General features: G+C 41.5%; 1 protein-coding gene and 1 pseudogene across 1 annotated transcript; one reads left to right on the top strand and one right to left on the bottom strand.

The window, feature by feature from the left end:
• Positions 1–19,827: 19,827 nt before the first annotated feature.
• LOC115688017 (TMV resistance protein N-like) lies at positions 19,828–34,022 on the bottom strand (annotated as a pseudogene).
• Positions 34,023–36,570: 2,548 nt separating this feature from the next.
• On the top strand, positions 36,571–42,651 carry LOC115688018 (disease resistance protein RUN1-like). The gene is made up of 5 exons (XM_030613745.2): positions 36,571–37,310; positions 37,850–37,970; positions 40,238–41,248; positions 41,416–41,661; positions 41,755–42,651. Exons 1-5 carry the CDS (start codon positions 36,571–36,573, stop codon positions 42,649–42,651), a joined length of 3,015 nt encoding a protein of 1,004 aa, XP_030469605.1.
• The last annotated feature ends 29,438 nt before the right edge of the window (positions 42,652–72,089 follow it).

The raw sequence follows: 72,089 nt of genomic DNA, 5'->3' as shown, positions 1-72,089 counted from the left end.
CTCGATTCTTCTTGTTAATTCACACCTTAGCTTATACTTCTCAGTTTCCCAAGTTCTTGTAATTTCCGTCCAATTGTCAGTTGTAAAAAAGGTCGGCTTTTCATTTTTTCTCTTCGCTCTATTTATCACATATCGCATGTGATCACCGATTTTCTTCTTGAAAATTCTTTTAACCTCATCCTCTTCCATTTCATCCCACGTGAACTTACGCTACAATCAATAGAAAAACAACTGAAAATTATCCACTAGGGTCACATGTCACATATCCATTACAATGTACCAGACAATTCGTGACAAAATTCATTATTGACCATCAGTATGCTACACCGAACTTAGTTTGTGAAGAAAGACAACACTAACCTTAAACTCATTCCACCACAAAGTCTTTACTTCTGCGGGAGCGCTGCTAAAAGTAATAAACTGGCCCATCCAACAGTTATTGACTATTTTATTCAGTTCCCTCAGAACATGTGTAGAATCCGTGAATCTGAAAACATGTTATAACAATACGGACAATGACACAATGAAGCATATGGATAATTCGCAACATGAACAATTTTATTTACATCGATAATTTATATATACGTAAAAAATGAAGTACTTACGAATCTCCACATGGGCATATAATGAATCGGGTATCTTCTTCATCATTCGAGTATTGCACTGAAGAAGAAAGTGGAACCGAAGGAGATCGAATCGGAGATGGAACTGAAGTAAATTCAGTTCGCATGTCCCGAGGTTCTACCCTAATATGTTGTTGAGGGTCGAAGGATGGGCCAATGTGTTCGTGTTGTCCATGAACATGTTGTGGTTGAGGGTTACATAAAAGGGCAGGGGAAGAGGACAGGGTCGGGGACGAGGACGAGCCAGCGGAAGGGGCTAATCTTCTTTGCGAACCCGAACCACGCAGGAGACCTCCACGTTTAAACTGACAAGTAGGAAGGTTAGACAAATATATTTAAAAATATGAACATATATTAGGGACTGAAAATGACATTAGCCATTTTGCTTACCATTTTGTTTAATAGAGCAATAAATAAACTCGACAAAATGAAACAAACCGACTATCGCCTCTGATAAATAGCAATCTTTGGTCCACGTTGAAACAACCTATTAAAATTTGGACCACATCAGATTCCACGAAAAATAAAATGAAGCATATTAAATGTGCAGAACGAATTACAACAAGTATCAACTCTGATGCCACATTTATGCAAATTTATGCCCCAAATATGTTATTTCGCACAGTTCTAGTACAGACCTAAAAAAAAGATCACAAATTACGTTCAATAAGTAAATTTGCCACAAATGCAACACATTAATTTGTTCCCTCTATAAGCATCGTTTTACCAAATTTTATATGTTAACACAAAAATCATTAAAAAAAACGACAACCGTGTCGAAATCATGGCCGCGAGCCCCCCCTCCGGCGAGGTCGCCCACCACCCCCCTCCGGCGACCCCCCCCCCCCTCCGGCGAGCTGGCCGGCGACCCCCCCTCCGGTGAGCTCACCGGCGACCGCCCCGCACGGCCACCGGCCGGCAACCCCCTCCTCCGGCGAGCTGGTCGGCGACCCCCGGCCGCCGTGGCGGCAAGCAACCCCCACACGGCCCGGGGCGGCGAACCCCCTCACGGCCGGCGAACCCCCCTCACGGCCGGCCGGCCGGCGACCCCCCACGGCCAGGTGGGCGGCGAACCCCCCTCACGGTCGGCTCGCCGGCGACCCCCGGCCCGCGGCCACCGGGCCGGCGACCCCCACGGCCGGTCGCCCGCGACCCCCCACACGGCCACTCACCGACGCACAACCCCCTCCGGCCCCCCTCGGCTGCGACCCACGGCCTCCGGCCATCTCGGCGGCCACCCCCCCCCACCAGCCAACTCCGCTGTGACCCCCTCCCCCGGCCAAGTCCGCCGTGACCCCCGCCACCCCTTCACGGCCGCGTCACCATTTTATTCAAACAATATATAGTTTAGAGTTACCTACCGGGCTGGGCGAAGTCGACGGCGACGTGGACGATGAAGGCGGCGACGGCGAGGAGGATGGCGACGAGGACGGCTCTGAAGAGATTCGTGGCGATATTGTTCTTGCAACAAAAGTGGAGTCTCGGCGAAAATAGACTAAGTGAAAAATTTCCAACGAATTTTAAATTCGTGGGAAATTTCCCACGAATTTTTTCAATTCGTTGCAAATTTTCACGAATTATTGGAAATTTCCCACTAATTTGAATTTCGTGGGAAATTTTGGTGGGAAATTTCCAACGAATTTGAATTTCGTTGGAAATTTCCCACCAAAATTTCCCACGAAATTCAAATTAGTGGGAAATTTCCAATAATTGTACCCGTTCGCGGGAAAATTGGTGGAAAATTTCCAACGAATTTGTAATTCGTTGGAAATTCGTACGATTTTAAATTATTTCGATGTAATTCGAGGCAAATTTCCAACGAATTTTAATTCGTTGGAAATGTCCCACGAAATTTCCAACGAAATTGAAGTTAGTGGGAAATTTCCGAAAATTTGAAATTCGTGAGAAAATTCGTGGGAAATTTCCCACGAATTTCAATTTTGTGGGAAATTTCCAACGACTTTGGACGTTGTTGGAAATTTCCTACGGTTTCTCCCACAAATTTCATATTCGTGGCAAAATATTTGCTTATATATTTTTTTGTGGGAAATTTATTTTGAGATTTCCAACGAATTGTAAATTCGTGGGGAATTTTTCCAACGAATTTATAATTCGTTGGAAAGTTTTCCCACGAATTTCTAATTCGTTGGAAAGTTTTCCAACGAAATGGAAATTGGTTGGAAATCTTTCCAACGAAATCCAAATTCGTTGGAAATGTTTCCAACGAAAAGAAAATTCGTTGGAAATTGTTCCAACGAATTTCGATTTCGTTGGAAACGGTTCCAATGAATTTTCATTCGTTGGAAATTGTTCCAACGAAATACAAAGTCGTTGGAAATGTTTCCAACGAAATGCAATGTCGTTGGAAAACATTTCCAACGAATTTGCATTTCGTTGGAAAACATTTCCAACGACATTGCATTCCGTTGGAAATGTTTCCAACGAAATGCAAATTCATTGGAAATTTTTCCAACGAAATGCAAATTCGTTGCAAAATTCTAATATTTTTCCCTGCTATTTTTATTCTGTGGCGAAATCTAAGGCTAATTAGTCATGATTCTAATTATAACAACAACGACGACAACAACAATAACAAAAATTTATGAGAAAAAAAAACACATGTCGCAATAATAATAATAATTGCACATAAATAGTGAAAAGTATCAAAAATCATATTCTTCATCTTCATCTTCATCTTCACTTTCATCTGCAGCTTCGTCTTCGTCTTCATCTTCATCTTCATCTACTTCATGCGCATCATCTTCATCATCTGTCTCATAATCAAGTTCTGTACCAACTTCAAAATTTGATTCGCGAATTTCAGTTGGATCCACATTGATCATCGCTCTACATGGATCTCGTAAAGTTGGAATGGTATATTCATCAGTTTCAATCGTGTGACGAACTTTCTCTCGTTGATATGCTGTGTCCTTCCAGTGTTCCTCGATTTTTTTCCGTGCTTTGGTTTTACATACAACCCACCAATCGGCTTTGTCACGTTTCAAACTAGGATATGATGCATAATATACTTGAATTGCTTGTTGTGCTAAGACAAATGGTTCATATTTCATATATCTTTTCTTGTGATTTATTTCAACCAAATTAAACTTCGTATGCACATTCATTCCTTTGACGGGGTCGAACCTTATGCACTTAAATAACACAACCCGCAAAATTAATGGTCCATGGTACTCTATCTCTACGATTTCATCCAACAACCCATAAAAATCATCTTTCGAACTGCCACCATTGGATGACTGAACACACACACCACTATTCATTGTGGCTTTTCCCATTCCATATGTTCGAGTGTGAAAATTGTACCCGTTTATGAAATATGCTGGCCAAGTTCGTACTCTGGACTTTGGACCCCACGCCAGATGATATAGCAATCCTTGCTCTGTCGCATGATCATAATTACTGTGAACCTAAGGTCACATACGTAATGTCAATAATATATATTTTAATATATGATGTATAAAAAATTCGAATAACTTGCGTTTCGTCCACATACAACTTACATATGTTGTGAACCATGTTGCAAATTGTTCTTGGCACAAACGGTCAAACTCATTCGGTGGTAGTCCAAACATTGAATTTTGGAAAATCCTATTAACAAATACCATTTATATATTAGCAAATGTTTGACACACAATACATATACTTACAAATGTACACTTACTTGAAGTATGGCTCAACTTCTGGACAGTTCAGTAAAATATATGCATGGGCTGCCTGCTTTTCTTCACCTGTTAAGTGCCGAAACTTACTTGCGCCGCTTGGTCGACCCAAATAATTGAAAATAGAGAATGATTTGCAATTGGGATCAATGGGGCCCTCATCATTTCTTCCTGCTCTCCGCCTCTTGCACTGCACGTGCGGTTCAAAATAGTATGATGCAAATATTGTCACTTCTTCCACAATATATGCATTACAAATTGAAGCTTCGACACATGCCTTATTCTTCACTTTTTTCTTCAAATGATATAAGAACCTAGTTGCAATACAAAAAAATTTATCGGAACATAATATATAATGAAGTAATTTAAAATTTATTTAACAAAAAACTTACCTCTCAAATGGATACATCCATCGAAATTGGACGGGACCTGCAACTTTGGCCTCATAAGGCAAGTGAACTAAGAGATGCTCCATTGAATCAAAAAACGATGGAGGAAATATCCTTTCTAAGTTGCAAAGAATAATTGGAATATCTCTCTCTAGTTTCTCCATGTGTGATGCTTTCAACGCTGTTGAGCAAATATCGTGCAGGAAATTACTTAACTCTGTAATGGCGCCCCAAACAAAGTTTGGTAAAAGTTCCTTGAAGGCTATTGGAATTAGTCTTTCCATAAATACGTGATAATCATGACTCTTCAGACCTATCAACTTGCATTCATTCAAATCAACCCATCTCCCTAGATTCGAAGCATATCCATCAGGAAATCGCACCGATTTCAACCATTGACAAACGACTCGTCTCTGCTCCTTGTCCAATGTATAAACTGCTTTTGGTTTTGGTCCCCTGCTGCTTGCATCCACATCTAGTGTTGGCCGATCGCAAATATCCCTTATATCTTTTCTTGCGTTCAAGTTGTCTTTTGTTTTTCCAGTGACATCCATCACAGTATTTATGACATTATCGAAAACGTTCTTCTCTATGTGCATGACGTCAAGATTATGATGAATAAGATGGGCCTTCCAATATGGTAGATCCCAAAATATATTGCGTTTAGTCCATTTATGTGTACTTCCGTACCCAATAGTTGTGCCGTGAGGGTTTTCAACAACCGTTGGAAACTACTGCACTCGCTCCCAAATTTGATCACCGGTCAACCTCAATGGTGGATGTGTTCTTTCGATCCTATTCTTGATAAACTCTTTTTTATTCCTTCTGAATGTATGCTTTAGCGGCAAAAATTGCCTATGACAGTCAAAATAGCTGGCCTTCTTACTGTGCTTTAATCTGAATGACTTCGATATCTCTATACATATCGGGCATCCTAAGATCCCAGCTGTACTCCATCCAGATAACATTCCATAAGCTGGAAAGTCATTTATCGTCCAAAGAAGAGCAGCCTTCATTACAAATGTTTGATCGGTAGAAACGTCATATATAGGGACACCTTCATCCCATAGCCGTTGTAACTCTTCAATCAATGGTTGCATAAAAACATCCATCAACTTTTTCGGATTTTGCGGGCCAGTCACGATCAATGTCAAAAACATATAAGGTGTCTTCATGCACATACCGGGTGGAAGATTGTACGGAGTTAAGATAACTGGCCAACATGAATAACTTTTTCCTGATTTCCCAAATGGGGCAAAACCATCAGCACACAGACCTAACCTGATGTTTCGAGGCTCTATCGCAAACTCGGGATATGTTCTATCAAAATGTTTCCATGCCTCTGCATCTGAAGGATGACACATTAGATCCTCTTCTGTTTCATGATTTGCATGCCAAGTCATGTGTTCAGCAGTGGCTTGAGACGCATAAAGCCTTTGCAACCTAGGGATTAAGGGCAAGTAGAACATTTGTTTACATGGTCTACGCTTCTGATTACGACCTTGCCGCCTGTTAATCTTGTACCTAGGTTGGCTGCAGAATTTACAAGATTCTGCATTTTCATCATCTCTCCAATATAACATACAACCCATACTACATACATCAATCCTTACAACTGGAAGACCTAAATTATCCACTAGCTTTTTCATATCGTAAAAGTCACTTGGCATGATGTTATCACGAGGCATTGTTTCCCGCATTACTTCAACAAAAGAGTTGAAGCAATCCACAGACACATTATGCTCTGCCTTGATATTTAACAGTCTTGCTGTCACTGATACCTTCGTGTGGTTGTCACAACCTGCCCATAAAGGTTCATCTGCTGTTTTCAACTCTTCCTATAACCGATTAGATTGAAAAGTTCCATCACACACATTCTCATCAAAACCTGTAACTCCTGCCTCTTCCAATTGTGATGCATGACTAGTTCCCACTTGTTCAAGTGTAGGAGTTAAACTAGTACTTGCATGATTCGATTCTGGAAAAAAATTATGGCCTGCTTCATCAAACACCATCCCCGATATGGATTCAATTGGTCATAATAGCTACATTCTTCCCTAACAAACAATTGGTCGCTTCTTCGATATCCGTCATCAGATATAAATGGTTCACCATGGTAACTCCAATTATAATAGTTCGGAGTAAACCCAAATCTACAAAGATGTTCTCTAACTATGTCAATGTCTTGAAATTTTCCATTACTGCACTTTCTACATGGACACCTTAACTTATTTCCATTCATGAACTCATATTTATTACTAGCAAAGTCCAAAAATAGTTCCACCCCGATTCGAAACTCATTGGTCAATCCTTGACGTCCAGGTAGGTTCTTATTATACATCCAACCCCTGTCTCTTTGCATTGTGTCTGTATAAAAATAAAAAAATTCTCGTACAATATTAAAAATATCATATCTATTGTTTAATATTGTTAATTAAAACCATAAAATTCTAACAATTACAATTTTCTTTTTTACGAAATAATTACTTTCAACTTGAAAAAAATGAAAAAATTACCATGTCAAGAAAACTTACCAAGTATTTGACTGAAACCTTTGTAGTAAAAAGTGGTCTATTTGATGAGAATTGCAACGTTCACTTGGATTGCGAGACCTTCAAATAGACACGTACCTGAAATAAAAACAAATGACTTAAAATTAATTTTTTAATTATCTTTTATTTTTTTCTCTTTTTTTTTTCTTTTTCTTTTTTTTGTCCTTTCTTCTTGGCCGATCGCCAGGTCGGCGACCGGCGAGCTCGCCTGGGCAAGTTCTGGGTGACCTCGAGCTCGCCGGCGGCGAGGCTGACCCTGGCTGGAACCGGCGAGGGCCGAGGCTCGCCATGGCCGGCGAGCTCGCCCGGAACTCGCCCGGATCGGGGCGAGCTCGAGGCTCGCCGGCCATGGCGAGCTCGGCCCTCGCCCGATCTTCGGCGGGCCGGCCAAGCCGCGGGCGAGCTCCGGCTCGCCCAAATCTGGGCGAGCTCGAGCTCGCCAGCCATGGCGAGCTCGGCCCTCGCCAGTGCCGGCGAGGGCCGGCCAAGCCGCCGGCGAGCTCGAGGTCGCCCGGATCTCGTCGAGGTGCAGGCGGCTGGAGCTCGGCCGCCATGGCGAGCTCGGCCCTCGCCGGTCTGGCGAGGCGCCAAGCCGCCGGTGAGCTCGAGGTCGCCCGGATCTCGCCGAGGTGCAGGCGGCGGAGCTCGCCGACCATGGCAAGCTCGGCCCTCGCCGCCGGCGAGCTCGGCCTCGCCGGTGCCGGGCGAGGGCCAGCCAAGCCCGCCGCGAGCTCGGCCCTCGCCCGTGCCGGCGAGGCCGGCCAAGCCGCCGGCAAGCTCGAGCTCGCCATGGCCGGCGAGGCCCGGATCTCGCCCACATCCGGGCGAGCTCGAGCTCGCCGGCCATGGCGAGATCGACCCTCGCCGTGCCGGCGAGGCCGGCCTCGCCGCTGGCCGGGGCCGAGCTCGCCATGGCCGGCGAGCTTGGCCGGCGAGGCTAGCCCGCCTGTGCGTCGGCGAGGTTGACCGACGGCCATGGCCAGGCCACCGGACCTCGCCCCATGGCCGGCGATCGGCCAAACCAGTGAGGAAAGGAAAAAAAAAATTTTAATAACACCAACAAATACAAATCCAGCGATGAATAATTTTGTGACGAACCGTTTTCGTCGCCAATTATTCATGAAATTAGCCACGACACTTACCGGCGAAAAACCTTTACCGAGATTGATTTGCGCGTGCACCGATAAGTAATTCGAGAGAAATTAAAGAGAGAGACGGAGAGAGAATAGCGAGGGAATAAGAGGAATCAGTCGACAGAGAGAAATTAGGGGTCGGGACAGATATCAAAAACATCATTTTTCGTATTGCAAATTTGCCACGAATAAAATTCGTCGGAAATTTGCGACGAAAAAATTTTCGTCGCAAAAATTCGTTGGAAATTTGCGACGAAAAAATTTTCTTTGTAAATTTGCAACGAAATGTCCCACGAAAAATAAAATCGTCGGAAATTTCCGACGAAAAGTATTTCGTCGGAAAATTTCGTCGGAGATTTCCGACGAAAATTACTTCGTCGGAAAATTTCGTCGGAAATTTCCGACGAAAAGTGCTTCGTCGGAAATTTCGTCGGAATTTGCGACGAAATATTTTTCGTCGGAAATTTCCGTCGGAAATTGTTTCGTCGGAAATTTCCGACGAAGAATTTTTCGTTGCAAATTTCCGACGAATTTATTTTTCGTTGGAAATGTCGTTGCAAATTTCCAACGAAAATTTTTTCGTCGGAAATTTTCGTCGGAAAAACCCGGTTTTTTTGTAGTGTTCTTGGTATGTTCCTCCAACTCTTAGTCAATTGACCGGTTGACATAATTTAGGCCAAGCGACCCCACCACTAGTGAAGATTTTACAAATGCCTGAAAATCCTATTTACCTTGAACCTGGGGGGTAGGAAGGGTAAGTTTATTAACTTGCGAATCCTGATCAAAGGCTGAACTCGTATTACAACAATTAGGTGCTGACAGAGAAATGGTTAGGTCAGTAAATATGAAGCCACATCTTGATTGGATTGACACTATACCTTACCCAAGAGAATTCAAAACTCTCAACTTCACTATTTTTACTGGCAAAGATGATCAATCGACTGTTGAACATGTTGGTCGATTTATGTGGAGAGGCAATAACAAATGAATTCTTGAGATTTAGGTTGTTCCCTTTGTCTTTATCAAAAATTGCATTTACATGGTATACGAATGTATGTCCTAATTCAATTCATACTTGGGCTGAGATAGAAAGACAATTTCATTTTCAATTTTATAGAACGAAAAATGATGTATCGATTGTTGGTTTGGTCGGAATCTATTAATACGATAATAAGTCAGTGGATCAGTTTGTTGCTCGATTCAAGAGGGTTAGAAATAGATGCCTCACTTCACTCTCAGATAAAGAATTCACAAATTTTCCTTTTTGTGGATTGAAACTCAATCTTAGAGAAAAAATCGAAGGCCAAAATTTTGCTGATTTTGTCCAATGGCAACGAGAGTGTCTAAGTATGATCAACCACTCAAGGACAATGATAGAGGGCCACATGAAGTGGGGTCGAAAAAACTATTAAGGTGGTGGAGTTGATGTAATTGTCAATAGAACCGTTCAATAATCGTTTGTAATCTCTATTTGTAAGCTCCGTTAGTAGCCGTCAAGGTAGTGGCCATTTTCTTTGTTATTATTTTGCTTTTGTGATGACTAGTGCTCATTTTTTTATTAAATCATAAACAATTAACCCATTCTCTTACATAGACTTCTTTTGATCATTTTAAAATAATCTTATCTTCGAATAATGGTGAACTTTTTTTTTATTAATTTTTGTGTCGCATGCCTCATGCAAATATATTATCTTTTTCTCAAGAGTCACAAGTATTGAGAGCGCACAGTAAAAACCCAATACCTTCACCTGGGGAGATCTCTAAAAGGGAGCCCAAATCTCAGCTCGTCAACATACCTAATTAGATCCACATTCACTCAAAAGCTTAAGCCTATGAGTTATAAGTCAATTATGATATATTAATTGCTTCACAACATACTAATTCTTCGACGTGAGACTTTTTTAATACAACTCACACGTGAATCCTAACAATTGAATATTGTCAAGGGATGATTTGTCCTCGTCTTTTTGTCTTCGTGGCAGTTCTGCTCCTCTGTTAGTTGAGCTCCCTGTTATTATAGGTTTGCTTTTTTGGTCTTGAATTTGTGCCGTCATTTATTCTTAAAAAAAGAGAGGCTACAATGCTTATATATATAGGTACTCATCTTCAGCAAATTCCTCAATTTTGGTCTTCCGAATTTTCAACACCTACTTTGTGCATGTCATTCATTGTGAGGCCCACCCTTAATCGCAAGTGTCGTAGATGGGCGAAATCGCCATCAAGAGGGGGCTGTGAGCGGCGGAGTCATGCGCACTTTATTCATGCAGCTAGAGTTGAGGACCGTGGGGGCCATGCGGTTAAGTTTGCCGCAACTCATGAAGTCGGGTTATTGGACATTTTTACCTGGGATGAGTGAGAGAAAGGTGTCAATTTTTCGATCTTAGTTTGCCTCAGTGCTTTGTCAAAGCCGGGGTCGATGTGGCCGACATACAATTTGTCATGGAAGGTTTGACTAATGTATTTGTCTTCGTCTTAAATCTGATTGGGTGTATCCACGTTTGTTATGTAGCGAATGCGCCCCTTAGTTGCAAGTTGGATGCTTCAACTAGAGGGAAAGTGTTGAAGAAGTATAATTAGCGATATTAGGTATTAGCCATATTAGGCAAGTGTTAAATAAGGCAATCAGGGTTTTGCAATGTCTCTCAACTCTCAGTGCTCTACAAATAGAGATCTTATGTAATTTTTATAAATATTGTCCTAGAGCATTTGTGAGCATCGATTTTCAAAGTGTTGAATGTGCATATCAAAGAACTTTTAATGCATTGAAAATTGCAGTATTCTCATTTGGTTGCTTAACAAGTGCTTTGGGAGCACATTCCAATAGAATTCATTTTTTATTATTTCATTGAGTAAAGATGTAATCTTTGGATAATTTCTCTCTTCCTCTCTCTCAAGACTTAGTTGTAATGGATGGATAACCAATTTACAAAGAGGCAATATTGTAATGAGCCATTGGAGGTGATGTGTAGAAACCGGAAGCACTTTATAGCTTCAAGCAAATTCAAAGTGGCCGTGGGTACGCAAATATGTTATGGAAAGACAAACAATGTGGAGATCAACCTTTTATTGTCTCCTTTCCCGATGTCTTTCAATTGGCAAGACAAAAGATGCTTTGGTGGAACAATATTATAGAAGAGCAAATGGATGGTATGTTCACTGTTACATCAGCATATAAGAGCTATCCCCATGGTCTGAGCTGAAGTTGGGAGCCCTCCTTTTCCGTTTTGAGGATTTTCAGGGAAACTAAAGCAATAGTTAGGGTAAGCTTTCTAATATTTTAATGTGCTTCTTACTACAGAAAATTTGAAGAGAAGAGATTAAATATCAGCAATAGGTGTTTCTTTGCAAGCAGAATGCAGAATATGTTTCTCTGCTTCTCCTTCATTGCCTAGAGGTTTGAAGACTTTGGAATACTAATTTATCACTCGCATTAGCTAGGTTGCGGCAGTGTCTATTAGAGAGGATCTCTTAGCTTTTTTTTTTTTTTGGGTGTGAATGTAAATATCATTTATAAGATGACGTACCGAAGCCTATGGACATTCCCTAGCATTACAAATAAAACTAAGATCTCGAAAATATGGAGGGAGGGAGTCTCCAAATAGTAGCCAATATTACATTTGTCTGAGAAGGTCGAAAAGTTTTGTAGTGCGAAGCTCTCTCTGTGACAAGTTTACGAACTTTAGCAAAAATGATAAGGGCATCATTTGACTTATGTTGGAAGCGCCTACGATTACGTTTCATCCAAATGCAATATATGGTCGCTAGGAAAGATACCTTTATAAGCCTCGCCGCCAAGTCTTTGCTTTTGGTAGCCCTGATAATCCATTGGAGTTTATCATTCCATCCTCCTAAATAACTCCTGATTCCGTACTGCGCCAGGATAGTACGCCAAATGCTTCCAATCCAAGTGCATTGGAAGAATAGATGTTCTCTGTTTTCCAGATCAAACATACAGGAATTACAGTGGATATCTACTTTAGGCATCCATCGTGAAATGATCTCTGTTGTTGGTAATCTATCCCTACAAACTAGCCAATTGATAAAATTGTGCTTGCTGACACCACCTTTCCAGATCAATTGATACCATCCCACAGCCGGTCCCACTCTTTTGGTTTCATTGTATACCTCTTGGCAACAGTATCGTGGCCTAGATATGACTGATGCTACAGCCTGTCTTAATTGGAGAATACCACGCCAACTCCAAGCCATACTACCCTTGATTTCAAGTTACATAATCGAGGTGCCTCTACATTTGGTACTGTAAACCCACTTACTCCACAAGGAAGACGACGGACAATTCATGAGGTTCTAAAGCATGCAGCCTAGCAACACTTTGTTCCATAATTTGAGGTTGAGCAACCCTAGTCCTCCTTCCTTTTTGGGCGAGCAAATAACTTCCCAAGCAACTTTGTGTGATTTGTGGCCTTTTGTGTTTCCGGCTCATAGGAATTGCCTAATCTTCTTCTCAACTTCATAAATAGTTTGCTTGGGGAGTAAGAACACTTGCATCCAAAGAGTACATATGAAAATAAGTACCGATTTGGCCAACTGGAGATGACCGGCATAGCTGATATGTTTCATGCCCTGGCCTTCAATTTTTTTGAAGATCTTATCGGTCAGACTCTTGCAATCTGTGTGTGTGAGTCGTCTTGTGATAAGTGGAACACCAAGGTATCTAATAGGTAGGGTGCCTGTGGGGAAAGGCATGTGGTCCAATATAATGCCCTTTTCTTCCTCAGTCAATCCAGAGAAACAGATTTGACATTTATCTGGATTAAAATGTAGTCCTGTGAGTTTTGAAAATTCACCAAACGCGTCAACAAGGCAAATGACAGAGTCAGCATCCCCATGTGCAAAGAGAAATAGGTCATCTGCGAAGCATAAGTGAGTGATTTTTTCCGTTTTGCAGTGTCAATGATAGTTGAAGAAGGATGCTGTAACTTTCTCGATGATGATCCTATTAAGAATCTCCATAACCAAGACAAATAGATAAGGAGAGAGTGGGTCACCTTGCCTTAGTCCATTGGTACCAGCAAAGTAGCCAACCTGTTCGCCATTGAGGTTTATCGAGAATATCGGTGTAGTTGAGCATTGAGCTATCAGATCAAGCAGATGTTGGGGAGTATGGATAGCTCTAAGAACCTCGAGTATTGCTTCCCATTTTACCATATCAAAGGCTTTCATGAGGTCAATTTTTATTGCCACGCGTTTACCTTTATCCCCTTTACGGCAGTTATAAAGGAGTTCTTGGCAAAGCAAAATATTCTTTGATATTTGTCAACTCGAGATGAAAGCAATTTGGTTGAGGCCAACAATCGAAGGGAGGAAACAACTGATTCTTTCCGCAAGTAACTTTGAAATGATTTTATATAAAACATTGCAGCTTGAGATGGGTTTGAAATTTGTGAGGCGGGATGGATTCTGGAACTTCGGCACAAGGGATATTAGTGTAGAATTGATAGCTTTCAGCATTCTTCTTGAGGAGAAGAATTCCATGATACCATCCTCAATATCATGCCTTATGATGGGCCATGATTTTTTGTAGAATAAACTGTTATATCTGTTTGGACCCGAAGCTTTGAAGTTGTTGAGGCCTTTGAGCACTCTGATGAACTCAGTACGTTGAAAATTTGGAAAAGTGAAGGTGGCGCTGACATCTTCGGGGAATAGGGAAGCAAATCGCTTGTAGGGGATATCAATGTGTCTGGAGTTACCAAGTATGTGACGATAATAAGAGACAATTGCGTCTCTGAGAGCAATCTCATCTGTTATAATAGTTTCATCCTCAAGTGAGAGCTGATTAATTATGTTCTGAGCACTTCTACGCATCATGGAGGTAAAGAAAATCTTACTGTTGTTGTCCCTCTTCTTGAGCCAAAGATTTCTAGATTTTTGCTTTAGGAGGACTTCTTCATTTTGCCAAGGGCTAATAATTGCTCCAATTGTATCTTTTCTTCTTCCCGAGTGTTCATGTTGTAAGGGTCCAATGCAAGTTCTCATTGTATTCGCTGTAGGTTCGCTCTATCATCCTTGACCTTTAGACACAAGTCACCAAATTGAGATTTATTCAAGTGATTGAGTTGTTGTTTCAATGCTTTGAGCTTCTTCACCAGAATAAACATTATGGATCTTCAGTTGCCAGCAAGAATGTACTATTGGCAGGAAATCTACACTTTCAGTCCAGAAATTTAAAAAATTCAAAAGATGACTTCTTCCTCCTAGCAATAGTGTGGAGACGCACCAGCCACGGAGAATGATCTGAAACACTCGGCAGTAAAAATTCAATTGAATAGTGAGAGTATATATTTTGCCAATGTGCATTAATGAAGACCCTGTCTATCTTGCTTGCTCTAAGATTATCATTTGACCTTTTATTTGTCCATGTGAAAAACGGGCCTATGGAATGAGGCTCGATCAGTGCAAGCTCCTCAATTATAGAGTTTAGCTCGTCTATTCTAGAAGTCCATCGAGTATTTGATTTGATCCGTTCATTTGTATCTCTCGTTTCATTGAAATCACCTATAAGTAATCAAGGCATATTTCCTGTATTACCAGTGGAGAAAGAGATAATGTTCTGCCACTGAGGATCTCTTAGCTTGGTCTAGGCTAAAATGCTTTAAAGATATGACAAGCAATTTGCTCCGGTACTATTTTATGGGTTATTTGGAAAGAAAGATAGGTGTGCTTTTAAGAATGAGGTTCTATAGGCCTAGAGTTTAAATGGGAGGCCCACTTGGTGCTCTTGAATATACTCGTCAGAAGAAAATGTAGGAATTGTGGAAATATTCACATTACTCTGAATGTTGACATCGATATGATTTTTAAGATGGGAAGTCCTCAATACTGAATAAGGATCAAATTTTAGCTACCAAAGGAAAATCAAATTTTAATTACTAAAAGTTAAAGTAGAAGTCCGTTTTGGTAAAATATCACCCCATATATTCATTAAAATTGTCTCTTGATTGCTAAGACGTTAAATGATATTGCTAAGAGGTCGTAATTAAAATCTTTCTAAGTGAATGGAGAAGGGATTTAGTTTGATCACAGGAAACAAAATTTGAGGAGTTATTAGTTGATATTCTAGAAGAAATGGTAGGTGCGAAAACTTTGGTCAGAGGACGAGATAAAAAGTTTTGGTAAACCCTAGCTTAGAAGGGATAGAATATTTTCATGAAATTTTATATAAAATAGTATGAATTTAATTGGTTTGTTATCTGAAGCTTACTTTCGACTGTTAATACCATAATTTTGAAGTAATTAGATTTTATGTATTCATTTCATACTAGGGAGTATGATAATGCACGTGTCATTAGATAGATAAGGTTTCTTATAATTTTGTTTTCAACGATTTTTAGTTTTTCAAACTGGAAGGACTCTGCGAAAATGAAATGTGTAACTAGATTTATAAATTAAAAATGAAAAATTTGAAAGCTTGATTGGGATTTGCATTACTTTGGTGATTGTTATAAACATGGCTAAAGCACCACATAAGCTATCGATTTTTTTTATATCATAAATAATGTAAATTGCGTTCTAGTTAAATGTTAAAGGTGTGAACACGTGATAAATAATTCTAAAAGATTAGATACAACTACACAATTTGTACAATGAACATTTTGCAACTATATATGACTGTTAAATGGAAAAACCAAATAAAATATGAACGAGCAGATTTAGCTTATTGACTACTATTAATTATATTGAAGTTAACGCCCTCAATAGATTAGTGTAGGAATATTGTCCAAAGTGGATTAATGGAAGAGTAAGTTGGACTATTAATCTTTTTCCTTTTCTAATTAATATCAAGAGTAGCAGGAGGGAAAGGAGCTTTGTAATGATATTGATCAACGACAAAGCTCCATTCTATCCAATTTCTACGTGCATAATAGATTCAGTTGTTTCTTATCTCATCAAAGATCATATCTAGCATAGCCTATTGGAGTATAAATAGTTTGCTGTTTGGTGATTGTGGTTTTAGATCACCACAATACAGACCTGTTCGTTTGATCATACTATGTAATGGCAGGTAATATTCATCTCACGATATCAGTGATCAAGAGTGTCTGTACCTTTATGTTAAGTGGAGGAGCTACGCATCAAACTTGACTTTCTAATACAGCAATACCTCTAGGTATATTTGTCTATTATCATTGTCTCTTCTGTATTTACCTGCCAAATGACCATTTTGGTTTATCATAAAAGCATCTCTTGAACCGCAACCATAATCGGATAGCCTGAATCCTACTATTTTCTTCTGAAACAACTAAGTCACCTTTTTGCATCCCCCATCACCGCAGCCTTATGCAGCTGCCACCTTCAACTTTTGTATTTCTTCGCCACTTCTGAAAGTTTAGCATATTAGAGGACTGGGAAACTTCTTATGGTTCTTCACTTTCTTTTTTTGTTTGGTGAGCTCTGATGTTGAGCTGATTATACGCAATTGTTGACAAAGTGGTGAATTCTTATAGTAGTCTCAATTCATTGCCTTCGAGAAACTTCGTAGTTGTGATGCCATGAATCTTATTATCTAGTCAAGAATACTACGATTAGACGATCTAGCTCTTCATGCTATGCACTTTGTTTGAGGAAGGATTGTCAGTATGAGAGGAAAAACTAAACAGATAGTAAAGATCTCCAACGAATTACTACAAATGAAGATAGAAATAGCGGCTGTTGGAGATATTTTGAAATCTTCTAGGAATATTTAGGATATTTCCTCTGATTTTCTGATTTTCAATATATTGAATTGTACAGAAATTTCTCATTATCTTCTCTTCCGCATTATTCTTAACGGCGGCTTTGGAGAACCAATAGAGAAATGTTGTCTAAGCAATAAAAACACAGAGATGAGATGCCAGATTAGAAACTCTCTCTGCAGGACAGGATACTTGCAAAAGAGGATATGTAAGTTGTAACTCGTAAAGAATATTGTAGTTTCTCATGGTTCCTGGAAGGTGAAATCTTCCGATCAACTGTTGTGATCGATCAGCTGTACTTTGAGAAGGAAGTTCCCCGTACCAATTTCTATTTTCACGAAAACCTAAAGCATCCCTCCCAACTTCTGGATACTGTCTTTAAGAGGTTTTTGTCTATCAAGTGTTTTTTGCATTTTACTGCTTTTACCGCTTACTATAGGCCTGTCATCGATGCATAAAAAAAGTCAACTTTCTAGATGGCTGATGATTTTCTGTGCTGGTGTTCTGCGGAAGCAGTAGGGGAAGGGATTGTTCAAATTATGTTTGTGTTTTGTTCCTCATGCTGTGGGACTAACTTTTATTCATTATAGATCTTGCACCTTTAAGGAAGATCTCAAGGGAAACTCTTACTCAATTTATTATTGCAGGCAACCAGGAAATGGTTACTGACAAAATCGGTATTTACCTTTCTTTTCCTTTTCAGACTTCGAAGGATAAAAAACAGGGTATGTTAGTCAGTTAAGCCTTTCTGTGGCATTAACTTTTATTTATTATAAATTATGCACATTTAAATGAGGTAAGGTAAAGTCCAACCTGCAGGCGAATCGGAGATGGTCCCTGATAAGGCCGGTAGCGGCCTTTCTGTGCTTCCTTTTCAGACTACAAAGGATAAGAAACAGGGTATTACTCAGTTTAGGCCTTTTGACGCTTCCTTAGCCAGATTTACTCATAGATTTTACCATAATGGATGCATGACGTGAATGATTGCGTTGGCAGGACTCCAGTAGAGGTTATCTTCAACTACCTAGACATTAGTTACGACATCTCAATTAACGAGGCATAATGATTATTGGCAGGCACATTCAAAGCAAATGTTTCAGAGAATGGCGTCATCATCCAAAACTTACAGTACCTGTGTATATTACTTCACTTCTCTTCCCCTCCCTACTAAAGTTACATTTTCCTAACTTGGTACCTTTATAGGACCGTGAAGACAGTCAAGTATTGCAAATAATTAGCTTATTGGACACAGAAGTAAACGAGGTACGGATTGTTGGAATCCATTGGAAAGACTGCTCTTGCCAAGATCGTATATAAAAATATCTCGATTCACTTTGACGCTTGCAGTTTACTTACGGAGATTGAAGAAATGATGCGGCATCGTGATGGTGTTCACTGTCTTTAAACCAAGTCGATCTTTGATATTTTGAAAAGAGAGTATGAGGTTGCTTCTGCTTTAAAAGGAGTACGATTTTTGAAAGAAATTTTTTGGAATATGAAAGTTCTCCTTGTTCTCGATGGTGTGGAAGATCTGTTCCTTCTCAAGGAGTTTGTAGGAGCTAAGCTTGATTGGTTTGGTTTTGGCAGTAGAATAATTGTAACCTCAAAACAAAGAAGCCTTCTTCAAGGGTTTCTTGATCGAGGGTCGGTTCATACTCACGATGTTAGTCCGGTGGCTGATAATCCAGCTTTTGACCTTTTCTGGCAGTATTCAATGGGAAAGAGCTATAAACATCAACCTTATGTTGAAATTGCAAACAGGATAGTCAAGGCTTCGGAGGGACTTCCACTACTTGTCAAAGTTTTTGGTTCTTTTATGCATGGTTAAGGACGAGAAGAATGGATTAAATTCAGAGATTTCATACGACAATTTCAGGAAGATTACCAGAAGATTCTGAGTATAATTTATGAAGCATTAGATCAAAAGCAAAAGCAGATGTATACTGATATTGCATGTTTTCTCCCAGATGCGGATTGTAGGATTGCCTCATATATGTGGCATGATTATGACCATCCTCATGATGAAATCGAGGTCCTTCGTCGTATGTCTCTAATAAAAATGGAAGAAAATAAAATAGGCACGCATGCTAAGGTGCCTTGCCAGGAAGATTATTTACAAAGGTTTCCACGATCCAGGAACATGTGTTAGATTCTACATTCCTGACATAGCCCTCGACACGAAGAAGAGGAAAGGGTCTGTTGCAGAAAAAAAGTAGCTTGCAGGCCCTAATTTGATTTTCGATTTTCTTCGAAATAGTCTCACGTATGAAGCATTTTCTTTACCTCATGAGTTTAGGCATCCATAGTCGTTATTTCGTCGTCTGAAGACTTCCACTTGTTTCTCTACTTGACTTTTGTGGCCCATCGTATAGGGAACAGACTACCTTAACACTATTGTGGCAGGCTTTGAGATCCTACCGAGCAAGACATTTCTCAGCTTGGGTTGTGTCAACATTGGTGGAAGAATTGCAGATGCCTTATTAAATGTTCGGTGGTTTCCCTGGTAATTGTCTTTTAAGAACAATAAATTAAATAAGATAAATCGAATTCTAACCAGAATTTTTTTTGCATAATTTTGCTAGAATATGTCACTATAAAACATAATTTGAGTCATACACGGAGCACGTGGGTATGTAAGTAGTTGGATTAAGTATCGGGTTTAAGTTGTCCTTTCGATTCGCTGGACGAGATGAGTTCCTTGCCAGCCCAGCACAATCCAACCCATGTTAATGATTCAAAGCACAACCCAACCCATCACAATCCTTGGTTCAATCTACCCAATGTCTCCTTCCTGAAATCTCTTTCTTTTCCTTGTAAAAATGAACCGACAACCTCAAAAACCAGAGGAATTCCTCCAGTAGCCAAAATAATTTCCCATGCCAAAGCGAAGAATTCCTTTTTGGGAGGTTTTTCTCTAAGAGCATATTTACAGAATAGCTGAAAAGCATGGCCATTATTAATATGTTTTAGCTCGTATTTTTCAACGAGGATGTCATTGCGGCAGTTAACAGTACTGCTGCTTGTAGAGGTCACCGGCACCTGATTATACTTGTCAACAAGATTGCTTCTCATAGAGATCATGATGATCCTGCTTCCTGGACCGAATCAATTTAGATCTCCGGCTAGTGAACTGATTTGTTTAAAATCACTAACATCGCCAAGGATAATGAGAACTCTCGAGATCTCTAAATGTGTACTTGATAAATTCGGTACCTTTAGCAGGATATGTGAATGTGTGTGTTCTCTTTTGGAGGTCACTAACCAAATCTTCTTGGAGAGACAGGAGTCTCCTTTGCTCTAACCCCTTTAAGGAAGCTCTTACCTTCGAAGAGATGACAGATTTTGTTGCAGACAACCGTGGCAAGAGTCAACTAACCAATTCCTGGAAGGCCCGATATCTCAACCACACGTTTTCCGGTCAGCGTTTGCCCTTCGATTACGTTTCCATTTTCATCACCTCTTGCACAGGGTGATCCATCCCGACTAAATGTGCTGTCACATATAAGTCATCCTTCCTCAACAGTCGGTGGACCGTGGAAACATCCTCCTTTTTAAGTTCACGCTCCCTGCCAAAGGGAAAAAGAAGAAGATTAAGATATGAAAAGGAACAACTGGTCGGCTAATACACCAGGCAAAAGAAAAGATGCGTTGACTTTTTGCTTTGTCTAATTTCACAGTGGATCACTCGCGTTGGAGAAGACGAAAGATGTTAGAATAGCATAAAATTGATTGTTGGATTTGTTGCTGAGCTCTAGATTTGGTTGGAAGTCTTGATTTATGGTGGTTGTTAGAAGAAGAACGAAAACTAAAGGAAGTCAGCATGACTTATGGGGGGTGCCGAAGAAGAATGCAGACAAGAAGAGCTACTGCATTCAGTGAAGAAGAGTAGCTATCGAAGCCTGAAGACAAAGAAGGCTACCATTTTTTTATCAAGTGCATTTATTGCACGTCTTTTATTTGACTTTGTTTGGGTGCTTGTATTACTTTGTGGACTCTCTTGTTGTTCATCGTCAATGTTGTCATACACATGTCTAGCGACTAGGAGCGAGCGGTTCTAGGTTTCAGGTTTCAGATTTCTCATAAATTCCACCTAGAACCTGGAATCTACCATCGGGTACAGGTTCCTCATTTTTTGAAACTTGGAACCTATCCGTCGGAACTTGGAACCTGGAACCTATCTTGTCACAGGTTCCAGGATAGGTTCCAAGGTCTAACAAGTTCTTTTTTTTTTTAATTTCATTTTTAGTTAAATAAAATGAAAATGAACACAATAATACTAAACAAGTTTGTCATTCACCAAAGAGAATACAAAAGACTAGTTTTCATGGCATTACGGTTTAAATAAATACAATCAAAATGAAAAGTCATTGCGTGAATCGATACTAGGGGTGAGCGATTCCATCTTTCGTACATGTTCTACTTGGAACCTGAAACCTACCTATGAGAATAGGGTCCTCATTCTTTGGAACCTAAAACCTACCCTATCACAGGTTCCAAGATCGATTCTATGGTCTACCCAAGTTATACCTGTATTATTAATTGAACAATTCCAGTGAATCATCATCTTTAATGACTACCATTTGCTGCTATGATCCACTAACCATAACTTATATTCAGACACACGAAAAATATGAAACATTAACAAGTTATAAAATAAAAACTCATACTAGTGATTCCATATTATACACTCATCATCTAACGCCATGAAACATCGCAGGATCACGCAAAGATATAGACCAAGAAAAAATACAAAAAACTTGTTTAAGTTTCAAGTTCCAGGTTCCACCTACCTAGAACTTGGAACCTATCCATCGAAACAGGTTCCCCAATTTTTGGAACCTGGAACTTACTCTGCATACCTTGGAATCTGAAACCTATAGGTTCTCACTGGTTAGGTTCTCAGGTTCCAGGTTCTACCCTGGAACCATACTCACCCTTATTAGCGACCGGTCATTATAAATGGCTGTGAAGTTCAAAGTAGTAAACATACCAAAAAGCAAAAGCATTTGCATGTCAATAAAAAAGTTCTCCCTCCAATCTTTATGTGTGCATCTGTTCCAAACTTCCATAGTTATCATTATTCTTTTTGGTTTTAACATTTGGTATTAGAGCTAGAAATGACATCCACTAGTTCCATTCAATGCAACTTCCAAAATTGAACGGAAGGAATTTCAACAACTAATCCATCGAGATGAAGGTTCTCTTCAAATCGCATGATTTGTGGAATCTGGTAGAAAACGGCTACAGCAAAGTGGCCGATGTTGAAGAATTCGAGGCTTTAAGAAAGGAGGAGAAAGATTCTGTGGTGGAGTCATGGAAGAAAGATTAGAAAGCATTATATGTGATTTTTCAAGCTATGGAGGAAACAATATTTGAAAAAATATCGAGTGTAGAGACCGCGAAAGAAGCGTGGGATATTTTGCAAAAATCTTACAAAGGCTATGATCATGTTCGACGGGTGTGGCTTCAAGCACTTCGAGGTGATTTTGAGTCTTTATGCATGAATAACTCTGAATCAATCTCGGTATATTTCGATCGTGTGCAAACCATTGTTAACCAATTGAGAGTTAATGGTGAAGAACTCCAAAATGTATGAGTCGTAGAAAAATTCTTGAGGTCTTTGACCGAAAGATTTGACCACGTCGTCGCAACGTTCGAGGAAGGACATGATGTGTCAACCCTAACATTGGACCGGTTGATGGGTTCATTGTGCTTGCCTGAGCAAAGAATGAATCAAAAATCCACCGGTTCAAATCCTGACCAAGCATTGCAAAGTCGGGTTGCTCCATCAAGTCGAGGAGGCTATCAAGGCGTTTGAGGTTGTGGAGGAGGCTGGGGTAGAGGTGGAAATTTGAATTTCACCAGAAAATATAAAACATGTGACAAATCAAAGGTAAAGTGTTTTAAGTGCAATAAATTTGGACATTAGAAATCCGAATGCCAGGCAAAAGCGACATACGAGTAGATGGAACACGCACATGCCACCGATGTTGAGGAATACATGATGTTAGCATATAAGAAGGATGACTCGAGCACTATAGACACCAACATATGGTACCTGGATACTAGTTGCAGCAATCATATGTTCGACAAGAAGGAGTTGTTCTTGCAGTTGGACGAGACGAGTCGCGGTGAAGTCAATTTTGGGAATAAATAAAAAATTCCTGTGACGGGAAAAGTTAACATCAATATCGAGTCTAAAGATGGTACTACTGTTACCATTGCAGATGTTTACTTTGTACCAAGACTTTTTTGGGATTTGCTAAGTGTTGGGCAACTTTATGAAAAAGGCCACAAGGTTCATATTGAAAATGGAGTTTGCACCATTAGAAGTGTCAACAATAAGTTGATCACGACGGTGCAAATGACAAAGAACTGGATGTTTCCCCTGACTCTTCAAATGAAGAATCTCTTGAGTTTTTAAGCAATGATGAAAGATAGCAATTGGCTATGGCATCTTCAATTCAGGCATCTAAATTTTCGTGGACTAAAATTACTGGTTCAGAAAAAGATGGTGACCAGCATGCCTTTGATTAACTATCCAGATTGTCCATGCGAAAGATGTCTTGTTGGAAAACAACATCGAGAATCTTTTCCAGTTCGAAAGCCAGAAGAGCAAAACAACCATTGAAATTGGTATATACGAACATATGTGGCTCTGTTGAGATTGAATCATTCAGATAAAAAAGGTACATGTTAATCTTTGTGGATGATTTTACCAGAAAAACTTGAGTATATTTTCTAAGAGAAAAATCTGAAGCTTTGGGCAAGTTTAAAGAATTTAAAGTCTATGTTGAAAAACACAATGGCTTTAATTTGAAGACGTTGAGATCATATAGAGGGGGAGAATTGACAAATATTGTAAAATTCATGGAGTGAAATGTCAGTTGACTGTCAGCTATACTCCTCAGCAAAATGGTGTAGCAGAAAGAAAGAATATGACAACTTTTGAAATGGTAAGAAGTATGCTAAAAGCTAAAAATTTACCCAAGAAGTTTTGGGTAGAAGCCGTTGCGTGTGTTGTATTTGCGCTGAACAGGTGTCCAACAAGGAGTGTTCTTGGAAGAACCCCATAGGAGGCTTGGTGCGGCAACAAGTCAAATGTTTCGTTCCTATAAATATTGGGTGCGTGGCATATCCCCATATACCAGATAAACGGAGGAAGAAGTTAGATGACAAAAGCGAGAATTGCATCTTCATTGGCTACAACGACACTACTAGAGATTATAAGTTGTATAACCTAGTCACTGAAAATGTGATCATCAGCTGGGATGTCCAATTTTTAGAAGATGAAGCTTGGGACTGGAACCCAAAAGGTGATCGGGAAAGCTTTACCATTAAAGATGAACCATTGGAAGGAGATACATAAAAAACCTCCATCATCTTTGACTAGGGGTGCATCTTATCCATCATCTTCGACTGGTGGTGCATTTTCTTCACCTACAGTAGCTTATGAACTACCATTACGTCATTCACAGCAATTACGAGAGACTTCAGCAAAATTTAGGGATTATGTGGTCAGAAGAGACGATGACAGCGATAGTAACGGAATCACTGATGAAACTATTGTAAATTTTTGTTTATTTGCTGAATGTGACCCTGTATTTTAATGATGAAGCAGCTATAGATAAGAAGTGGCTCCAAGCAATGGATGAAGAAATCTACTCCATTGAAAAGAATGACACATGGGTGTTTAACTTCTTTACCTCCTGGTAAGAAGCCCATTGGTGTCAAGTGGGTGTACAAGACGAAGTACAAACCCAACAGTCAGGTGGACCGTTACAAAACCATATTGATTGTAAAGGGCGAGCTACAAGCAAAAGCCAGGTATTGATTATTTTGAAGTAATTGCACCAATGGCCCGAATGGATACCATTCGGATGATCTTAGTACTTGCAGTTCAAAACCGTTGGAAGATTTATCAAATGGATGTGAAATTAGCATTTCTCAATGGTGTCCTTGAAGGGGAAGTCTACGTGGAGCAACCGCAGGGTTATGAGAAGAAATGGCATGAAAATCAAGTTTACAAGTTGAAAAATGCATTGTATGGGCTAAAACAGGCACCTCGTGCTTGGTACATGCGGATCAACATGTACCTGTTAGAACATGGTTTTCAAAAGTGCCTGTAAGAGCATACATTGTATATCAAGTCAAATACTAATGGCGACGTAATAATTATGTGTCTTTATGTTGATGACTTGATATTTACAGGAAGCTGTAAAAAGATGTTTGCTAAATTCAGGGAGGCTATGGCTAGCTAGTTCGAGATGACAGATTTGGGATTGATGTCCTATTTTCTTGGCCTTGAAGTGAAGCAGACAAATGATGGCATATTAATTTCATAGTAGAAATATGCTAATGATATCTTGAAACGATTGAAAATGGAATTGCTCAAACCAATTCGGACTCCCATAGTAGAACGGTTAGAGCTGAAGAAAGAAGGCACGAGTGAACTAGTAAATCCTACTTATTTCAAAAGCATTGTTGGCAGTTTGAGATATTTGGCCTCTACTAGGCTAGATATTACTTATGTAGTGAGAATTATTAACAAGTTCATGGAAAACTTGTACCAATTACATTTGCAATCCGCAAAAAGAATTTTATGGTATGTCGTGAAACTCGTGACCATGGAATTTTATATTCTTATACTAGCAATTTGAGTTTAGTGCGTACATAGACATTGATTGGGTAGGTGATACTGAGACTTGGAAGAGTACTTCTACATATGCTTTCTTTCTTCGATTAGGAGTAATTTCTTGTCATAAAAAAAAATAACAAGTTGTTTCACTCTCGATAGCTGAAGCAGAATACATGACGTTAGCTTCAACTGCATGTCAAGCGATATGGCTTTGTAGGATGCTGTGTGAATTGAAACATGAACAAACAAGTCCTACCAAAATGATGTGTGACAATAAGTCGGCTATTACATTAGCCAAGAATTCAGTTTTTCATAGTAGGAGCAAACAAATCGACATCAAGTATCACTATATTCGTGAGAGAGTCAAAGATGGTGAGATTGAGCTTAATTTTCGTAGATCAAAACATCAGATTCAAGACATTTTGACAAAATCGTTGAAGGTGGATTCGTTCGAAAGATTAAAATGATGCTCGGTGTTGTTGAATTCAAAAATCAATTTTAAGGGAGGCGGTTAGAATAGTATAAAATTGATTGTTGGATTTGAGCAAGCTGGTTGCTGAGCTCTAGATGTGGTTGGAAGGCTTGATTTATGGTGAGTGTTAGAAGAAGAACGAAAACAAAAGGAAATCAGCACGATTTATAGTGGGTGCCTCAAGAAGAATGAAGACAAGAAGAGCTAATGCATTTAACGAAGAAGAGTAGCTATTGAAGCATGAAGACAAAGAAGGCTACGTTTTTTTTTATCAAGTGCATTTGTTGTGTGTGTCTTTTATTTGACTTTGTTTGGGTGCTTGTATTACTTTGTGGGCTTTTTTATTGTTCATCATTTAATGTTGTCAGACACAAAAGTCTAGCGACCAGTCACTATAAATGGCTGTCAAGTTCAGAGTAGTAAACACACCAAAAAGCATAAGCATTTGCATTTCAATAAAAAGTTCTCCCTCCTGTCTTTATTTGTGCCATATTCCAAACTTGCATAGTTATCATTATTCTTTCAATTAATACCGTGAAAAATTTTAAATTAATATATTTATAATAAATTTATCTCAAATTAATTTTTTATCATCAAAAACCTTAAACTAATACACCTGTGATAATTTTACCTTCAGTTAATTTTCGTTAAATTTTATTATAAAATATCTGAGTTGGATAACACTGACAGTTGACGAATATACCAGTTTGAGGTTTTGGCCTCCATTTGTTACAAGTGTAACAGTTTGTGATTTTTCGTGGTATCAATTCAATTTAACGGAGGGTAAATTTGTCACAAATGCACTAATTTGGGGTTTATGGTGATAAAAAAATTAATTTAGGGTAAATTTGTCACATGTATACTAGTTTGAGGTTTTTTGTAGTATTAACTTTTATTCTTTTTTGTTCCAACAAAAGAAACATAGAAATCTTAATTTCGTTTTACCCGTGGAATTTCTCCAGTTCCCATCGTTGCTTTCTTGAAACACTCTGCACAGCCTTCTTCCAGTTGTTTATAGTCGCTGACATCACCCCCTCGGTCGCATGGTGGTAGAAGGGTTGCTGGTAACTCTCCTGTTGGTTGCCGATCACTGAAAGGCTGACGTTGTAGAAAATGGGCATGATTGTCCCGTGACACTCCATCATTTTGTTGTAAATTAAGTTGGATCGCAATTGATCGCAGCGGAATTATAATTGTCAGAATCGAGTAAGATGTCGCCGTATATTCTCTTTGCAGAAAAAAAAAACGTACATAACACAGCAAAAGAAGAACGATACACCATAAGTTTTTACGTAGAAAACCCAATATGGGAAAAATCACGGGACGCTGATCCAGGAACTGCTCCAATATAATCAAAGGATTATAATTAACACTCTAACGGTGTTTCTCTCACAATAAATCCTCACAATTCTCACAAAACACATCCTCACTTGATGAACTCTCATGATCTCTCGTGTTTACGCACATTGTTGAAAACTCTTGTTATTTCTCTGGAGTATTTTTCGGTGCACACAGAAACCTCTACCTAAGCCCTTCTGTTTATAGCGGTAGATCTCCACCCAAGTTAAGAATCCTCCTTGATTGATTGAAAATCACCTTCTAATTAGAAATCTCCCCGATTGATTGGAATTTTTCTAATTAGGCAATCACTAGAATTGATTCCATCCTAGTATTATTTCTAAATAAGATTTCTTATTTAGATTTATTCCTTGTCAGCATCCTACCATAATAGGACTCGTTCCTATTAGGTATTCTTGATGAGCAATTTTTGGGATATTTCAAATCGATTCCCGAACATGTTGGGCTGCTCCCAACAAATCTCCTCCCAGCCCATCATGGAGGATCTTAAACTTCCTTATCACTTCGATAAGCCAGCCTCCTTCCTACAAAATTTTAGTTTCTCTGTAGATAGAGACTTTGTCAACATATCAGCACAATTTTTGTCCGTGTGGATCTTCTCGAGCTTTAATTGCTTCTCTTCCAACATTTCTTGTATCCAATGATACCTTATATCAATATGTTTCGTCCTTGAGTGAAATGTGGAATTTTTACTGAGATGAATAGCGCTTTGGCTATCGCAATGCACAACATACTCATTTTGCTTATGCCCCAACTCTTGCAGAAATCTCTTCATCCACAACATCTCTTTGCTAGCTTCAGTGGTGGCTATGTACTTAGCCTCCGTTGTGGATGATGCAACGCACTTTTGCAATCTTGATTGCCAAGAGACAGCTTTACCTACAAAAGTCATCAAATAACTAGACGTAGATCGCTTGGATATACATCTCCTGCCATGTCTGCATCGGTGAACCTCTCAAGTGTCGATTTTCCATCACCAAAACATAAACACAAACTAGATGTACCTTTAAGATACCCGAGTATCCACTTGACAGCCTCCCAATGTTGTTTGCCGGGGTTTGACATGTATCGGCTAGCAATTCCAACAACATACCCAATATCGGTCGTGTGCACACCATTGCATACATGAGACTTCCGACGGCAAAGGCATAAGGAATCCTCAACATCTCTTCTTTCTCCCTTTCACTTGAGGGACACTGCCTCGTGTTGAGCTGAAAATGACTAGCCAAAGGCGAGCTGACTGCTTTGGCGTTACTCATGTTGAATCTTTGCACAACTTTTTCTACATATCTCTCTTGGGATAACCACAGCTTTCCACAAGCTCTATCGCGTGATATCCTCATCCCAAGTATTTGCCTTGCTGGTCCAAGGTCCTTCATTGGTAAATTCCTTGCTCAACTCCTCCTTGAGCTTTGTGATTTTTCTAACATCATGCCCCACAATTAATATATCATCAACATATAACAAAAGAATCAGAAAATAACCGCCATTGAATTTCTTGATGAACACGCAATGATCTCCCATCGTCTTCTTGTATTCATTCCTCTCCATGAATGCATCGAACTTCTTGTACCATTGCCTTGGAGCTTGTTTGAGCCCGTAGAGACTTTTCTTCAACCTGCAAACAAAATTTTCCTTCCCTTTGGTCACAAAACCTTCGGGTTGCTCCATGTATATCTCCTCATCAAGAACACCATATAAGAATGCCGTTTTTACGTCAAGTTGCTCGACCTTCAAGTTCAAGATTGCTGCTAAACCAAGAACTACTCAAATGGATGACATCTTTACAACAGGAGAGAAAATCTCCTCATAATCAACTCCTTTTTGCTGACTGAAACCCTTCACCACCAATCTTGCTTTGTACCGTGGTTTGGGGTTGTTTTCTTCAGTCTTCAACCTAAACACCCATTTGTTTTTGAGTGCTTTTCGGCCCTTTGGTAGCTTCACCAAATCAAAGGTGTGATTATCATGCAATGATTGCGTCTCTTCTTGCATTGCTTTTATCCATTCCTTCTTGTGGACATCAATTTTTACTTCTTGAAAATTCTCGGGTTCTCCCCCGTCAATGAGAAGCACATACTCGTTTGGGGAGTATTTTCTGTTAGGTTACCTTTCTCTTGTTGATCTCCTTGGCTGCTCTTGAGGAACATCATCAATATCAATCACTTCCTCCTCAACCTCATCATCAACTTCTGCTTCTCCTTCTTCTTGAGCTTCCGCTCCATCACCTCCACCATCTTCATTATTAGTCTCGGCCTCAACTCTTTCGGCAGCTTCATCATTGGCTGCTGTCTCGATTTGTGTTTGCTCAATTGAATCATTCTCGACTTCTTTTTGTGCTCTTGCACTAACAGAATTTTCTAATCAGTCTATGGATTCCAAGTCAACTAACTCTTCCTCCACACTTTGAGGTTGTTCGTGCTTCTTGAGGTCTTTGATAGTTTGATCCTCAAAGAACGCCACATCTCGGCTTTGAAACACCTTCTTGCTTTCGGGATCCCACAATCTATAGCCAAAATCCTCGTGAGCATATCCCAAGAATATGCACTCCTTGGTCTTTCCATCTAACTTGGCTCGTTCATCTCTTGGTACGTGTGCGAATGCCCTGCAACCAAATACCCTCAGGTGACTGTAAGAAAAATCCTTACCATTCCATACACTTTGTGGTGTCACGCCTTTAAGTGGAATTGAAAGTGACAAATTTATCAAATTTACCGCCGTCCTCATTGCCTCCCCCCAAAAGGAGTTTGGCAATTTCGCATGGGAGAGCATACACCTTATCCTCTCACATATTGTTCGATTCATCCTCTCGGCAATACCATTGTGTTGTGGTGTCTTAGGCACTGTTTTCTCGAACCTTATGCCATGAACTTTGCAGTAATCCTCAAATGGCCCTCGGTATTCCTTGCCATTGTCAATCCGTACGCACTTCAATTTTCTGCCGGTCTCCCTTTCTAGTTTCACATGCAAACCCTTGAAGGTATCAAGAACTTGATCCTTCGTCTTCAATGCAGTTGCCCACACCTTCCTTGAAAAATCATCTATGAAGGCAACACAATAAAAAGCACCACTAGCATTTCTCGAAGTCATAGCATAAACATCGATATGTAACAAATCAAGTTGATTAGCCCTTTTTAATGGTGAAATAGATTTAAAGGCAACTCTATTATTTTTTCCTACAATGCAGTCTTCACAAGGATTTATAGAGGTATCTTTTATGCCTGGTAATAAATTCTTCGATGTGAGAACCTTCATCCCATTTTCACCCATATGTCTAAGACTTTTGTGCCAAAGCTCGCTAGATACATTCCTCACTGCATTAACATCTCCACTACATAGCTTTGCTTGTATGGTATATAGTGATACGTTTTTCACTCCTCTTGCTACCACCAAGTTGCCTTGGTTAACTTCCACTTCCCTTCTCCAAAGTGACTCATACTCATATAACCATCATCATCTAGCTTTGCTACGGAGATCAGATTAAGGCGAATATTAGGGACATGCCTTACCTGTAACGACCCGGTCCGACGAGGGCGGGGAGTGGTCGCCGGGGCCAGAGGGCTTGGACAAGGAGCGGCTCCTGGCAGGCTTCTAGGATGGCAAGGGGGGGCATGTCTCTTGTCCCACATCGCTTAGGGGGGGAGTCCTGGGCTAGTTTATAAGGCTTGGGTTCTCTACTCTGTGTAACGCGTTTCACACAAGCTTCCGCTGTGCTGAGAACAAAGCCTTGAGGGGTGGGTCTGGCCTGTGGGCTTGCGCCCCAAAGAGGACAATATTGGGCTTGGGAGAGGAAGGGCCAGAGAGCGCCTCTGCCCAAGACAACGCGTTTTAAAGCCGTGAGGGTCAGTGGGCCCAAAGCGGACAATATTACACAGTGTAGACCCCGGGTCCTTACAAATGGTATCAGAGCCGACTCCCGACCGCGTGTGGGGCCACAGCGAGGACGCTGTGCTCGAAGGAGGGGAGAATGTAACGACCCGGTCCGACGAGGGCGGGGAGTGGTCGCCGGGGCCAGAGGGCCTGGACAAGGAGCGGCTCCTGGCAGGCTTCTAGGATGGCAAGGGGGGCATGTCTCTTGTCCCACATCGTGTAGGGGGGAGTCCTGGGCTAGTTTATAAGGCTTGGGTTCTCTACTCTGTGTAACGCGTTTCACACAAGCTTCCGCTGTGCTGAGAACAAAGCCTTGAGGGGTGGGTCTGGCCTGTGGGCTTGCGCCCCAAAGAGGACAATATTGGGCTTGGGAGAGGAAGGGCCAGAGAGCGCCTCTGCCCAAGACAACGCGTTTTAAAGCCGTGAGGGTCAATGGGCCCAAAGCGGACAATATTACACAGTGTAGACCCCGGGTCCTTACATTACCTCTTTCAATATCAGCTTGCATCAATTGTTGGTCTTAATCTCAACACTTCGTATGCCAACAATCTTCGACGAGCCATCTTTACCCATTCTCACGAGACCGAAATCTCCAACTGTATACGAAGAGAAAAATTCTCTCTTGGGGACTACGTGAAAGGAGGCTCCAGAATCAACTAGCCAAGTGGTGTCCTGGCATGTTAAGTTAATGCTCTCATCAGTGTGGATAATCATCATGTCTTCATAAACTGTAGTGACATTCGCAACCGGTGCTTCAACTTGCTTCTTGGCTGCCTTCAATTGACAATCTCTAATAAGATGTCCAGTTTTTCCACAATGAAAACAAACCCTCTTCTCAACCCTTGGCCTTGAGATTGAACGATCTTTAGGTCCATGGCTTTTGTTCCTCTCACGCTCTACTTTCTTCCCTTGTTCATTTATAACAAGAGTTCTATCACCAATGGTTGTAGTAGCCCTCATCTTTGCGCCTTTGCTCTTCACTCAACAATCTGTCTTTCACTAACTCCACGGTCAATTCTCCATTAGGCGTGGAATTGTGAATTGACACAACTAAGGTGTCTTAGCTTTTTAGCAGAGAACCTGTTAGGAAGTGTGTATGCAATTTTGGAGTGATCATCCTTTCCATTGCATTAATTTGATTCACCAGACCTCCCATAGTGCCTATGTGCTCAGAGACACTGGTTCCATCTTTGTACTCCATATGCGACACCCTTTTTATCAGGCTTGCTATGTTTTGAGATGTATTCCTCGCGTATGTCCGCTCTAGATTTTTCCACAAATCATAAGCATTGTCTTGTTGGGTGAAGTTTTCAAAGATGCTTTGATCGAGCCACCTTTTAATGGTGCCAACACATCTTTTGTCGAGGATAGTCCACTCATCCTCCTCCTCTTCTTCTTCTGGTGCTAATATCGGGGATTTTGAGGATTCTTCTCCTTCCTCTCCAATTTTTGCTGATTTAGGAGCTGATGCCAGAGTCTTTACCATGCCCTTTGGAGGCATTCTTGTCTTGATTGGCCTTTGCAAGCCCTTGATGTAGAGATGATCGTCCATCTTGCACCTCCATATTGCATAATTCGTAGCTATGAGCATAATCATGTTGACCTTGTCTTCTGACATCTTTTACAACTCTGCTCTGATGCCACTTTGTTGTAAATTAAGTTGGATCGCAATTGATCACAACGGAATTATAATTGTCAGAATCGCGCAAGATGTCGCCGTATATTCTCTTTGCAGAAAAAAAACGTAAATAACACAGCAAAAGAAGAACGATACACCATAAGCTTTTAAATGGAAAACCTAATATGGGAAAAACCACGGGACGCTGATCCAAGAACTGTTCCACTATAATCAAAGGATTGCAATTAACACTCTAACGGTGTTTCTCTCACAATAAATCCTCACAATTGTCACAATACACATCATCACTTGATGAACTCTCATGATCTCTCGTGTTTACGCACATTGTTGAAGACTCTTGTGATTTCTTTGGAATATTTTCGGGTGCACACAGAAACCTCCACCTAAGCCCTTTTGTTTATAGCGGTAGATCTCCACCCAAGTTAAGAATCCTCCCTGATTGATTGAAAATCACCTTGTAATTAGAAATCTCCCCGATTGATTGGAATTCTTCTAATTAGGCAATCACTAGAATTGATTCAATCCTGGTATTCTTTCTAAATAAGATTTCTTATTTAGATTTCTTTCTTGTCAGCGTCCTACCATAATAGGACTCGTTCCTATTAGGTATTCTTGATGAGCAATCTTCGGGATATTTCAAATCGATTCCCGAACATGTTGGGCTGCTCCAAACACATTTTCTCCACCTCCTTCAGACAACTCTTACTGGAAGCGAAATCTTTGGAGAAGATGGGTATACATATCTCCGAGTGCCTGACAACTTCGAAGATTTTGGGCATGATCTCTTCTACGATCTCAATCCCATCATAATCGATAAATGCAATGATTCCTGAATCAGCGAGGCCTTCGTAGAGAAAGTCAATGAAGCCCCTCCGAACATCTCCGCCTCTGAAACTGAGGAAGACATCGTGGCGGCAAACATCGGGCTATCTAGGAGACAGAAGGGACGGTTGGTTATTGCAGATATCCATGAGTGAGAAGCTCAAGAAAAACGTGTAAAGACCAGGCCTTTCGTCGGACGGGGGACAACTGGGAGATCGCTCGAGGAAGAGAACAAGCTAACAGACCTGCTACGGTCTAGGAAGCTTACAGACCAAAGCCATGGAATCTTGACTTCGGGTAAGGGTATTCCAACGTGCAACCCGAATTGACATCTCTCCGTTAATATATTACAATAAAGCTTTACCGTCCATTTTTTAAACTATCGATCAGATTACCATTATACTTCGTAAAGTTACTAAAGCATATACTAAACATAAGTAATTTCTCATTTGTAGTAGAGTATTTTATATACAGTGAAAACAATTATTTGTATATAAACATGTTATTTCTAGTAATATCTCCTCTTTACAAGTGTAATATTGACGAAAATTAATCGACCAAATCAAATAAGGGTCAATTAGCACCCTAAGAAAAGACAAAAACGAGAGAAAAAAATTAAAAAAAGAGAAGATTTAAAAAGAAATCATAACAGCAATTTATAAATTTGAAAATTAGAGAGGAAAAAAAAAAACCAACAAAGAGTTGCTGGGCAGTGGCAATCACTGCCAACTCTGGCGGGGAACTTGACCCCGCTTAAGATGCATGTAAGTAGTTTGAATAAGTTTTGGGACTCCTAGCTCGAAGTTATCTTTTTGATTGGCTGGATGAAATGAGTTTCATAGCTAATCCAACCCAACCCAAGTAACATGATTCAATACGTCCAAGAGGACTTGATTTGGGGATATAACGCTAGATCCACATGTTCTTGGCTCGTTTCGTCTTTAAGTCCTGTAGAGCATTCTTGTAAGGTGTCTTGCCTAAGATAATGCCGCAAAATATTGGTTTTCACGTGTTGCATGCCTCATCAGAATATGTTCATGTTATCTTTTTTCCAAGATTCGCGAGAACCTATGCTGCACCGACACCGACACGCGACACGACATGACACGCCGACACGTCATTTTTCAAAAAGTAAAGAATTCCGACATGTTGGGACACGTTATATATTAAATGTATATTTTTATATATACATGATAAATTATCATTTTTTTAATTATTTTAATCAAATTAATTTAATATAAATTCACAAATAAATAAATAAATAAAATCAAATTAATTTGATAAATTATATATGACATATTTTATCATGCCATGTGATATAGTAAAAATTCCTTTGTTTGGCCATATATATTTTTCTCTTGGAATACCCATTTTCGTTTTTTTCCTCCCAGTCGTACTCTACTGTAAGGGCTCCTTACTGCCCACGTGCCACAAAAGATTACCTTTTCTTTCCCCTCTCTCACCCTCTCGCAATCAGACGAAGAAATCGCAAATTTCCTCCTCAATCCCACCATTTTTTATTTTCTGCCCGTCTAGTTTTTATCATTCCTCTCTTTCTCCATCAATTTTAAAAAGCTTTTAAGAGGCTATCGTCGTCGTCCACGCTTTTGCTTTTCTTTCCCTAGATTCTCCTCTCTTGACTCTATCTCGTTCTCTCTCTCTCCCTCCCTCCCACTTCTCCGATCAGATCTCCGGCAGCTCTCGCCGCGAAAACTCCGATTCCCAGATCCCCCACCTCCCCGTTCCCCATTTCTTCGAGAGGATTCGTCGTGGGGTTCGCAGCATCCGAGCCTCGATTTGTGGAAATTCGAAACAACGGGTACTCGCTGTCGAAATTCCCAGATCCCCCACCTCCCCGTTCCCCACTTCCAGATCAACGGGTACTCGCTGTCGAAAGGGATCGGGATTATGCGGTATGTGTCCTTGTTCATTGCTCTGGCGAGCGAGAGATCTGATGATGGGGGCTTTTCTTTCTTCTTTCTCCCTTTTGCTCCGGACTCGCGTGTCGCCGGCGTGTCCGGCGCGTTGACCGCGTGTCGGATCTCCAACACGTGTTGACTGCGTGTCCGAGCGTGTCCGCCGCGTGTCGGGCGAGTGTCGGTGTCCGACACCGACACGGTGGCCTCCGGAACGTGTCGGTGCAACATAGGCGAGAACCGGTCGGAAATGGGGAAACAAAGGAGGGGACAAACAAAGAGCATCTTCGGGAAAGGGAAAGAGGGAAGGTAGCGTGGCTCTCACTTCGTCTTCTCTCTTTTGTGCACTGTGGGTTTTATTTTCCTTTGAAATTTCCTTATCAGTCTCGTAATCTTCAGTACTCTTAGTCGCTTACATCAACATTCTCACGTCACTCTATAATGCGTAAACGGGTGATAATCATCGTATATTTTAATATTCTTCGAATAACGGTGAGTTGAGAATGTTATAAAATGAGTAATTTTTCTTATATCTTCGTAAATAATTATTTTTTTTGGATCTTCTTTTCTCATAAATTAACAGCTCAGATTGAACAACTGACAACGCAAATCTGGACCGACCAGTTGACTTGAGTATTCTTTACAAACCCAGGTGGAGTGGAAACTGGACGACGAGAGACTGAGGTGAAGGCAGAATCAAGTATGGCTGACTCCGCAGGCAGAAAACGGAGAAGAGGCGGAAGATGAACCAGCGAGGCTGAATCAAGAAGGTTGAATAAGTATGGCTGAATACGCTGGCGATTATCGGAAAAAAGGCGAAGATGAACCAGCAAGGATGGATCATGGTGAAGGGAAAAGTAGTGAAGATGAACCAGCGAGGCGGAATCAAGTTAAGATAAAATTAGAGGCTAAATCAAGTACGGCTGAATACGCTCGCACAAAACGGAGAAAAGTTGAAGTTGAACCAGCGAGGCGGAACCAAGTTATGACAAAATTAGAGGCTGGATCAAGTATGGCTGAATACGTTGGCACAAAATGGAGAAAAGTCGAAGTTGAACTAGCGAGGCGGAATCAATATATGAAAAAATTAGAGGCGGAATCATCGTATGATGTGTTCTTGAGTTTCAGAGGATGCGATAGTCTTGGATTCGCCGATAGCCTCTGTCAGCACTTGAAAGCTGACGGAATTCGCGTTTTCATATATGACGGAACCCCATCTACTTCCAAAGAGCTTCAGCTATCGGTGTACAGCTCCAAGATCTACATACCTATCTTTTCCGTAAACTACGCTGATTGCCCTCGGTGCCTTGACGCACTCACACTCATGGTAGAACACACGTCTAGATCAGGTGGGAAGAAAGAGATCCTGCCCGTTTTCTATGATGTGAAAACATCACTACCCTACAGAGACGCCCTGAACTCGCACAGGCTGTGGGTGGCCGCTGAGAAAGTCGAGACCTGGCAGAAGGCTCTTGTGGAGGCTAGTAAAGTCAAGGGATGGGAACGAAGCTCATATGAAAGGTATATTACATCTGTCTTCTTCTTCTCTCGTAGGTTTCTTCTGATTTGTCAGCTCAATCGACCAAGGTATTGTCGAGAATGTCAGAAAAAGGAAACTCAACATCCTTTTTCCAGCAGAAGATGCAAGTATTGGTCGACTCTGTTGTACTCTTAATTGACCCCGCTTACACAACATATCTCAGTTTGGCTCAGTGAACTCTCTTTAAAAGTTCATACTATTCATCCACATGGTCACATCATTCTGTATTTCAAAATATGGTCGAGTGATATTTTTTTCCAATGGTAATGGTGACAATATAATCAGTTGGTCGGACTAAATACTTGCTGCAATGGCATTATCTCTCGATCATACAATTACTAACCATCAGTGTAGTATGTTTAATAGATCTTTGAATCAGGTAAATCATGTTCTGCAGTAAAGGATCAGTGATCTTTTAGCACATTCACATTGTCGTTTCATTAAGTAGTGCATTGGGTGGTAGGTCCTCAGATCATATCTGTTAATGATTTGGAACTGAGATTTTTTTTTGCCTGGGCAGTGAAGGGGCACTTATCTCATCCATCGCTGGAAATATTTTGCATAAGCTGATGATGAAGCACAATTATATGTTTGAAGATCTATCCACTGGTGATAACCCCAAGATATCTTCCAGGATCTCGGTATATTTCTTTGCTTCCATTCTCCTCTCTTCTCGAGTACTCTCTCCTAAAGATTGTACCTGTTGATGAAGTTAGTTTCACCTAAAGTGGGTTCTACATCACCTAGATAAAAAGTCTAATCACCACGAAATATTTTTACATGATTATACAGTTGTTGTAAAGTTAGAATATAATAGAAAGAGAAGGCAAACACATGAGCTGAAGCTCCAAGAGAATGCAAGTCATCGTCCGAACTCTGAAGTAGCTTGCATGTACTTCAATTTTTCAGTAGCTAATTACCCTTGCACGGATAGAATCCACAGATAATTGTGGGACAACTCTACACTTCTTAATTATCATTTGTTAATTTCACGATAGATCATATCTTGGATTAGCGGTTTAATGGTCGATGGGAGTAGAATAGCTGGATTTGTAGTAATTGTCGTTTTAGATCACCATAAAAGATATGTAGCTACAGTATTCTTTTCTACTGATGTTCACAATATTAGTAATTCGAGAATACCTCCTACCTTTTATTTGTTAAGGAGAATTGATGCATCAAAACTGAATTACGAAAACATTACTATCAGAAAAAATTTATAGATTATTTTGTGTCTTTTGTATTTTCTAGCAATAGCCACATTGTTTACTCAAGGAAGCACTGTTTGAAAAGCAACTCTATTGTAGTAGCCAAAATCCCGTAATTGCCTTATGAAACAACAAATTAATCTTTTTTCCTTATCCCCACAGCCTTATGCAACCGCTAGGGTTAGACCCAATCGCACGACACGTGCTTGTCACCAGGATAAGTGTGTGTGGATCAAACTTAGCCTCCGTTCGTTTCGCGGAAAATGGAACATTTATGGAAAATATTTTCTAGGAAAATGACACTATTTTCCGGTGTTTGGCTAAAACATGAAAATGAATTGGAAAAAAATTTCCGTCGTTCGGTATGGAAAATATTTTTCTCCATACACTACTTTTAATAATTTTTTTAATTTTTTTAAAAATAATTATAATTATTTTTTAATTAACTTTTTAATAATTTTTTTATTTTTTCTTTTCCTTTTCTTTTACTGCTCAAATAGTCATAGTTATTTCCGACGAAAATGGGCGGTGAGGTAGAATTGGCCATAGTTTTGAGTCGGAGATTTAGGTGAGTGATTTTAGTATAGGGTGGTTAGGACTTAGGAGACATGCTCAAATACCAACTGAACGAGGCACTGATATCACTATTAGTTTTTGGTGTTGATGTACAAGTGTGTACGTGTGTTGTACTTGGCAAAGAAACGACAAGAGATGCGTGTATGAGAGTGGACTTGCACGGCAAAGGAGCACATTGGAACAAAGGGAAAAGAAAAGGAAGAAGGAGAGCTTAGTTGGTTGCTCTTCTAAGTATACATGCTTCGGACGACCCCAAGCCTTTTTACAGGCTTCAACCGACTTAAACATACAAAAATCTCTGCTCAGGTCAGGGATTTTTTTCGTTTCTTTGAATCCTTGCAGATTTCCACCGCCAGAGCTTTGTAAACCGACTTACAAGGCAAATATATCTGCCATGTTGCAGAGATATTCTTAATTAATTCTTCAACACAAGCTTTAGTGGACTTTAGACACTTCCACCACCGCCCAAGGATTCGATTTTTTGTAAGATTTTTCTGGACTTTTCAAGCATATGTCTACCCTAGAAGACTCTGGAAATTGGACCAGTATTTTAACAGCAGAAGCAGTGTGTGATGGGATCGTTCAAATTATGTTTGTGCTTTCTTCCTCTTTCTGTGGCATTAAATTTTAGTCATTACAGATCTTGAACATCTGAATGAGATTTCAAGGTAAACTCCTATTGCATTAATCCCTGCGGCAACTCGGAGATGGTCCCTGATAAGGCTGGTAGTTACTTTTCTGTGCTTCCTTTTCAGACTATGAAGGACAAAAAACAGGGTATGGTAGTCAGATAAGGCTTTTTGATGCTTAGTAAGCCAGATTTATTTGATACATTTTTCCATAATTGAGACAGCGGGTTTATTATCGTATCTTTAGCTTAAATGGGATGCATGGGGTGAATGATTGTGTTGGAGGAACTTCAGTGGAGGTTATATTCCACAACCTATTTACTCTGTCGGCTAAACATTAGTTACAACATCTCAACTAGCAAGGCATATGATTGATTGGCAGGCACATTCAAAGCACATGTTTCAGAGAATGGCCTTATCATCTGGAACTTACAGTACCTCTATATTTTTCTTCTCCTCTAACTTACATTCTGCTAAACTTAAGTACCTTCATAGGAGCTTCAAGACAGTCAAAAATCGGAAATAATGAGATTACTGGAACTGGAAGTGAGCGATGTACGAATTGTTGGAATCCATGGGAGAGATGGCATTGGAAAGACTGCTCTTGCCAAGATCGTATATGACCAAATATCGCTTCGCTTTGACTCTTGCAGTTTTCTTGTGGAGATTGAAGAAACGACGCAGCAACCTGGTGGTGTTCAGTATCTTCAAACCAAGTTGATCTTTGATATTTTGAAAAGAGAGCATGAGATTGCTTCTGCTTTCAAAGGAGTACGATTTTTGAAAGAAATATTTAGGAGTATGAAAGTTCTCATTGTTCTCGATGATGTGGAAAAGGGGTCACTCCTCGAGGAGTTTGTAGGAGCTAAGCTTGATTGGTTTGGTTCTGGAAGTAGAATAATCGTCACCTCAAGAGAAAGCAGAGTTCTTAAAGGTTTTGTTGCTCGAGGGATGGCTCATACTTACAATGTTAATCCGATGGATGATAATCGAGCTTTCGACCTTTTCTGGCAGCATGCAATGGGAATGAGTTATAAACTACATCCATATGTTGAAATTGCAAACAAAATAGTCAAGGCTGCGGAGGGACTTCCACTACTCGTAAAAGTTTTTGGTTCTTTTTTGCATGGTAAAGGAACAAAAGAATGGATTAAATTCAAAGATCTCGTCCAACAATTTCAGGAAGATTACCAGAAGATTCTGAGCATAGTTTATGAAGCATTAGATCAAAAGCAAAAGCAGATGTATCTTGATATTGCATCTTTTCTCCCGGATGTGGATTGCAGGATTGCCTCATATATATGGCATGATTATGATCGTCCTCACGATGAAATCGAGGTCCTTCATCGTACGTCCCTAATAGAAATGGAAGAAAATAAAATAGGCATGCACAGCATGCTAAGGTGCCTTGCCAGGAAGATTATTTACGAAAGTTTCCATGATCCAGGAACACGGGATAGATTCTACATTCCTGCCATAGCCCACGACACGAAGAAGAGGAAAAGGGTATGTCGGGGAAAAAACTAGCATGCAGGCCCTAATTTGTTTTTCCATTTCCTCGAAAAGGTTTCATATATGAAGCATTTTCTTTACCTCGTGATCCATAGTAAAAATTTCATCGTCTGGAGACTTCCACATGTTTGTCTAATTGACTTTTGTGGTCTATTGTGCAGGGAACAGACCACCTTAACACTATTATGGCAGGCTTTGAGATCCTACCGAGCACGACATTTCTCAGCTTGGGTTGCGCCAATATTGGTGAAAGATTTGCAGATGTCCTATTGAATGTTCGGTGGCTTCACTGGCAAGGGTGCCCTCGAGATTTTGGAGCAATTACCATTCATTTAGGCAACCTAGTTATTCTTGATCTTTCGTGGAGCAAAGTTACCGAATCCTGGGGAGGTTGGAAAGGAATTAAGGTGGGTTTATAGCTCATTTAATTTTGTGTTCGTGTTGGCTCTAAAGTACATTTAGAGTTCTACTCCATCTGAACTTTTTCCGTTATTTTGCAGATGGATCGTTTGAAAGTCTTGAATCTTACCGGTTGTGCGGACTTATTAGTTACCCCCAGCTTCTCTTGTTACCCAAATTTGAAGATACTGATCCTTGAGCGATGTTCACGATTGGTTCATTTAGATTCTTCAATTAATGATCTGAAGCTCTTGGTTACCTTGAATTTGAAGTTCTGCTCTGAACTTAGCATGTTGCCAGTGGAAATGGATGGGATGAATGCTTTGGAAGAGCTCCTGATTGATGGCACTTCCGTACGAGAACTTCCTGCATCGATAGGAAAATTGGTTCAACTGCAAATTCTTAGTGCCACTAATTGCTTCTCATTGGTTCGGCTTCCCAGTTCAGTTTGTGAACTTCAAGCTCTTTCAGTGTTGGCCTTGGATAACGCGAAAATTCTTGAACTCCCGGAGTCAATTGGAGACTTGGGAGAACTCATACGCTTGTCTTTGAGGGATTGTCATGGGCTAGGAAAACTTCCGGAATCCATCGGAAAACTAGAAGACTCATTAGTAGAGTTGGACATTTCAGGTACGGGTATTTCGAAGTTGCCTGATTCAACTAAAAACCTGCAGAGTTTGAAAGTGCTGAAAATGGATTCATGTTTCATAAGAGAATTTCCTCGTGACATTGGAGAGTTGACAAACCTGGAAGAAGTACATGCCTCCTGGTGCAGGAGTTTGGAGGGAGTCATTCCGCGTGGTATTTCAAAACTACATTGTCTCAAGGAACTGAGGCTTCGAGGTACTCGTATATCCAGCCTTCCGTCAGAAATCCAATTCATGTCAAGTCTTCAGACTCTGGATTTACTACACTGCGACGTTCTTGAAGAGTTGCCTCCCCTTCCCTCTAGCCTAGTCAACCTCTATGTCACTACTGGCCACTCTCAATGTACGTAAAACACGATTGCTGAGCTTCCCTCTCTCGCATGAAGAGCCTTCCTCTGCCCTTGGTGGTAGCTTCCTTCCAAGACCCTAAACCCTAAGTTACTGTTGTTGGGATTTTTCAGCGAAAACATGCATGGGTCAAATTAATTTAAAATCGCAGCGGAAGTAAAAACCATGCATTTCTTGTGTCTCAAAAACATTTTCGCGCATTTTAACAAGAAGCACTCAGAAACGAAGAGGGTTAATCACATTAACCTTGTATCGTGCGCAAAGCAATTTAGTTATAAAGTTATTCAATTCCAGATCATAGACATCCGGTCTTCTCGTAGCCGATTTCCTCATAGCATGCCTAAAGTAATATGATTCTAATGTTCTTTAGTTCAAGCGAATCTAGTTATGATGTTTTTTAGTTCCAGCCCCACAAATGTCGGATCTCTAGTTCAAACACACCACTAATCACGCGTCGAACAGTAGAGAGAAATTTGAGAGATTTTCACAACTTTAATTGTGCTAGCAATTGTTCTTGTGTGTTAATCAAAATGATTGATCTAAATCATCACTTTTGTCAATCTCAGATCCAATTTATTTAAATCAATTCGGCCATTAACTCTGATATCGTTTCAGAGCATTAATTCGACCGCTGAGTTTGAACCTGTTTTAGAGTATGAATCTGGACGTTGATTCCTAAACCGTTTTAGAGCATTATTCTGGGCATTACCTCCACAACTGTTACAAAGTATTATTATAGGCATTAACTTTATAACCGTTGCAAAGTATTAATTCGGCCTTTAATTTTGAAACCGTTTCAGATCATTAATTTGACCATTGATTCTTAAACCGTTTCAGATCATTAAACTGATCTTTGATTCTTAAACCATTTCAGATCATAAATATGTCTATTGATTTTGAAACTATTTCAAATCATTAATTTGGTTATTGATTCTGAAACCGTTTCAGAACTTTAATCTTGGCCGACTCAATCTGATTGCCTAAACTTGCAAACACATTTGCAATATGTCTCTTCCGTTCAAAAGTCATTTCGAATTAGTTGTGGTGCGTGACATCCCTAGATTCATCATTGAGCTAGCAGTAGGACTTGTACTAACACATTAGTACAACCAAGAGAATTGATTGTCCTGATCAATCTCCAGGTCCTACAAACCATGAGTGACATCTAGAAATATGTCATGGCTATCTAGATAGTGTGAATATTTTAAGAACATAATGAATCTGTCAGCTTTGACTACCATGTAATTCAATCATTCCGTCTTACTATGTCCCCATCGAACAAAGGCCATGGAATTGTTTCTCAAGCCACCAATTCAATCATATGCACAAACCTATTAGACATGCATTTCAACGAGACATAAACTATTCATTCTCGATTACAACCCCGACCAAGGATTTCAATAGAACGTCACAATTAAATTGTATAGAACATCATTATTGTATCTTGTATATGAACCAACTATGACCATCAAGTACAAAGACGGTTCGGCGAAGTGTCAATATGTACACTTGTGAACCACAGCCATCCAAAATACAAGTTAACACCATGCCTCAAATCTAAGAATTTTACACAAGATCAGAGCCTGAACGATTAGTCATTGGCCTTGCTAAAAGCTTCAACGTTGCTAATTATTCTGAGTATGTCATGTTCAGTGAATTTGTGCGATACAAGCACCTATGTTCTAACTTGGATATCACAATACCCAATGACTTGTGACTCATCATTCCCTTGGGTATCCAATACTCAATGATGAAGCTTGAGAACACACTAGTCTCAACAGGATCATCAATATATTTTCAATGATCCATCGATCGGGAATTGTTTAAAGACTCAATCTAACTTTGAACCTATCACACATTCTTAACACCTTAAGAATAGGTTCAGTCGCAACTAATCTTATGGGCTCATTCATATAAATGAGACAATGAATGAATATGTCTTTGCCATTAAATAAATAATACAACTGAAATCCCTAACATGTAATGATTTCGTCGTTGCTTTAGGGCATATAGCTAACAACTGTTTCATTCCCTTCCCTTTGTTCTTAAACCTCTTTTCTTCCTTTTCCTTCGGATTCCCTTTTCTTTTCCCACCTATGTGACCCTCAAACCGTATTTTCTCTTAAGCTCTTCCCCAACTTGTTACCAAGGGTTTGGATGCGTAGTTTATCTATTTGTGATGTGGCCCTCTTTGGGAAGCCTTCGCTTGCAACGTGCCCTAATTTATGGGTTCCAAGTGGGATTTACCTGAGTAAGTGGTTGTTATTCCCTCTTTGTCGATCCTTGCTGCTGCTCCTGTGCTTGGTGTTTGTCCTTCTGGTCGCCTATCTGCAGTATTTCGGTCTAAAATTTCAAATGAAAGTCTTATGCTGGAACACCCTTGACAGTTCCAGCGTTAAGGGCAAATATTGCCAATGATAGACCCAATGTGGTGTTTCTGATGGAGACTGAAAACCAAGAACAAGTATGAAAAAGCGTTTAAAATTCAGTTTCTGCTTTGTGGTGAATCCCATTGGCTTTCCCCGCTGGGGGGGGGTATTTTGTGGACTGACCAAGTCGAGTTGGAGATAGAATTTGCATCCAAAGAGATGGTCAATGTAATTTGTACTGATGCTCCAAAAAAAGTAATTTGTATTGACCCTAAAAATAAAACAAGAATGTGAATCTCATTTGTGCATTCCGCGAATGATTTTAAGGATAGAATGATCCTTAGGGACAGGTTAAGGGAAGTGAGTTGACTTGATAGCCTTCCTTGGGTTTGTTTAGGAGACTTTAATGAAATCCTTTATGATTGGGTGAAAATAGGAGGACGTATGGCTGACCACTACCGTTTGGCCGCGTTTTGGGATTGTTTAAATGATTGTTCTTTTATGGAAGTAAAATGCAAGGGAAGTGCATATACGGGGGCAAATAATAGAGAATGGGCTCATTTTGTAAAGGAGAAGCTAGATCGAGTAGTTTGTAACTTGGAATGGCGTCTTTCTTTCCCAGGGGCAAAAGCGTGTGCCCTCTTTGCTGTTGGTTTTGACCATTGTCCCTTGTTGCTCTCCCTTATGGAATCAATAGTGAAAAGAAGAAAGGAATTCAGATTTGAAGCATTTTGGGCGGAGGATTCTGAATGTATGGAAGTAGTAACTGAAGGTTGGAGGTCACATTATGTGGAAAATGGAAACTTGTGGAGAAATTGTAACAGTCTGAATTTTCGATCATTTTCCCGGGATTTAAGAAATGAATTTGACCAATACACTATAGTGAGATCTCACCCGGAACAGCGCATTTACGGGATGCTAACCTTAGGGGTAGAGCTATTACGGGATTGAGTTCGCACGACCAAAGAACTCGACCTGGGTTCGATCTTCGACCATATGGATTGACGAGGGAATGTTTTGAGCCAACCGAGACCGGTCTATTTGATTGATCGTGTCCGAAGGGAACTAGCGACAGACCCTCGCAATTATATGACAACCGAGGTCGTCCCGGGTAGAGTAAACTTAAACGTGATTTGACTTGGTGTCGGTCACGGGTCGAGAGCGCGTAATCCCAATGAGCCACCCGTTAGCCAGAGATAAGCTAAAGTCGCGATTGTTCAATTTTAGTCATTTCTTGGAATTCGGGCCCGAGAATCGAGAATTTTGAAAGTGACAATTTTGAGCGGCCGATGACGTTTTTGGCTTGGCCAACCTTGGGGCCACCCATTTCTGCAAAAAAAATGGATTTTGGTTCGGGACCGGAAAAATTACCATTTTGCCCCTCTGGTCACCGACGTTGATTTTGAGACCGTATGAGATTATTTTTCGAAGCCGATGTCATTTTAGGGTGGCCACGCACATTTAGAGTTGTTACGGTCAAAAATTGGAATTTTGGCTCGGAAGTGAAAAATAATATTATTTTAATCCTCAGGACTTTGCAGTCGATTTTTGAGGGCTTAAGAAGCTATTTTCGCGATTCCGACACCATATTATGTTGGCCACACACATTTGGGATTGGTACCGGCAAAAAATGGAATTTCAACCCAGGACCGGAAAAATGACCATTTTGCCCCTGAGCCGTTTTCAGTTTCGAATTTTGGGAAAATATTTGGCATAATTAAGAGTACTTATCAGCTGAATTATTGGACCTAATTACCTTTTTTCCCATCAATTATTTGGCTGGAATGATTATGGACCATTAGATTAGGGGCATTTTGGTCAAAATCGTTGGATCGGCGACACGTGGCCCCCTCTAGCCCTAATATTTGACTAGCTTGGACCAGACTCTCTCTCCTCTCCCCCTCATTCGGCCAGCCCCCCCCAACCGAGCAGCCCCCTCCTCTGCCATTCTCTCTCTCTCGGCCATTCTCGCCGGAGCTCATCGGACCGCCGCCGTGCCGCCGCCGTCCGCCGGTGCTGCTGCTCCGCCTGACCTCACCTCACCGCCACCACCCTTATTCCGTCCGTTCTCTCTCTCTCCCTTGTCCCCGTTCTCTCTCTCTCCCTTGTTTTCTCTCTCGGCAAAGGAACGCCGAAGCTCGCCACCGCCGCGCCGGAGCTCGGACAGCTCGGACGCTCGCCCGCCTGGCCGCCAGCGACCCTGCTCGATTGCTGCTGCTGTTTTGGCTGTCCCCGCCCCTGTCCAGCCGAGCTGCCCTGTTTCTCTTAGGTAAGTGTCTCCCCCAACAACTACCTAGGACCTCGGGTATTTCTAAGCTCGTTTAGGACCCGGTTTAGGCAATTTTGTGGCTGTTTTGGGACTGAATGAGTGGCTGATCGTTTGGTGGTTGTGGACTGAATTGGCGATGAAAATTTGAGGTTTAGGAAGCTCGGGTAGGACTGTGATGTTGTGGCTGGATTGGGGGTTGAATTGTGCAATCGATCGGTGGGATTATGCTATGAATTGAATTGTGTACATGGTTGTGTGATTTGTGATTGTGGGCTGATTTGGATTATGCTTGGGTTGAAGATGGTGCGGTAATGTGCCGTAGGTGTGTGGCCGTGAGGTGTGGTGGTGTGATAGTGCATTCGTGTATTGTATTCGCGTGACAAGAATGTGTGATTGGGTGGCGTGTTCGTGTGACGAGAATGTGAAATTGTGAAATGTGTGTGTGAGGTGTGTATGTTTGGCCGTGCGACTGTTGGCCGTGTGTGTATGTGTGGTTTGAGTGGAACGAGGGTACAGAAATGTGGGATTGATTGGAAAGGATCCGTCCTGAGGCGTGTACGTTTACGCGGGACGATGCCGTCCCTAACGAGGTGATGATGCCCGGCCTGACGGGGTAGCGATGCCTGACGTGGTCAGAAGACCGTTGGCCTGATGCGTTTTACGCGGGCGCGGTAGAAGGAAAGTGTGTGTAGGATTCCGTCCTGAGGCGTGTTCGTTTACGCGGGACGATGCCGTCTTGACGAGGTGACGATGCCCGGCCCGACGGGGTGTCGATGCCTGACGAGGTCAGAAGACCGTTGGCCTGATGCGTTTTACGCGGGCGCGATAGTGGTGGAAAAGTTGAGAATGAGCGGGAATTGGCTTGAGGTGCGAGGTTTGCGAAAGTGATGCGTGGTGTGAGTCAGTGTGCGTGTGTGTTTGTATCACGTGATGTGATGCTTAATTATGGGGTAAAAACTGCTAGGCACGGTATGGGACGTGCCCAAGTGGGTTTTATCTTATAATTGAGGCACGTGCGTGTCTGTGATTCATTGCTGCGATATGTTGGCTGTGTTATTGTCTAACGTGCAGGGACGTGTATGAAGGATTCCAGGTAGGGTCGTGTGTGGTTGTTAGTTTGATTGATTGTCGTGTGTTATGCGTGTTTTCGTCTAGCGGTACGTGAGAGCCTACGTGGGGTTTGGGGTTGTGCACTTATTGAGATTCGTCTCATGGTTGTGTAACCACTACTTTCAAAACCCCAATCTTAAGCCCGGGAGGTCCGCCTCCTCTTTTTGGAGTTTGAAGAGCCGCCCATGGTGCCCAGTGGAGCTGCAGGTGATCCTCAGGAGCAGATTGGAAGAGGGCGACCAATAGGCTTTCCCTAAGGTATTTTAGGGGTTGTTTAACTTGGGTTATCCGATAGTGAAGTTAAGATAACCAAACCCCTGAACTTTTGTTAAAACGGTGACGGAGGATATTCGTCTGTATTTGATATGAATCTGTGCGGAAGATGATCGTTCTACGAAGATATGTGAGTTACGAATTGTTGACCTTGACCCCCAATCGAATCTGTGATTGGTAATCTCGGTATGAACGCGACCTGTTGACGAACTTGTGTCAACTAATCCACGCTATAACGCCACGAACAAGAGAATTCGCGATCTTGCTCGATAAGTTGAATTCGATCGCCACAAGGGAGCCTTGATAAGATCTAGTCCTCAAGAGAACTCAAGAAGAAAATTCCTCTATATAAAATTCTGCCTCCTCTTAGAAATCTATAAGCAACCTTATATAGGGTGCTAACCCTAATCCTAATCCTACTAGGATTAAAATTACAAAAATAACCTTAATTACTAAAAATTCGTCCAAAAATGGAAAAAAGGCCTAAAAGTTCATCTAAACGACTCCAAATCGCTAAAAAAACGTCATCAATCACTACTAAAGTAGTGGGTATTGATCAGCGGCCCGTTTCCAAGCGTCCATCCAAATTTGAGCCAATTCGGAGTTTGTCAATTCTAAGCTCCTTCGGAATTCGCTGGACCAAGAGTAATCATGTTGCACCAAGGAGCTTCAGAATCTTCAAGTTTCGAATCCATATTGTCTCCATTCCAAATATCTTGAACCATGATGCCGACAGCTTGTTTGAATTCCTTCGCTCTCGCTTGAGTGATCGGGCCTAGCGGATAGAATAACGGGTCCCTAGCACCTCCTCCTCGATAGGGTTCGATGTCCACATCAGTATTTATGTCTGTAATATGATGTTTGTATATTTGGTGCTGTATGAAGTCGTTGTTGTTTGATTCTTATGGTGTTCTACCCTGTTATCGTCATCTTTTTGTCCGGGGTTTTTAATAGCCGTTTCCGCATGTGGCTCTGATGTTTGGGTTGGGTCGGCGACGTTCCTGGGACGTCGCATCATTTCGACCGGAGCGGGATGTCGCGAGCTCGATGGGGTTCGGGGCGTGACAGAAATTGGGGAGGTTGTCCAGAGAGTATACAAAATGGAGCAAGCAGAAATTTCCCAATCATCTTAAGAGAATCGAGGAGCTTAACCAGGAACTCCAACTTCTTATGAATAGCCCAGACCCCTCCTTTGATAAAAACAAAACACAATTCCATATAGAACTCATATAACTCTTATTCCAAAATCCCGTATTCCGTAAAAGCTCGAGCAGTTTTGTCCAATTAGTCTTTCCAATTTGGCTTATAAGATAGTCTTGAAAATTTTGGCGAACAAACTTAAGAAGTGACTGCTAGATCTAAAGCTAAGGTCCAAAGTGCTTTTGTTAGCGGACGGCTAATTTAGGACAACATTTTTATTGTCCAAGAGGTTCTACATCAGTTGAGAACTAGGAATCATAACAAGAAATTCCAGGCGATTTTAAAGTTAGATATTCAGAAGGCCTATGATCGAATTGAGTGAGATTTCCTAAAAGCTTGCTTGCTTAAAATGGGCTTTGATGCTAAGTGGGTTAGTTGGATAATGCAGTGTGTAACAATAGTCTCCTTTAGTGTGAAGTTTAATGTCCCATCCTTTTTTTAATCCCTCAAGGGGCATTAGATAGGGTGATCCACTCTCCCCTTATCTGTTCATTTTGGGAGAGTTAATGCAAAGTTAGAAGGGTGGAAGGAACAATTGATCTCAAAAGCCGAAAAGGAGATTTTGCTTAAAACCGTTGTTCAAGCCCTTCCCAACTATGCAATGTCAATTTTCAAGATCCCTATCTCAGTTTGCAAAGCAAATGAGAAAAGGATTGTAAATTTTTGGTGGAAAACCAGTGAATCCAAAACAAGACTTCACTAGAAGAATTGGGAATCTCTAAAGTTGAGTAAGGATATGGGGTTTAAATATCTTATCTTACTCAATAGAGCAATGCTTGGTAAACAAACATGGATGCTATCTTAGAATCTCGATTCCCTATGGACGAAACTGTTAAAAAGGATTTACTTTCATCATGGAGACTTCTGGCAAGCCAAGGGAGGTTCCAGACCTTCTTAGGGGTGGCAGAGTTTGTTATTAGGTAGGGAATTGATAGCCAATTTGTTGGGGTGTGGTTCATACTGTCCATCGACAGGAAGGCACGGGTGTCCCACTTCCCGGTGAACGGACAAGGGTCGCGGAAGCAGCGCTCCCGAGCCGCTAGAGGGCTTTATAGTTTGAGCTTGAAAAAGGAAATTTTCTTAATTCAATTAGGTTTCCTATTTTGAATAGGTTTCCTAGAAAGATATTTCCTAATTGAATGGTTTTCTAATTAGAGTAGGTTTTCTAGAAAGAGGTTTCCTATTTTGAATCAAACTATTGCATATATATAGTCTCTTTCTCTTGTAATTGAAAGATGTAACAAAGATGTGCGAGGTGCTAATTATAGTGAAATCCTCTACTAGACGTAGCCCTAGTTTGAGGGTGAACCAGGATAAAAACCTTGTGTCTCGATTCTCTTTCTTGTTTTTTACTCTATATTTCTTTGTGATTGTACGGCGAATCCTAATATCTAGTATCAGAGCAAGGTTTGAGGTTAGGGTTTCTTGGTGAAGAGAGATCCGAAAAATTGAATCTTGGGAAGATGTCATCGGCTGGTCTATCACAAATTGAAGTAGAGAAGTTCGGAGGAAAGGGTTTCGAGTTATGGAAATTGAAGATGGAGGCTTTGCTCGTGGACAGAGATCTATGGCATGTGATCGAAGAAGATAAACCCAAGGAAAAATCCAAGGAGAAGGCAAAGGAGACCGAGTCCACGTTTAATGAATTGAAGGTGTGGAATAGCAGTGATCGGAGGGCACGAAGCCTAATCTGGCTATGCCTTGCAGATAGCATCCTGGTGAATGTGACTTCTAAGAAGACGGCGAAGGATGTCTGGACGAAGCTGGAAAACCTTTATCAAAGCAAGTTGCTCGTGAACAAACTCTTTTGGCGGAAGTGACTATACAACCTGCAGATGAGCGAAGGTGATTCTTTTTATGCATACTTAAACGAGTTTAATACTAATTGTGGACAACTTACATCGATCAATGTCAATTTGAATGAGGAAGATAAAGCATGCACTTTGCCGTGTTCACTACTGAATTCATGAGAACATATAATTGTTTCGATTGGCACTGGTATTAGTGCATTATCCTTTGAGGGCGCTGTAGCTACTCTATTGTCTAAGGAGATGAGGAGAACATGTTCTGATAGTGCAACGCTAGAGACTACTGTCGAAAGAGGAATGAACAGTGAACGATCCAAATCCAGATTTGGTGACAAAAATAAGTCCAGAGGAAGATCTAAAAGCAGAGATTGATCGGAAATAGCGTGTTAGAAGTGCAAAAAGCCTGGACCCTTGAAGAAAGATTGCAGAAGCAAAAGTGTAGGGTCCAGAGAAATGAGATGAGGCATCATCCTCTAGTACAAAGAAGGATGATGACAGCAGCACGGGAGACATGTATCTCGTGTGTAATTCATCACAGGGTGACTGCAATGCATGGATAATTGATATTTGAGCATCTTTCCACATGACACCTCATAAAGATTGGTTCTGCTGTTATGAGCCATATCATGGAGGTATAGTGCGAATAACGGATAACACGGCGCTTGATATTGTTGGTCGCGAAAAGGTGAAGCTCAAGATGAAAGATGTGACAATCAAGAATTTTTTGGATGTGATGCATATTCCTAGTCTTATGAGGAATCTTATTTCTGTGGGAACTATGGCAGATGCTGGCATTACCTTCACCAGCGACAAATATTCATGAAGCTAACTCATGGATCTCTGGTGATCACTAGAGGTGAACGGTATGAAAAATTATGGAAGTTATTGGGAAGCACAATCATCAGCGGTGAGATTTATATCTCAGAGTAGGTGAAAGAAGATCTTTCGATGCTATGGCATCGGAGATTGGGTCGTATCGGTGAGAAAGGGCTGATGACCCTTACCTTAAAGAAGGTGGATGGAATTCCAAGCTGTTCTATGGGTTTTAGATTTTGTGAAACATTATTTACATGTGAAATAGAATCGGGTATCTTTTGAATCCATAAGAGAGAGCGAAAGGGATTCTAGATTTGATCCACGGTGACGTCTTCGATCCTACACCTATAGCATCATTTAAAAAATCAATGTATTATGTTTCTTTTATTGATGATTTTTCTAGATATGTGTGGAAATATTTTCTACAAAAGGAAAGAGATGTGTTTGAAAAATTTCGCGAGCTCAAAGCTTTTGTGGAAAATTAGTTTGATAGAAAAATTAAAGTTTTGCATAATGACAATAGAGGAGAATTCTGTTCAGCGAAATTTGATCAATTATGTGCGAGCAGTGGAATTGCCAGGTAGAAGACAATGCCCTATACACCTCAGCAGAATGGGGTGGCAGAGAGACTTAATCGGTCTCTCGTGGAAAAGGCAATGAATATGCAAAGTGGTGCAGGCTTAGCAGCTGAATTTTGGGCGTAAAAAATGGCAACTGCATGTTATTTGAAAAACAGGTCTCCCACATCAGCTTTGAAGGATCAGACACCGTTTGAGGCACTGTTTGAAAAGAAGCCAAACGTATCCTATGTTAGAGTGCTTGGTTGTGAAGCATATGTACATGTGCCAAAGGAAAAGAGGACAAAGCTTGAGAGCAAGTCAGACAAGTGCATCTTCATTGGGTACAAAGAATAAGCCTTGGAATCCTGATACTAAATGTATCATCTATAGCAAGGATGTGGTGTTCAGAGAATCTACAACAAATCAGATTGTTCGTCAAGCTCCTGAAAAATCACAGACGATTAAGTTAGATGTTGGTTTAAAGGAAAAGACAGAGGCTACACAAGCTAGAACTGAAAATTCGGATTCTAAAGCTGATGAGCCTGATGAGGCGGATGACGTAGTAGATTCTGAAAATGAGTTTGAAGTTGAAGCACCACTTGAACCAATCTTAAGAAGGTCCACACGAATGAGAAAGGCACCTAAGAGGTATATCTTGTTTGCCAACAATGAGAATTGTGCTCTGACTGTTATAAATGATGATCCAAGTACTGTTAAGGAAGCAAGAAGCGCGGAGAATGCCAAACAGTGGGAGAAATCCATGAAAGATGAGATGGACCCACTAGATGAAAATGGAACGTGGACTCTGGTAAAACTACCTACTGATCGAAAGGCAATTGGTTGCAAGTGGGTGTTCAAGAAGAAAATATCCGCAAATGGAGAGATAGAATGGTATAAAGCTCGTTTCGTTGTGAAGGGATACTCGCAGATAGAGGGAGTCGATTATGGTGAGATTTTTTTTCCTGTTGCTAAATTAACTTCCATAAGACTTGTCTTATCTGCAGTAGTTGCATACAATCTGGAGGTAGAGCAGCTTGATGTAAAGACATCATTCCTCCATGATGACTTAGAGGAGGATATTTACATGAAGCAACTAGAAGGGTTTGTGGTCAAAGGAAAAGAAGAGTTTGTTTGCAAACTGAAAAAGTCTTTGTATGACCTGAAGCAATCTCTAAGGATGTGGTACCAGAAGTTCGACTCGTATGTCTTGAAACTTGGCTTTGTTCGTTGTGATGCCAATCATTGTGTTTATGTGAAGAGGTTAGAGGATATCTTAACCTTATATGTTGATGATATGCTGCTAGTTGAAAATAGTTTGAGAATGAGTAGTACTATGAAAGGATTGTTGGCAAAACAATTTGAGATGAAACATCTAGGCCCAGCAAACTTCATCTTGGGCATGCAGATTAAAAGGAAGCGTGAGAATGGGAAGTTGTGGCTAAGTTAGAAGAAATATGTTGAAAGTGCGTTGAAAAAATTCAACATGGCCGATTGTAAACCCGTGAAGACCCCTATGTCCACAAATTCCAAGTTATCAGCGCTCCAGTGTCCCAAGAATAAAGAGATGGCAACAATCCCATATGCAAGCGCTGTTGGGAGCTTGATGTATGCCAAGGCATGTACTTGTCCATATATTGCTCAAGTAGTGGGAGTATTGAGCAGATATATGTCCAATCCAGGGAAATAGCATTTGGATGGCAGTAAAATAGGTGCTTTGTTATCTTCGCGGTACATCTGACCTTGAACTATGTTATGAAGGCATGAAAAGCTTAAAGGGATAGCAAGCGCTAGAACTGAAGTGTTTCGTGGATGCTGATTGGGGAGTTGACATTGATAGCAGAAGATCAATCAACGGATATGTTATTTCTTTATTCGGTGGAGCTGTAAGTTGGATGAATAAGAGGCAAAGCACGGTTGCTTTATCTACTACTGAAGTAGAGTACATGGCACTTACTCATGCTGCTAAGGAAGTAATCTAGATGCTCAGATTGTGTAAAGAACTTGGTTTTACACAAAGAGGAGTAAATATTGGCTGTGATAACCAGAGTGTTGTATTTGGCTAAGAATCCTGGATTTCATGCAAGAACAAAGCAAATCTGCATAAAATATCACTTCATCTGAGAGAAAGTGGAACAAAAGGTTGTAGTGTTGGAGAAAATTGACACACAGGTGAATAGTGCAGATTTCTTGACCAAGGCAGTGAATGTAGAAAAATTTGAATGGTGTACAATTGTGTTGGGTCTAAAGAAGCCTATGGAGTATTCACCAAGTAGGAGAATGTTGGGGTGTGGTTCATACTCCCTATCGACAGGAAGGCACGTGGGTCCCACTCCCCGGTAAGCGAACAAGGGTCGTGGAAGTAGCGCTCCCGAGCCGCTAGAGGGCTTTTATAGTTTGAGCTCAAAAAAAGAAATTTTCCTAATTCAATTAGGTTTCCTAGAAAGAGATTTCTTATTTTGAATCAAACTATTGATTATATGTAGTCTCTTTTTCTTGTAATTAAGAGATGTAACAGAGATGTGCGAGGTGCTAATTATAGTAGAATCCCTGTTGAACATAGCCCTAGTTTAATGGTGAAGCAGGATAAAAATCTTGTGACTCGATTCTCTTTCTCATTTTTTACTCTCTATTTCTTTGTGATTGTGCGGCGAATCCTAACATCACAATTCTGTTATGTGGTCAATTGGGGATGGAAGATGAGTTAAAATGAGGGAGGATAAATGATTAAAAAGTGGTAGGGCGTCCAGCAAACTGAAATGAGCCAATAATGGTCTTAGAGTTGATATCAGCTGAAGAGGAAAAATGGAATGTTCAAAAGCTCCGTGAACTTTCTGATGATCAGTTAGTGCAGGAGATACAAACAATCCCAGTCAGACCCCACAATGCACTGGACAAGTTAGTATGGACATGAACTAAATTAGGTATTTGCACAGTAAAAAATGGCTATATCACTCCGAGAGAAGAGATAGCACAGAAGCACAAAACAGAGCATGCGTCCTCCTCATATCAAACTCCCAAATCACTTTGACAAACCATCTGGGACATGCAGACTCATCAAAAAATTAAAATTTTCCTTTGGTCCCTTTGCACTAATGCAGTTCCCATAAAGGATAATATTTGGAAGAGGAAAATTATATGTGACCCGATCGGTCCTATTTGTCGACTGGGGGTGGAGACAATAGAGCACATCTTTCTACTCTGTCCTTTGACACGGTTTGTCTAGGCCGACCCTTGCATAAACATTAAGATCAACAGACAGGAAATCTCAAGATTCGAAGTAAGGTTGCTGGATTTATCTGAGAAAGGCACCGATTTACCCGACTTACCCTTAGTGGTGAAAATCCTTTGGAGTATCTGGAAATTCCATGATGAATTTGTGTTTCGAGGAAAAACTCCAGACACTCAGCAAACAGTCGGTTCGCAGACCTGGGTGTCACCGGAGGAGAAAACTCTAAAATTCAATATTGATGGCTCCTTTGTCGAAGGCTCGGTGGATGGCACCATAGCAAAGATCACTTGGGAAATATCATTGCCGGCTTTGCTAGTATTTGTAAAGATCACTTGAGAAATATTATTGCCAGCTTTGCTAAATAGGTGAAGGTTTCTTTAGCTGCATAGGCGGAAACCCTGGCTATGTATGAAGCTGCTCTATGCTTAGCATCGAGAGAAGAATTGGCTTTGAGTGTTACTGTTGAGTCTGATCGGGCATATCTAGTTGAAGCTCTGATAAGTGGTTCAGTATATTACTTCAACTGGGAGGAGCGTCTTCTTATCACAGACCGTCTCAAGCTTATCAAGGCCCATCCAACTATCCGCACAGCCCATTGTCTGAGGGAGTCCAATTTGATTATTGTGTGCTGCGAAATCCCAAAGGCTTGGTTCTCCTCCGCAAACTGGCTTGTAGTCCCTCAACAGGCCCTTTGGACCATCCTTTGTCTAGACTTTCCCAATTTGGGTTGTTATAGACCTTGTTAGCAATATAATAATACTTTTTTTTTGACAAAAAAAAAATCCCAGCCTGAGGCAAAAAATTCGAGAATCTTTAAAATTATGCCATCGGTGGCATTTATTGTGATAAATAATACAGTGTTAGTTTGGATCAGATGGTTGAGTGTCGTCATTTGTCGTGGTTAATAGGGTTGATTACACTACGCCCCTGTCAATATTAGAGTTGTGTCGACCTACTCTTCTCAATCAAATGTGTTTCCCTCTTTCTTATATTTTTCTATTCTTCATCTCAATATGGTGTAGATGTATCGATTTAGCATATTCATGAATTTCAATGACTGTTGGTAAAATTTTCCTAGCAGTTAGGATAATCCAACAATACACATGCACTGAATAAGAGAAAATGCTCATGTCATTGAAAATTAAATCGTAGAGGAATGCTTTGTGTCATTGGAAATTAGCCGGATTGCACATATTGGTCGTAAGTCACTTTCCCGAACTTTGGCACAATGGCACCGAATTTTGAGAAGTTACATATTATCCTCTTGAGCTTCGGTTTTTGTTTTTGTCACTATTTTTTTCCCTCTGCATAGCAAATTAAACGTTCCCTAAATAGGGACTTGCTCATTTTTCTTGACCAGAATAATCTCTACTACATGGTGAATGAAGTTAAGAAAATAGGAAGGATGTATGACAAATGAAGTAAACAATAATTTAATCCATTGCGACAAAAATCAAAGTTCAAGAGTTAACCCATAACTTTTCATAGTTCAGGGTTTACTATGCAACAATATTAGAGTTCAGGGTAGTGACTTGTAACATTTTCAAATTTGGGAGCTATCGTGAAATAATTCCTAATTATCCCTGATAGCTGATATTATGATTGTTTGGGCCCTTGGGAATGATTCACGCGTACAAATGTCGGATTGTACCTAATACTCCTCAGGTCATCATCAAGATGAAAAGTACAAAAATCCAAATGGGTTGGGTCTCTAAATTTCTCAAACAATAAAGTCAGCGCTAATTATCTATCAGAACACTCAACATTAAAGCACACGTACATCGAACGGTTCAAATTTTAGATGAGTTGGTAATGATCTTCGGATTATAAATTTTCTAGCTATAAAATAGACAAAGAACTTATTTCGGTTTCAGCTTTGTATCTTTTCTTGAGCTGTTCATCAACAATTGTTGCAATCATTCGTATGGAAAATGCTCACGTCCTGTAGGGATTATGCTTTATGTCGTTGAAAATTAGCTGTATTGTACATATTAGTTGCTGAAGAAAAGCAATTAACCTCATGAGTGACCATCATTTTCTTAATTTAGCATTTCATTTATAAATGTTTTGTTTATTAGAACCACGTCATACATATGGGTTGGTTTATGCCAAGTTCTTTTGTGTGCTCACGTGTTGAAGTGTAGATCGTCAGCGTGTCTGTTTTCGATTGATCAAAGTTTCAATTTGAGCTAGAGGGGTTCGGTTCCCGAATGGGTTAGTTCCTGGCCTAGTGGTACAAGACTTACTAGAGCGAATCTCAGCCTAAAAGATAATAACTTGCCTAAGATTAGAAACCACATTGCATCTCAGCATGAAAGGGTTGGTCTTGCTTCCTTTTCAGAATTTACTTTGCGCACCGCTTTCACTAGTACACGCAAAGATATGTAGAAGTAAATCATGCAATGAAAAGATAAAATAGTGACTCTGTTGACACCTAAATTTTGACAACCCCATTCATTGCATAAAAAATTAGGAATCGACTCTGATCCCTAAATAAAACATTATTAAATTTGCATGTTGGGAGCATTATTATTTAGTAGTAATAAGCCCATATAAACTACATTGTAATTGGACTGACTTAAGCAGGGAGGTTTTGAGCTTAATTAGAATTAATTGGACTAAGCCCGCGGGAGCATGAATTTCGGCCAAGCATACTCACCATAACTGAAAATGGGGTGTTCTGAATTAAGAAATTGGATCATTTGATTAAACTTGGAAAGCAATAAGGTATAGTCACTACAAATTTCAGCTAGCACCTATCAAGAAAATTGAGAAAGATACTCTTTATTTCTTATGGAAGTTAATGGGTCCATTGTTTTGGGGGAAAAAAAGGCGAGTAAGAGGCAAGATATTAAACATGGATAGGCCAGAGATCCCTAGTTATGAAACCCGTCTAACAGCCAAATTGAGATTGTGTCCATCAGCAAAATTCGTTTTCGTAGACGGTCCAAGTGATTATTCTGAATAAAAAATGAAAGCAAGGGAGGAATTCGTATTGAGAGTATAAAGATTACTTGCGCTACAATTCCAAGGATTGGCTATTGGCTCTGCTCTGAAATCTATTGAACACCGGTTCTAAACTTTGAACCTAGATACTGCCCTCTAAGTTCTGAATCAAATGAAAGCTAGGGTTCAAAAACTACAAGATGAAAGACAATACAAGAAAGGACATACTATTATTTATAGGAAGTATTTTCATAGACAAATTTAGCTATACGTATGCATTGCGAAATTCATGCTAGTTAACTAATTTCCTTAATCTTCTTGTAAAATAAGGAAAAGTCGCATTATAATGGACTTACTCCATTTCCATGCAATGCATACTTTTTTTTTCCAAAATTTAGTTAACTAAGAATATCTGAACATTGAATTGTCTTTTAAGCACAACATACGAAACAAAATAAATCTATTTCTAATTAGAAGAATTTAGCTTGGTTTATCACTCTTAAATAAAATCTACTTAAGAGCCCCCCGAAGTGCGCCGCATAGAAATAGTAGAAGTATGTTTTAGGGCTTCTCAATTAAATTATCGTTTTCGATTTGTTTGACGAGATGAGTCCTCAGCCCAGCCCATCCCATCCCAACCCAACTAAAATGATTTAAAACCTCTTGAATTGTGAATATACCACTAGACCAACATGTTCTGGGCTTCCATTAGTCTTTAAATACTCGGGCAATCTTCTTTATTTTTTTTCTTCACTTCTTCCTCTAGTCTCGGTCACCCCTGGCAAGCCTCACCCTCACCGGATCTGGTTACGGTCGACCCTTGCCAGGGGCGAGCAAGGTTGACTTCGCCAGCTCTTGCCTTTGGCTAGTTGCCAACTATCGTCGAGGCCTGGCGACCGACTAGAGGAAGAAGGGAACAAAAAAAGAAAGAAAAGAACAAGAAACAAGAACAAAATTTACAAAAAATTATAAAAAAAATTTCAAAATTATCCACGTCAGCGTCAGCTGTCACACCCCGTACCCCATTGGAACGCAATATCCCGTCACGGTCGATTATGGTGCGACGCTCCCAGGAAGCATCGCCGACCGTACGCCCAATCAGAGATCAAACACATGCGGAAGCACGTATATAAATATATACGTGAGACCAAGGTAGTACAATAAGCAAACAGCACCTCTGAAAATATGTATACTAGTATTACCATAGGAAACTTTTTACAAAATTCATTTATACAACAGCCAAGAAAACACACAGTCAGCAGTCACTCAGTCAAAAGGGGTCAGCGTATATCACTTCGGGCTCCTCATCTTCCTCGACCATGGCTGCAGGTCCGTCCCCACAAGGGTGCACACTAGATGACTGCTGGATGAATTGTGGTATACCAAAAAGAGGCGCTCTCCTCAGCATCCTACGGCTGGGGGTCTGAAATGTTTCGGTTTACACAACTGTGAGACGAATCTCAGTGAGTATAACCCCCTAAACCTAGGTTAGGCTAACATGCAATCTCCTGACCGACAGACAATTACGCACAATCAATGATCTAGGCCCTCAGGCCCAGACCGTGCATCACATTTACCCTGCAGGTTAGGCATTTTATATAAAACACGGCACATATGCGACACACTGGTCACTCGTACGCCACACACATGCTCATGCTCAATAGTGCTTGCCTCACACACAATCACCGGCACACCCACATTAGTCACATACTCTGGCACACATTTGCCATGCTCATGAACTGCCTCAAACAATGCACTCTAGCATGCGGCTCATTTTAGCAATTTTATATATCGACCCGAAGGCCACGACTCTAAGGCCAATAAATATTCCGACCCGAAGGCCACGACCCGAAGGCCCACAACACTTCACGGCCTGTGCCAAAGCGCTCATGGCCCAGTGTCTCTAGCCCGCGTAAAACGCATCAGGCGCAACACCGATCTCCTCACGAACCAGAGCCCCCGTAAAACGCATTAGGTTGGTCGTCTTCCGGACGAACCGGGCATCGTCCCGCGTAAACGCCTCAGGACGGCACGACCCGAAGGCCTTAAGTGATCACACGGCACACTGCCAACTTTTATCTGAACCCGGCGTAAAACGCATCGGGCAATTAGGTGATCACATGCTCATGGCAGGCACGCATTTCCGCACAATTTCATCACATGCCCCACTCTCGGCATGCACAATGCGTGACCATGAAAAATGCAACATGAGCATCGATAAACCACAGGCACTCAATCAAATTCAAGCCACCACACAGTGCCCAATTCACAAATAACATGCTCACTTTGCCAATTAATACCGTGCGGCCCCAATTCCACATACACAATTCAACTCATCAATTGGTCAATCACACTCCGCACGATTCAGCCACACGAGCACGCAACATGGCATTTCACAATTAAGCACAATAAATCCCCAATTAACCATCAGCCAAACACTTTGGGCAATCCCGGCCATTCAGCTTATAATTCTTGCTATCCAATAAAATCCGGTACATTCCTCAAAAATATGGACAACCGCTATTTCCTCAATCCGAGCCCCATAATTATCTATAAAAATCCTACTAAATTCCTCGGATTACAATTCCACCAATCAGTCCTCAAACCAGTCCAAATTATACACCGATACTACCTAAGCCAATCCAAAATATACCGACAATACCTAGGCCAGTCCAGAAAAGCGCACTATCAGTCCTAATCCGGGTTTAGGAAATATACTCACTTAGTTTCTGGACCACGACGACGGGGAACGGCGGCCGATCACTGATGAACAGTGAAACCGGCGGAAGAATTCCCGGGGGGGTGCGTACCGTTCATGGCGGTACTGTTCACGGCGGTACGGACACTGTACGGACTGCGGGGAACGGTGGCCGAAGAGACGGCGGCGACGGCAGCGACGGCCGTACGGGACGGCGGCGTACGGACTGCTACAGTACCGACCGTACGGACACCGTACGGCCGCGCGACGAACAACGACGTACCGACTAGCTGGACGGTGGGGTGGCGACGGAACGGCGGTCCGAGCTCCGACGAAGCTCCGGCGAGGCTCCGACGCGGCGGCGGTGCTAACCCGGGAGAGAAAAAGAGAGGGAAAGAGAGGGAAAGGGAGAGAGAAAGGGCTGGACAGTGGCGAGGCTGAGGCTGGGGGGCTGTGGTGGTCGACGGCAGGGCACGGTGGCCGGCGGCGGCGCTCCGGCGACCGGTGACGTACTCCGGCAAAGCCAAACAAGAGAGAAAAAGAGAGAAAATGAGGAAGAAGCTGCTGTGGCTGGGCTGATCTGCCGAAGGAGAGCTTGGAGGAGAGAGAAACTGGTCTGAGTTGGTCAAATATGACAGCCCACAAGTGCCACGTGTCGCCGATCCGCGAGAAATGACCAAAACGCCCCTAATCTAACGGTTCTAAAGAGATAGGCTTAAATAATTGAGGGGCAATTGGGTCTTTCGGTCCAATAATGCAGCTGATAATCCATTTTTAATTACCCCAAAATTTTTCCAGAAATTCGGACCCGAAAATAGCCCAGGGGCAAAACCGTCATCTTTCCGGTCCCGGGGCGAAATTACAATTTTTGCACATACGTGTTCCATATGTGCGTGGCCAACATAATATGGCGTCGGAATAGCGAAATTCACTTTCTAAGCCCTCGAAAATCGACTGCGAAGTTTCGGGAATAAAATAATATTATTTTTCCAATTTTTGTCGAAATTCCAATTTTTGGCCAAAACCACTCTAAATGTGCGTGGCCACCCCAAAATGACCTTGGCAGTGAAAAATAACCTCAAACGGCCTCTGAATCTAGCCTCGGTGCCCACATGGGCAAAACCGTAATTTCTCACCCCCGGAGCGAAATTCTAATTTTCACTCGTACTAACCCCAAACGTGTGTGGCCAGCGTAATATGACGTCAGATTCCCAAAAATAGTCTCTTAAGCCTTCAAAAATCGACCTCGAAATCCGGGCCCTTTTCCGTGAACAAAACTCGCTAAACTTTCAAATTTTAAAGCCTCTGACTAACGGGCGGCTGTTTAGGGTTTACGCATATCGACCTAAGGTTATCCGAGTCATGACGGTCTCGATTACTCAGAGAATGAGAGGAATTATCGCTAGTTCCAGAGGTCACGATCGTTCGGTACAAGTACGGGACTGGTTGGCCACGTGCACTTTCGGACTTGCAGAATCACCTGCGATCCGATGGTACATCGTTGGCCTTGGCCAAACCAAATCCGTCACTTTTCCCTAAGATCGGCCCACATTGGCCCAAAATATTCCCTCGTCATTTCCCGTGATCGGTATCCGATTCGTGATCGGGTCCCTGGTCCACGTACCATTTTCCTAATTAGCCATACCCTTTTGGTTAGTATCCTTAGAGTGATCAGCTCTGGGTGAGACTTGCTAAAATGAAAAGCGAAATATTGTCAGTTTTATTGATCCCGGAATTATATCGAAATTCAGGCTGTTACAAATCTTCCCCCCTTACAAAAATTTCGTCCTCGAAATTTGTAATCTACACTTACTCCTCAAACAAGTGGGGGTGTTGACGTCTCATAGCTTCTTCGCTTTCCTAAGTGGCACCTTCTGTTCCGTGGTGTTCTCAGACAACTTTGACCACTGGGACTGTCTTATTATGTGACCCATGATCCTTTCTGTCCTTAAGCTACACTAGCCTCTCCACGTACGATGCTTCGTTGTCTACGTCTGTCTTCTCTTAACGTGGGTCATATTTGGTTCATAATTTCTCCACATCGACTTGTGGAATACGCCATATACTTAGGACAGATTAGGCGGCGAGGTAAATCGATAGGTCAAATTTCCAATCTTTTCCAGCATATCAAACAATCCGACATACCTTGGCTCAACCTTTCTTTCTTGCCATATTAGGGCAATCTTTTCATAAGGAACACTTTGACTCACATTTGGTCCCCAATCTCAATACTCTAAAAGTCGTCGTCTCTGATCGTGTAAATTTTTCTGACGACTCTACTTATCTGTCCGACTCAAAGTCCCTTTTGCACTGCCAAAAAGTGCGCAAACCTAATCGGTCTATCAGCTGTCGTCCCAATGAATCATGTCCTTTCTGACTTCTCAGTAATTCCTCTACAACATCCTTTGGGGCAGGTTCCCATTTTGACATTGGAAATTTTCGACGGTCACATTACCTTTCCCGGCTTATAGTGCTTTGCCATTTCTCATAGGCATGTCAAACACTTGGTCATGAGCTTGGCCACATTTATTCTTATCCTATTCCACAAGTAATGTTGCTACAAGTTTTGACACACCTTGGTACTACTCGGGTGGACACTATACTTACTGTGGAAATTTCCACTCAAGATTTCCTCCTCGAGTTTTGCCTCATCGGGTACACACAATCATCCTTAGAACCTCAAAAATTTCTATCCCCGAATACATGGAAAGTCGACTACCGCTTATTGGCATCCATCTCAATGACTTTTTTGAATCTCTTGATCCACAGATTGCCATTCCTTGTTCTGGGCCTAGATTTCCAAACTAATCCTCAAGGCGGTCAACAGATTCAACATTCGGTTCACCTTAAATTTAACTTCCGAGTCCCTGAGCCTTCCTAACAAGGTTCATTCCTTGATCACCCCATAAGCCTCAATCGACTCACGACTTAACGCATCTATTACTCGTCTAGCCCTTCCATGGCGACACCGGTCATTGCAATCAATTCTCCGTCGTGCATCAGATAAATCATCTCGTATGGCCTCAACTGGCATGACGCATAATTTTGTTACTCTACCGTGTTGCATCAACACACACTCAAGTCTTCTTAATGAAGCGTCACTATACACCTCGAATCCTCCTGGTCCGGGTTGAATATTCAATATCGAGGCAATTATCAGCCTACGCTTCAGCTCTTGGGAACTCCATGCACAGTGATCATTCCATTCAAACGGATTTCCTTCCCAATCAGTCGTGCCCGTAGCACGGCTATCGACGAGAATCTTCCACAAAACGTCGATAATCGTCAGCCAAATCTAAGACACTGCTAACCTCTATTATTGGCATCAATCTTGGCCACTTAGTCATCTCCTCAACCTTAGTCGGGTTCACTGTAATTCCATTTCCCTTAGATTCCATGTCCAGGGAACGTTATTCTATTGAGCCAAAATTCGCACTTGCCATACTTGGCATGGAGTGCGTGTTCTCTCGAGATTTGCAACACCTCAGTCAGACTTGCTTCTTGTTCCCAGGCTCCTCGAGTCTCCCGATACATTGTCAACAAAAATCATTACGAACCAATCCCATAATTCTTGGAACATTCGGTTCATTAGGCCCACAGAAGCAGCAAGGCATCCCTTAGACCAATGGGCGTTACTATGAATGCATAGTGCCCATACGTCGTCTGTTAAGCAATCGAAATTACATCCTCTTTTTCATATCCTTAACGGAAAATTTCCAGTCTGTAACACAATCTTAGGAACATTCTCATTATGAATTCTTTGCCGGTGACATCCGTCCATAATTCAACCTCAAAGGACACTAAAGTTCCTTGCAATTGATCGAACAGGCTATTGATCCTCGGTAATGGGTACTCATTCCTTTTTGTCACCTGGTTCAATTGCCGGTAATTTACGTACCATCTCAAAGTTCTGTTCTTTTTCCTCATACCAAATACAGGAGCTCCCCATAGAAATATACTAGGGCGAATAAAATTTTTGTCCATGAGTTCTTACATCTGAACTTTCAATTCTTTTGATTTCTAGCAAGGACACTCAATACAACGCCCTCGAAATCAGTTCAACTCCTGGGCAAATCTGTCACGATTCCACTTCTCGTTCTAGTGGCAATCCCAAAATTTCTAGGGAAAGACCTCGAAAGGTTACACAACTCGTTAATTTTTCCGACTTTAGTTCCGTCACGATCGGGTTAACCACGCCCACTAAGCGTCCTTCACAACCTTCATCTGACATCTAATCACCTCAAGCAAGGGCATCCAAGGAATCGATATTCCTCCTCGACTTTCCTGAAATCCAAACCTAGGACATCCATTCAGACAAAACTAGATTACCCTATTGTCAAATTCATTACAACTTTCTGCCTTACAAATCACTCCGTATTAATTTCCACGACAAAATCGTACATGACCAATACTGCCAAGTCGACACTCCTTTCTATACTATCAATTACTGTCTCACAGTTAAGACACCTCAACGACACCATCACCTTATCATTCAAGGAATCGTCACACCAAACGTGACTCAAGCACAACAGACTCAATCCCATCCAGTTTAACTAGTTGTTCCGACTCTTACTTTCGATGCAAGCCTCAGAACGGCTCATTTGACGGTTCGGCTTTCTGATATCCTTCCTAACCAGTGGGACAAATCACCTGTTTCCCCGCCATCTGCCTCTTCCCAAAGCGACGATTATCCTTAATTTGAGCAAATCACTATCCAAAAGTAGTTGCACTTTCCAACTGATCTCGCTCTATTACTTGAGCTCATTCATACACTTCCCCATCATTCCTGATTTTCTGTGAGATCATTAGGCTTCGGAGATCCGACTTCTGTCCGTCTCGGAATTTTCGAACCTTGTCCTGTGGATTCTCAACCAACCAAGCAGACTCCATTTCATATCATTCCATAGTCATCTGCCCTCGGCGAAATCACAAAAACTCCATCAGTTCCCTTTTCTTGGCACTCTCCAGGAAATATTTTCCCATAGGAACTCTTAAAAATCATGGCCCAAATTTGGGCTATACTCATTGGGGATATCTTATCCCTGGTGGAAGGCCATCTATAACTGGCATGATTCTGTAACTGATACACCGCCAAATTTACTTTCTCAATCTCGGTGCACTCCAATGTTTCAAAAGCTTTCTCAAATTCTGCTATCAATCTCGGTGTAACCTCGGGGTCACCCTTACCATTGGACTTAAGAGAGTTCAACTCGAGAAATTATTCCACCAATCGGTGTACTTGTCTATTGGCCACTACTTGCACTTGGCCTAACTGGCATTATTCCCATTCATAGCAGTAATCACTGCAACCTTAGCAGCTTGGGCAATAACAGCGGCCCCTTTCTCGAGCTTGCAATCCCATAACACGCCCTATCTCCCGTAGGGTATTCATCACATCGCCAAACCTTGGGTCCCTAGCCTCGCGGGCTCCCTCGCTAGTCTGGGCTTGGGGCTCCTTCCCCCTTCTCCTACTTGGGGTTTGAATAATGTCCTCTAGTCGGCGGTCTCGGACCTCTTGGCCTCCTAAACTTGACTAACCTTGAGATTCCTTCCCCTTCCTTCTGTTCATCCTCACGACTCAGCTATTTCACTACCTGCTATAATTCCACTAAGGAATTAAAAACTTAAACCAATCTATCCCAGTCTAAGTCCTAGGCAGGTGTTAAACAACAATCAACAATCAGCATGCGGCCTAACAATTATCCAGCACCTCACCCAAGGGATTCGCGTACTCACCTCGGGTCCTGCTACACCTGCACTATAAGGGTCACACCGAACCATCCAAACACAATCAATGCACAATGGTCAGGAGATGCATGTAGCACACAAGGTCACCTTACTGGCTACCTATGGTCTCATCGCTCCTTATCACTCCAGGTATCGATTAAATGGAATCGAGCTGACCTTGCTCTGATACCAATTCAAGAGGGGATGTCATGCCCCGTACCCCATTGGAACGCAATATCCCGTCACGGTCGATTATGGTGCGACGCTCCCAGGAAGCATCGCCGACCGTACGCCCAATCAGAGATCAAACACATGCGGAAGCACGTATATAAATATATATATACACCCTGACAATAAAACACATGAGACCAAGGTAGTACAATAAGCAAACAGCACCTCTGAAAATATGTATACTAGTATTACCATAGGAAACTTTTTACAAAATTCATTTATACAACAGCCGAGAAAACACACAGTCAGCAGCCACTCAGTCAAAAGGGGTCAGCGTATATCACTTCGAGCTCCTCAGCTTCCTCGACCATGGCTGCAAGTCCGTCCCCACAAGGGTGCACATTAGATGACCGCTGGATGAATTGTGGTATACCAAAAAGAGGCGCTCTCCTCGGCATCCTACGGCTGGGGGTCTGAAATGTTTCGGTTTACACAACCGTGAGACGAATCTCAGTGAGTATAACCCCCTAAACCTAGGTTAGGCTAACATGCAATCTCCTGACCGACAGACAATTACGCACAATCAATGATCTAGGCCCTCGGGCCCAGACCGTGCATCACATTTACCCTGCAGGTTAGGCATTTTATATAAAACACGGCACATATGCGACACACTGGTCACTCGTACGCCACACACATGCTCATGCTCAATAGTGCTTGCCTCACACACAATCACCGGCACACCCGCATTAGTCACATACTCTGGCACACATTTGCCATGCTCATGAACTGCCTCAAACAATGCACTCTAGCATGCGGCTCATTTTAGCAATTTTATATATCGACCCAAAGGCCACGACTCGAAGGCCAATAAATATTCCGACCCGAAGGCCCACAACACTTCACGGCCTGCGCCAAAGCGCTCATGGCCCAGTGTCTCTAGCCCGCGTAAAACGCATCAGGCGCAACACCGATCTCCTCACGAACCAGAGCCCGCGTAAAACGCATTAGGTTGGTCGTCTTCCGGACGAACCGGGCATCGTCCCGCGTAAACGCCTCAGGACGGCACGACCCGAAGGCCTTAAGTGATCACACGGCACACTGCCAACTTTTATCTGAACCCGGCGTAAAACGCATCGGGCAATTAGGTGATCACATGCTCATGGCAGGCACGCATTTCCGCACAATTTCATCACATGCCCCACTCTCGGCATGCACAATGCATGACCATGAAAAATGCAACATGAGCATCGATAAACCACAGGCACTCAATCAAATTCAAGCCACCACACAGTGCCCAATTCACAAATAACATGCTCACTTTGCCAATTAATACCGTGCGGCCCCAATTCCACATACACAATTCAACTCATCAATTGGTCAATCACACTCCGCACGATTCAGCCACACGAGCACGCAACATGGCATTTCACAATTAAGCACAATAAATCCCCAATTAACCATCAGCCAAACACTTTGGGCAATCCCGGCCATTCAGCTTATAATTCTTGCTATCCAATAAAATCCGGTACATTCCTCAAAAATATGGACAACCGCTATTTCCTCAATCCGAGCCCCATAATTATCTATAAAAATCCCACTAAATTCCTCGGATTATAATTCCACCAATCAGTCCTCAAACCAGTCCGAATTATACACCGATACTACCTAAGCCGGTCCAAAATATACCGACAATACCTAAGCCAGTCCAGAAAAGCGCACTATCAGTCCTAATCCGGGTTTAGGAAATATACTCACTTAGTTTCTGGACCACGGCGACGGGGAACGGCGGCCGATCACTGATGAACAGTGAAACCGGCGGCGGAATTCCCGGGGGGGGGGGGGGCGCGTACTGTTCACGCTGTACTTTTCACGGCAGTACGGACACTGTATGGACTGCAGGGAACGGTGGCCGGAGAGACGGCGGCGACAGCCGCGACGGCCGTACGAGACGGCGGCGTACGGACTGCTACAGTACCGACTGTACGGACACCGTACGGCTGTGCGACGAACGACGACGTACCGACTAGCTGGACGGTGGGGTGGCGACGGAACGGCGGTCCGAGCTCCGACGAAGCTCCGGCGAGGCTCCGACGCGGCGGCGGTGCTAACCCGGGAGAGAAAAAGAGAGGGAAAGAGAGGGAAAGGGAGAGAGAAAGGGCTGGACAGAGGCGAGGCTGAGGCTGGGGGGCTGTGGTGGTCGACGGCGTGGAACGGTGGCCGGCGGCGGCGCTCCGGCGACCGGTGACGTACTCCGGCGAAGCCAAACAAGAGAGAAAAAGATAGAAAATGAGGAAGAAGCTTCTGTGGCTGGGCTGATCTGCCGAAGGAGAGCTGGGAGGAGAGAGAAACTGGTCTGAATTGGTCAAATATGACAGCCCACAAGTGCCACGTGTCGCCGATCCGCGAGAAATGACCAAAACGCCCCTAATCTAACGGTTCTAAAGAGATAGGCTTAAATAATTGAGGGGCAATTGGGTCTTTCGGTCCAATAATGTAGCTGATAATCCATTTTTAACTACCCCAAAATTTTTCCAAAAATTCGGACCCGAAAATAGCTCAGGGGCAAAACCGTCATCTTTCCGGTCTCGGGGCGAAATTCCAATTTTTGCACATACGTGTTCCATATGTGCGTGGCCAACATAATATTGCGTCGGAATCGCGAAATTCACTTTCTAAGCCCTCGAAAATCGACTGCGAAGTTTCGGGAATAAAATAATATTATTTTTCCAATTTTTGTCGAAATTCCAATTTTTGGCCAAAACCACTCTAAATGTGCGTGGCCACCCCAAAATGACCTTGGCCGCGAAAAGTAATCTCAAACGGCCTCTGAATCCAGCCTCGGTGCCCACAGGGGCAAAACCGTAATTTCTCACCCCCGGAGCGAAATTCTAATTTTCACTTGTACTAACCCCAAACGTGTGTGGCCAGTGTAATATGACGTCAGATTCCCAAAAATAGTCTCTTAAGCCTTCAAAAATCGACCTCGAAATCCAGGCCCAATTCCGTGAACAAAACTCGTTAAACTTTCAAATTTTAAAGCCTCTGACTAGCGGGCGGCTGTTTAGGGTTTACGCGTATCGACCTAGGGTTATCCGAGTCATGACGGTCTCGATTACTCAGAGAATGAGAGGAATTATCGCTAGTTCCAGAGGTCACGATCGTTCGGTACAAGTTCGGGACTGGTTGGCCACGTGCACTTTCAGACTTGCAGAATCACCTGCGATCCGATAGTACATCGTTGGCCTTGGCCAAACCAAATCCGTCACTTTTCCCTAAGATCGGCCCACATTGGCCCAAAATATTCCCTCGTCATTTCCCGCGATCGGTATCCAATTCGTGATCGGGTCCCTGGTCCACGTACCATTTTCCTAATTAGCCATACCATTTTGGTTAGTATCCCTAGAGTGATCAGCTCTGGGTGAGACTTGCTAAAATGAAAAGCGAAATATTGTCAGTTTTATTGATCCCGGAATTACATCGAAATTCAGGCTGTTACATCAGCCGTGCTACGTAGTACGGCCGCCGCTGACTAGATCACTACATCAGTGGTAATTGACAAATGTTAAAATGTTTAGGACTAAATTGCAAATTATCAAAATGTTTATGACTAGATTGGCAAGTTGTCAATTAGGACTGAATTGGAACAGTTGAAAGATTTATAACTCAATTGGCACAAATGCGATGTGTTTATGACTTTTTGATAATTTCCCCTTCAATTTGATAGTAGTTGACTTCGTCAAATTGGAGAATAGAATCCAATGGCAGTGCTTATGCTAAGAGTAGACTATAGAGGATTGAGAAAGGAACCAAAACTTGTTTTGACAACCTTGGAGGGCAATTAAAAAATTTAGGTATGTTAAGAAATAAAATTTCATGATAAAGGAAAATATTTTTCGAAAAATCATTTTATAGGAAAATGTTCTTCTTTTTTCAGATTAGGAAATTCATTTTCCTAACTTTAAGCATGTATATTATCATTGACCATAAATGATTTTCCGTTGACTGATTATTTTCAGCAAACCAAACACACGAAAATCTAGAAAACTAATTCGCGAAAAATTTTTTCACTCAAATAAACACACCCTAAATATGTGAATATTATGGCCAAGAAAAAGAAAGAAGAATGTAAATTGAAAATCCAGAATAGAAGCGAAAATCCGAATTCATTTATGCCTCGAATAGCCCTTATTGCACGAAGATCAGTTGACATACTCTTATAGAGACATGAGCGCTAACTTCCTCTACAGCCAAACCACATCCGC

The sequence above is a fragment of the Syzygium oleosum genome, unplaced genomic scaffold, assembly GCF_021117445.2.
Source record: "Syzygium oleosum isolate NSW1041296 unplaced genomic scaffold, Sole_v2.1 Sole_v2.13, whole genome shotgun sequence".
In the NCBI taxonomy this organism is placed as follows: domain Eukaryota; kingdom Viridiplantae; phylum Streptophyta; class Magnoliopsida; order Myrtales; family Myrtaceae; genus Syzygium; species Syzygium oleosum.
Note: the sequence above shows the minus strand (reverse complement) of the source record. Positions and strands in the feature narration are given on the sequence as shown.

Bases quoted from the DNA above. Each gene is read 5' to 3' on its own strand.
- LOC115688018 (XM_030613745.2), top strand. From the start codon at position 36,571: ATGGCTGAATACGCTGGCGATTATCGGAAAAAAGGCGAAGATGAACCA. The intron at 37,311-37,849 runs GTATATTACATC...TTGCCTGGGCAG, and splicing joins GAACGAAGCTCATATGAAAG to TGAAGGGGCACTTATCTCAT. The intron at 41,249-41,415 runs GTATGTCGGGGA...TCTATTGTGCAG, and splicing joins ACACGAAGAAGAGGAAAAGG to GGAACAGACCACCTTAACAC.